General features: G+C 43.4%; 1 protein-coding gene across 1 annotated transcript; it reads right to left on the reverse strand.

The window, feature by feature from the left end:
- Nucleotides 1-6,056: 6,056 nt before the first annotated feature.
- On the reverse strand, nucleotides 6,057-44,482 carry TNFAIP2 (TNF alpha induced protein 2). Its single transcript, XM_073609272.1, has 12 exons — nucleotides 44,325-44,482; nucleotides 33,349-33,548; nucleotides 30,085-30,697; nucleotides 28,066-28,180; nucleotides 24,002-24,124; nucleotides 22,823-22,923; nucleotides 21,625-21,732; nucleotides 20,505-20,631; nucleotides 20,269-20,391; nucleotides 18,004-18,159; nucleotides 13,826-13,947; nucleotides 6,057-8,678 (listed from the first exon to the last, which is right to left on the reverse strand). The coding sequence occupies exons 2-12, from the start codon at nucleotides 33,530-33,532 to the stop codon at nucleotides 8,537-8,539; spliced, it is 1,914 nt and encodes a 637-aa protein (XP_073465373.1). The 5' UTR covers nucleotides 33,533-33,548; nucleotides 44,325-44,482; the 3' UTR covers nucleotides 6,057-8,536.
- Nucleotides 44,483-72,089: the final 27,607 nt, after the last annotated feature.

Raw genomic sequence — 72,089 nt, forward strand, 5'->3', positions numbered from 1 at the left:
AAAAAAAAAAAACCTCCAGTGGTTTACAAAGCCTTCTTCTCACACTTTATGTTTACAAGTATAAATCTGTATTTTTTCTAGAAAATTATTTAGAACCCCAAAACAGTACATATTTTTGTAGCAGAGGCCCTGGAGAAAAATGGTGGGTTTTGCAAATTTTTATGTCACACGATATTTGCACAGCAGTTTTTCTACTGCAATTTTGCACACTAACGCATAAATAAATTTTAAGGAATTTCAGTGCGCACAAAGACAATATAATACCCACATTTTTGGTAAAATATAAAATATGGCGTTGCGCCGGATAAATAGATAACAAACTGGTCGCGCTTTAAAATTGAGCACGCTTGTGAAATGGCGCCAAACTTCTGTATTTAAAAATCTCCATAGGCAACGCTTTATAAGGCTTTATTGGTTACCAGTTTAGAGTTACACATGAGATCTGGTGCTAGAATTATTGCTCTCGCTCTGACGTTCACGGCGATACCTCACATGTGTGGTGCGATCGCCGTTTATGTATGCGTATGGGACCAACGTGTGCGTTCACCTTTGTTCGCAAGCATGGGGGGGACAGGGACACTTTCATGTTTTGTGCACTGGTACACTATGACAGATGTTTTGTCCACTGGCAGACACTGACAGATGTTGATGTTGCAATGGAACATTATTGCACTATTGCAGGTGTTTTTGTGCACTGGTAAACTGGTACAGATGTTTTGTGCACTGGTACAGATGTTGATGGGACACTGGTACACTATGACAGATATTTGGTACACTGGTACAGATGTTGATGGGACACGGGTACACTGTAACAGATGTTTTGTGGAGATTGTGGGGATTGCAGACATGTGTCTCTGTTTACATGGTCTGAAGGCTGTGATTGGACACAACCATCATGTGATTGGGAAGGCCAATCACAGCGACCATGTCCCGATCTGTGATGGGCTGTGTCCAAGGATCACAGCCATCACAGGATCGTGCTGCTGCTTCGCCTTGCGCCCGTGCACAAGCACCTGTTCTCAGGGTCGTACGGGTATGTCCACTCAGAACGGTGAAGCTCCCAACCCGGCCGTTTATGTACATTGGCTGGGTGGGAATCAGTTAAAGATTCTTGCAAACTAAGTATGAATTATACTTACTTCGACTATATCTTCAAATCGCAACAACACGATCACCGAGGGAACACCTCAGCCACTTTGCTCACTACTCAGAGCTGGCGTGCGTTCCAAAAACAGGATATACGTTACCAAATGTGACAACAATGAACTCCACTCCAACGTGTTTTGTCAGAAATTACGTCTTCAGGAAGCTGCTGAAGATGTAATCACCATTTTTCCACCTTAAAGTGGAGTTCCACCCACTTTTACAACTCATCCGCATCCCTCACTAAACTGTGCACTGCAAACAAATTGGATATTTTTAATTTTTTTTTTCTCAGCACCTACTGTATATCTGCTGTATTCATTTTTCACTTCCTCCTCCCTGGCCCTGGCTCATCGCATAATTTCCTGTTTGCAATGCCTTCTGGGAAGGGGTGGCAACTTCCTCTGTTGCTATGGAAACCTGACCTGAAACCTATTACACTGCTTGTGCTGCACTGAGCATGTGCGAGATCTGCAAGGATGAGATCCAGGAAGAAATAGAGTCTGGCTTCAGATGCCCACACTTAAGATGGCCACGGCCTGCTGTAAGTTTATAAAATAACAAACTACTGCTATAAACTAACAAAACAGACCTTAGTTTACAGACTAACTTTACTAGAATACATTAAGATTGTGTATTATAGGGGTATTTTTATTTAAAAAGTATAATTTTGGTCGGAACACCACTTTAACACCCCTTTGTGGGGTCCCATTTGGGGGTTCCAAGGAGAATGGACTCATGATGCTAAATTAACATATGGACTAATGGGCTGGCACACCTGTTAAGGTATGGCCACTTCATGGAGCACAAGGGAGCACCAGGGACACACTAAGAGGGCACTTAGAGGACTTGGTAAAGGAATATGTATTGAATATGTTGCTGAGAACTGTCCTGTTATATTTAATCACTTCAGTAAAGAACTTTGTTGGTAAGTCTACCTGCCTGTCTGAAGTCACTAAAGGGTGCTGGGTGTATCAAAGAACAGGGCTTAGAAGGGGGGTGAAGAGAAGTCAGTGCAAGGGTTTGACCTGCAGTAGAAGGAGAAGATGCTCTATTGCAGTTGCTATGGGCAGGAATAGGCGCTTAAGCAGCCAGCCAGTAGGAGTCATGGTGACATGGCAAGGGCGACGTAGGGTCCTGGTAGTGAGAGGGTTTGCGAGCTTAGCCGCCACCCACGTCAGTGAGCCAATGAGGAGCGAGAGGGGGCGGAGCCTCGACTTCATGTCTGAATGGTCACACAGAGCAGCCGCTTGGCTCAGGTGCCCCCCATAGCAAGCTACTTGCTGTGGGGGCACTCAGCAGGAGGGAGGGGCCTGGAGGGCCAAAAATTGCTTGAGTTCCACTGCAAAAAAAGCAACTCTAAACCCCAAAACAAAAATGTAATAGATTGCAGCAATTATTAGATGTGGTGGCTGCGTTCGTTTTTTTTTTCTCTGCTTTTTGTCCTCTGTTTTCACCTGATACACTTACACACTGAAGCCAAATGCGAACTCATACGTAATAATCAGTTACAGTAACAGTTTTGTTTTTACATAAATAAAAGCTGATCGTTGTAAGCACCCCTGTCAGTGTTGTTTTGTCTCAACCCTCTAACTGTTACATCTGCATCTTTAAAAAACAGAATTACTGGATGGATCGCAAGGTGAAAAAAAAAAGAAAAAAAAAAAAAAAAAAGAAAACGAATGCAGCCATCACATCTAAGAATTGGTAAGTTGCGATATAATAAATGTTTGCTTTTGGGTTTGATACTGCAAATCTAATTGGTTGTTCTAAGCTTTGCATGCAGTCATCCTTTCTTGGTGAGTTGGATTCAATAAGAGTCTGCTGGTCTTTTAATAAACAATTATGGGTCAGGAAACGTTCCTAGGCGGCTATGCGATGTTCTATTGTTTCCTCCTCGCTATAATATAAATAAGCAGAGTTCATCTCAGCACTTCCACTTGACTTGAAGCACTTCCCAGAAATCTCATCGAGAGCGGAGCGCTGGAGAAAGGCCAAAAGATTCCTAAGAGCTCCCAGGAGAGGCGAGTTTACAGTAGGAGATGATGTTGGAGCATTAATGCATCATCTTTCCAGAGGAAAAAAAAAATCCCGAAAAATCCTGGCCTTAAAGACATTGCCCGCCATCCTCTCTGGGGACCAATCACTTGCATCACGATGTCAATACACCATATCATGGAAACTTTATATTTAAAACATCTGTTTTGTCCCTTTTTCTTCATGTATTTGATTTAGTGTGTGGTAGTGCGCGTGTCGGGGTCATAACTGCTAACCACAGGGCTAAATGTCGGGGTTTTGCTATGTTATAACTAGGAGGGCCCTCTGATCCCTCCTGTATTGAATTGTATTGTAATTGTACTGTCTGCCCTACTGTTGTAAAGCGCAAACTGACGGCGCTATATAAATCCTGTATAATAATAATGTTAGAGGATGTCTACGTTCGTTCTTCATGGTCCCACTGTATGTAGGAACGCAGCCACACTCTCTTGCTTCCAAGATCATTTTGGTGATTCATAAGGCCACACATGTAGATTGCCACCATCCCTTGGTAATATATGAATAACCTCAAAAAGTGGGATTTTATGGACATTAAAATTTTTATTGCCCATAAAATCCCACCTTTTGAGGTTATTCATAGCTTACTTCCAAGATAGACCAGGGCTAGGCAACCTTTCAGAGGTTGAGATCCTCCCCCCACTCCCATTAGTGTCCTCCACTCCCCTCCACATCACCACCCTCACAGTAGTGTCCTCACCCCCCCCCCACAGTCGTTTTTCTCCCCCCTCTCCAACAGTAGGGGTCTCTGCCCCCCATACAGTAGTATCCTCTGCCTCCCCATAGCAGTATAGCAGTGTCCTGCCACCTTTCACATCACCCCCCCACTATAGCGTCCTCTGCCCCCCATAGCAGTGCCTTCTGTCCCCCTTCACATCAACCCCCCCCAACTGTAGTGTCCTCTGCCCCCCCCCCCCCCGCATAGCAGTGTCCTCTGTCCCCTTCGGATCACAACTCCTCTGCCCCCCCCCCCCGCTGTTGTGTAATCTGCACCCCCATAGCATTCTCTTCTGTACCCCTTAACACCCTACCCCCACTGTAGTGTCCTCTTCCCCCCCACCCCCCCCAAAGCAATGTCCTCTGTCCCCTTCACACCCTCCCCCCACTGTACTGTCCTCTGCTCCTCCCAATGCGATGTCCTCTGGCTCCTAAACACACTCCTCCACCCCCACTGTAGTGTCCTCTGCCCTCCCCGTGCGATGTCCTCTGTCCCCTTTACATTCCCCCCCAATGCAGTGTCCTCTGTCCTCTTCACACCCTCCACTCACTGTAGTGTCCTCTGCCCCCCCTCCAAAGCGATATCTTTTGTCCCCCTTCACACCCCCCCCCACTGTACTGTCCCCTGCCCTCCCCCCCCAAAGCAATGCCCTTTGTCCCCATCCCATCCCACCCTCCCTTTACTTTAGTGTCCTCTGCCCCCCAATGCAGCATCCTCTGTCCTCTTCCCCCCCCCTACTGTAGTGTCCCCTCCCCCCTGAAGTAGGGTCCTCTGCCCCTCCTGCTATTGCAGTGTTCTGTGCACCCCCCCCCCCCCAAAGCAGTGTTTTCTGTCCCCCTTTCCCCCTTCACATCACTCCCCCCTGTAGTATCCTCTGACCCCCCCTATAGCAGTGTCCTCTGTCCCCTTCACATCACAACCCCCCTCCCCCTCCACTGTAGTGTAATCCACACCACCATAGCAGTGTCTTTTGTCCCTCCTTACACCCTCCCGCCACTGTAGTGTTTTCTGCCCCAACCCCAAAGCAATGTCCTCTGTCCCCTTCACACCCTCCCCCCACTGTACTGACCTCTGCCCCCCCATGCAATGTCCTGTGTCTCCTTCACACCCCCCTCCACTCTACTGTCCTTTGCCCCCCCAATGTGATGATGTTCACTGTGCCCTACACACCCTACACAGACCCCTCCCCCCCCACTGTAGTGTCCTCTGCCCCCCCATCCGATGTCCTCTGTCCCCTTATCCCCCCCAAATTCAGTGTCCTCGCTCATCCCTGTCTTTATGGACCTTGTTTTGTGCACTTGTCCAAATCATTTGGTGGAGGGGGGATTATGGTGTGGGGTTGTTTTTCAGGGGTTGGGCTTGGCCCCTTAGTTCTAGTGAATGGAACTCGTAAGGCGTCAGCATACCAAGATATTTTGGACAATTTCATGCTCCCAACTTTGTGGGAACAGTTTGGGGATGGCCCCTTCCTGTTCCAACATGACTGCACACCAGTGCACAAAGCAAGGTCCATAAAGACATGGATGAGCGAGTTTGGGGTGGAGGAACTTGACTGGCCTGCACAGAGTCCTGACCTCAACCCGATAGAACACTTTTTGGATGAGTTAAAGCGGAGACTGACCTCACAAATGCGCTTCTGGAAGATTGGCCAAATATTCCCATAGACACACTCCTAAACCTTGTGAACAGCTTTCCCAGAACAGTTTAAGCTGTTATAGCTGTAAAGGGTGGGCCAACTCAATATTGAACCCTACAGACTAAGACTTTGATGCTATTAAAGTTCATGTGCATGTAAGCCAATATTTATGATAGTACAGGCATACCCCACTTTTAAGTACACAATGGGGTTTATTTACTAAAGCTGGAAAGTGCAAAATCAGGCTCACTTCTGCATCGAAACCAATGAGCTTCCAAGTTTTATTACCAAAGCTTAATTGAACAATCTGGGGTAAGAAGCTCATTGGTTTCTATGCAGAAGTGAGCCTAATTTTGCACTTTTCAGCTTTAGTAAATAAACCCCATTGTGTACTTAAAAGTGGGGTATGCCTGTATAGTGTATGTATGTGAGCATATGCACTTAGACACTATTGAGAGTGGTAGCGCGGAGGTATTCGCGATCATTGTCTTACAACATTAGACATTTTTTTTTTAAATAGTTGAAAATTTTATTCACAACTTTATTAGTAACAGACATTTCGGTTTTGGTTACATTGTATAAAAAAATCTAAAAAAAACATACACAGAAAATATAAAACAAACTACACGCATACTAAAAAGAAGCACCAAATCTGAATGCATTTTGTAATTGTGATTTGGCAATTAACACTGCAGGCAAAGTGCTGTGGTACGAAACCACCTTTGAAAAACCCAACAAAAAACCAATTGGCAGGCATCAGCCGGAATCTGGTTGGTTGTTGTGGGGGAGTGCAAATACGGAGTGCTTGAAAAGCATCAGTGATACTTGTAGGGTTGGGTTTTGCATATCAACAGATGTAAAAAAAAAAGAGAGAAAAACCGATAGGGGTCTTGACTATTCCCTACTTCTGTGATCTACAAACTGCGGCCCTGGGGCCGGATGCGGCCCTTTGCTTGCCTTTACCTGGCCCTTCAGTCATTATTCCTACCATTGACACCAACAACGGGGCACTATTCCTTCCACTGACACCAACGATGGGGTGTTATTCCTTCCACTGACAACAAAAATGGGGCCCTATTCCTCTCACCGACACCAACTAATTCTCCCCCTAATACCAAAGATCAGGCATGGTTTACTCCCACTGTAGTCTGAAGAGCAGTAAACTGGCCCTTTATCTAGAAAGTTTGGAGACCCCTGCCCTAAAGGGACTAGAGGACTCTGGGACAGCCCACTCTGAAGACTTTGTAAAGGGACGTGCCTGTTCCACTTGGAAGGCTGAATGAACTGCTTGTAGATATTCCTGTGCTCTGTTTAGTACCGTAAAGACCAAAGGCATCCATTGTGTGGACTTTCCATTAATCTGACTACAGATGGGAACAAGCTGTTGTGTGATGGGCTACAATGGGGTCTGTTGCTCGTGACCTTTACGCAGAATTGACCGGTGCTTCTCAACCACCTGGCCATGGAACACTTCTAGACTGTGGTCTTTCTTCTCCTGGACCAACAACCAGTTGCCGATCCCCTGACCTCCCGCAGTGCCTCTCAACCTACCACAGTCCCTCTAACAGCCTTCAACCCCTGCAGAGTGTCAATATCTTACTACAGAGCCTCCAGTGCCCCCCAAAACTTCAATAACATTCTACAGTGCTCCCCAACCTCCTATAGTGCATGGTAGGCCCCATGCTGAAATATTCCTGTAGGCCTGGGAGCTATCAGTAAAGTCAGGAAGCAAAGGGTTAAAGAGCATATGTAAACTGTAAACTGGCCTTTTATTTAGAAAGTTTTAGAGATCCCTGTCCTACTTGATCTAAAATAAAAATCAAAGTTTGGGCTTTATTTATACTTTATTAGATGCATAGGTGTGCACCCTAAAGCTCAAACACACATGCGTGTGTGTCTATATATATATAGATATATCTATATCTATATATATATATCTAGATAGATATATCCATATCTATCTAGATATATATATCTATATCTAGATATATATATAGATATAGATCTATATATATAGATCTATATCTATATATAGATCTATATATAGATATAGATCTATATATAGATAGATATATATCTATATATAGATATATATCTATCTATATATAGATATATATCTATATATCTATATATATATATATATGCCCTTGATATTGATCTCCTTGCTAGCACAGTGAAAGAGAAGTGCGTAATCACTTCTCTTATGGTAGAGACGGTAAGAGGGAGGACTTTCCCATCTCCCCGCTGCTACACAGAGCGATCGTGCTAATGTGCACTAGGTGATTAGGGAGTGTCCAGGCACACCCGTCACACCCTGTGCACATGCATATGATTGGATGTTTTTGGATTGATATAAATTACTCTTCTTTTGCAGGTTCTCATTGCTCTTCTAATGAATAAGCTTGCGCGTCCTCCTAGCACATGTTCCAAAATTCAACAGCATAAAAAATAAATAACAAGGAAAAAAAACAAAAAAACACAGAAGCCCTCTTACAAAGACGACTCAATGTATAAACAAATCCAACCTTAGAGTACAAAAAAAAAACATAATAACATGCAAAAGCAACTTAAAGACTCTCCATTATAGGAGAAAATATATCACACAGCCATGTAGATGATAGTAACAGTCTATTTACAACCATAACAATATAATACAAAAGTAAAATATATATGATTTGAGGTTTGTGTCTCCACCCTCCAGAACGTGATGAAGGAGTCACAGCTGATCTCCCAAGTTTTTTTTTTTTCCTATTGATTCCCCAAAGTGACGTCAGAGTTTAGCCTGTTACTCAGTTTGATAGCTTCCACGGAGAACTGAAGCAACAGTCCGGTCACATGATGGTCACATTGGATCTTCTCCTATTTATTAAGAAAAGAGACCGAGGACTACATTGGCATAGGAGTCCGGTCAAATGTAAACAGCTTATTTTGCTTCCGTAACGTCGAAAAAGTCTTTGATACCATTTGAGTTTCTCCCGAGAGAATCAAGAAGGTCTAATTGACTCAAAAAGTTTTTGTTTGTCGTTAACTATCCGTTCAACCGTGTCTGCCGTCTTCAAGATGGACTTTACTTCGTTTCTGCTGAGGTTTCCCTTCATGTACAGGATGGCTTCAATTTGCTTGTTCCTGCAAAAGATAAATGGGATTGTAATCACTTAACATGCATACACCTATCATGGTAAAAATGTATCTTAAAGCAGAACTTTAGCAAGGAACATACATCCCACATTAATAATTATGCCACCAAGATGAGCGTGTGCTGTAAATTGCCTCCGGCATTGCTCCAGTTTCTTCTTGCCGGGGGGCGACCATTTTACTGAAGCCCAGAGCCCCTGAACAGCAGTAAATCTTTAGGCTGTCAGCAGATCTGCCTCTACAAATTAAGCTCTGTTACACCACTTGTACCTACAGGTAAGCCTATAATAAGGCTTACCTGTAGGTACTGTGAGTATCTCCTAAACTTGCACTGTTTAGGAGATATTCAGAGTCTATGCTTCAGCCACTCACACCGCCGGAGCCCACGAACCCGGAAGAAACACCGGGGGAAGATGTCAGCGGTGAGCAGACACCACTGGAAGGGCTTCATTCTAAGGTAAGTATTTCATAATGTGCTGGTATGCAATGCATACTAGCACATTATGCCGCTGTCTTACAGGTTTTTTTTTTTTTATTACTCAGTGGTTTACAACTGCTTTAAACAGAGTGCCTAAAAACAGAGCGCAACTGAGCATGTGCAGAGCAGGGGGAAACAGTGTATTACTGGATTTTAAACAGTACAGACACTTATTTTTAATGTTTACATAGCTATAACTGCAAAAGGAGCCAGCCTGAAGTGATCTAGCAGGACTTCATTTTTTGACAAAAGTTCCAATTTAAAGTGTTACTGAACCCAGGACCCTGCATTTACTATATCTGGTCACCCACAGTACACAGAACATAACAAAATATAAACTGCTAAATAAATTTTCTCATCAGCAGTATATAGCAGTCTTGTGACTTCTATCAGTGTCTGGTTAAAGCTTGTAGGAGGAGTTTTCATTCTCCTCTGACTGTCCTATGAGTCTGCATGACCCCTGACCCTCTGTCTGGACAGCGCTGATTGGCCCTGTGCTGATCACATGCACCCTCCCCAAGAAAAAAACAAACTCTCTAGCAATACACACCAATCAAACTTTTAATTTTTAATTTTTACATAGGTCATTATTGCACGACAGTGTTCATATAACTGGTGTGTCGGTGATCAGGGAAACTGACTGGTGACCGTATGTAAAAAAAAAATAGAATAATTCTTTTAAAAAAAAAATTATTACATTTTTTTTTTTTTTTTTTTTTTTTTTTACGATTTTGTTTGTAACATTGTGACCAGAGCAATACAGTGTTATAACAGTAACACTGTACTACTCTGGGGAAGTGATCAGGATTTTTTAATCGTTTTACACATTATGACTGCTTATATCAGTGAATTTCATTGGTATAAGCAACCATTTTTACTGAATGAAATTGATTCAGTTGTGATAAGCCGTGATTGGCCTCAGCTAATCGCATTGCACAGATGGGCTGTGATTGGCCCTGTCTGTGTACCATGTGATCACTGTGGCCAATCACACAATTGTAATCAATGTCTGAGAATATATTAATTCTGATGTACTGATCTCATTTCTTCAGGTCCGAAAATGCCCCGCAGTGCTGCCCCCCCCCCCCCCCCCCGTGAGGCGTGTTCCAGGTGGACGTTATATGATGTCCACCCGGAACGATAAATGTCCCACCCATCCATCATTTGACTATAGGCCTGGCGGGAACTGGTTAAATTAATACAGTTATGAGTTAGAAATTTGATATGAAGATCATCCAAAGCCAATTTACTATTTTTAGTTTTTTTTTTAATTTGAATTATGTTGAAGGTGAACTCCAGCATAGATACATAATTTGACCACCTTGGATACCACCTTGGCTTGATGTAAGTGCATGTCCTCTATCTGAAGGGTTGTTGAGGAAGTTGACAATTACCAAGAGCATGGCTATTGCTACATACAGTGATAGCCATGCTTTTCCAGGTTCTGAGCAAGAAGCTTCCCCTCTGCACATTGACCAAAGGGGGTTGCTTGTTCATGATCTCCACCATTCTTACAACGTATCTCTGGTTGGCTCAGGTGGAGAGCAGGGGTGATTACATCATGATCTCCTTCAATCAGTGAACATGACCTCCACCATTCTTACAACGTATTGTATTTTTTTTAGTGAATACAAGGCATTCTCTGATTGGCTCAGTTGGTGAGAAGGGGTGATAACATCATGATCTCTCTTTTTTTTTTTTTTATTGAATTAAGTTTAAGCTGAACTCCAGCATAGATACATTGGCCACCTTGGCTACCACCATGGCTTGATGTTAGTATGCATATCTTATATCTGAAGGGTTGCTGAGGACGTTGACAATTACTAAGATAGTCCATGCTACCTACAGTGATAGCCACGCTCTTCCAGGTTCTGAGCAAGAAGCTTCCCCTCTGCACATTGCCCAAAGGAGGTTGCTTGTTCATGATCTCCACCACTCTTACAACGTATCTCTGGTTGGCTCAGGTGGAGAGCAGGGGTGATTACACCATGATCTCCTTCAATCAGTGAATGTCTTGTATTCACAAAAAATAAATAAAAGGTTGAGGTGTCAATCATGCAACCCACCCCCTGTGTTCAATGTGCAGAGGAGAGGCCGTTCGTACTGAACCCAGAAGATCGCATCTATCCCTGTATGTAGCATGGGCTACTACACTCATCTACAGCATCTCCCTCAGAATATCAGATATGCATACTTGCTTTCATGCCAAGCTGACCAAATATAAGTGCAAGAAAATAAATTTCTGGAATTTACCTTTAAAAGGTTGGGTATATATAGCATTCTTCTGGTTAGCTGGTCTTGTTTTTTATTTATTGTTTAGGTTCCGATTTTATTTCCCTCGGCTCCCTGCGATATTTGGGGTTTGGACCTTTTTTTATCTGACTGGCTGCTCTGAGTTGGCTAAATCAGTTTCCTTCCAACAGTTTAAAAAAATTAGGTCCCTTGGACTTCTCTATAAATACAACGATTCCCAGGGCGCCCCTCATCTTCCTGAGATCATTATCCTCTGGCTGATTTCATTTGCTATTTTGTTTTTTTTTTCTGTGGAATTTGAGTGTATCAAAAGGAAGCGTGCCAAGACCAGCAAATGCTAGTAGAAAAGAATCCATCAGCTGTTGAAGCACACCATATGAATGATTCATCTGGCCAGCCGAGGGAATTGCATTTCGCGGGAAATTAAATCTCCAGTTTGACTTCCAAGAAAAGCGCTTCTTTCCGAGAAGTCAACTGGCTGCTTTGTAAAACCGTAATACCATCTGGAGACATTTAGCGGTGTGTTGTGTTAAAGCTGGGGAATGTATACAGACCGACAACGTCTAATATTTCTTGAACGTCAGTGGTAGTTAAAAGTGAAAGCAAATGTTTTTTTTTTTTTTTGTTCAACTGATCAATCATTACCTCTAATCAATATGCCTGAATTTACCATTATTGCTCTGCAGCCACAATCCTTGATATATAGAGCAGTAAAAATCCAAATGTAGTTAATACTTTCTATGGTCCGTTTTGGTGGCAACACAAGTTGTAGACATTGTAAACCTTCCACAAGGGCTCAGAGCATACATTGGGGGGGGGGGGGGGGGGGGGGGGGACACCCATAATATCAGTGTTGCAACTCTTCCCCCACCCATCCAATGATATCAGTGTCTCTTCCCCAATTCATTCAGTGATATCAGTACCTCCACCCCAACCCATCCAGTAATTTTAAGTGCCTCTTCCCCAACCATCCACTAACATCGGCACCTCCACCCCAACCCATCCAGTGATATCAGCGCCTCTTTCCCGACCAATCTATTGATATCAGTGCCCCTTCTCCACACCCAAATTCAATGATGTTGGCATCTCCTCCCCCACCCATCCAGTAATGTCAGCGCCACTTCCCCCACTCATCCAGTGATATCAGCTCTCTTCCCCCATCTATCCAGTGATATCAGTGCTCTCCCCCCACCCATCCACGGACATCAGCACCTCAACCACTCATCCATTGATATCAGTGCCTCTTCCCCCACCCGCCAAGTGATATTAGCACCTCCACCCCAACCCATCCAGTAATACCAGCGCCTCTTATCCCAACCACCCACTGACATCGACACCTCCACCCCAACCCACCCAGTGATGTCACCCCTCTTCTCCCACATCTCCAGTAATATCAGCACCTCCACCCAACCCACCCAGTAATATCAGTGTCTCTTCCCCCAACCACCCACTAACATCGGCACCTCCTCAATCACTCATCCAGTGATATCAGCCCTCTTCCACCACCCATCCAGTGATATCAGCCCTCTTCCACCACCCATCCAAGTGATATTAGCACCTTCACCCCAACCCATCCAGTAATACCAGTGCCTCTTATCCCAACCACCCACTGACATCAGCACCTCCACCCCAACCCATCCAGTGATATCAGCCCTCTTCCACCACCCATCCAGTGATATCAGCCCTGTTTCACCACCCACCAAGTTATATTAGCACCTCCACCCCAACCTATTCAGTAATACCAGTGCCTCTTATCCCAACCACCCACTGACATCAGCACCTCCACCCAACCCACCCAGTAATATCAGTGCCTCTTCCCCCAACCATTCACTTAACACCAGCCTCTCCTCAATCACTCATCCAGTGAAATCAGCCCTCTTCCACCACCCACCAAGTGATATTAGCACCTCCACCCAAACCCATCCAGTAATACCAGTGCCTCCTTATCCCAACCACCCACTGACTTCGGCACCTCCACCCCAACCCATCCAGTGATATCAGCCCTCTTCCCCCACTCTTCTAGTAATATCAGCACCTCCACCCCAATCCACCCAGTAATATCAGTGCCTCTTCCCCCAACCATCCACTAACATCGGCACCTCCTCAATCACTCATCCAGTGATATCAGCCCTCTTCCACCATCCATCCAGTAATATCAGTGCCTCTTCCCCCAACCATCCACTAACATCGGCACCTCCTCAATCACTCATCCAGTGATATCAGCCCTCTTCCACCATCCATCCAGTGATATCAGTGCCTCTTCGCCCCCACCCACCAAGTGATATCAGCCCTCTTCCACCACCCACCAAGTGATATCAGCACCCCCTCCCCAGTCTGTCTGCCTTTTAATAAATCAACCCCTATAATTATTTTCTCCTTGAAGGGGACGGCTCCATAATATCCTTACCGAATATCTGGATAGGCTTCAACCAATGTGGCTACTTCCAGCTGAATTGCATTCAGATCCTGAAGTCGAATTATTTCTGCCACCTTGTGTAAAGCAGGTTTCAGCCAATCTTCACCTGAGCGCTGTCAAAATAATGATATATTATTATATTTAGTAATCAAAGGCATGACCAAATGCGACAGGTGAGCTAAGAAGACACAGTGCTAAGACGTCCCCTGAGGTCTAATAGTTGCGATTATGTGATCCACCTGACCTCATGCTTATAATACACGCTGTCGCCCAGCCTCTAAGTGTGCCCAACATTGCCCTTATTTCTCTCAGGAGAATTCATAGAGAGTGTCTTAAGCTGGCCATACATTATACAATTTTCTTGTACAATTTTACTTTAACTTTAACAAAACCATATAATATGAGGTCAGACTTAAACACTTTCAATTTGCATGCAATCAGGCAGGCCCTTGCACTACATAATTGAAGGTACATCTAAAGAAACAAAAAAAAATTGTATTCTGTTGTAGGCAGGTACATGAATCAGGGGCATGCACCGAGCGTGGAGGTGCAATGAGTGTCCATGTGAACACTTTGGCCTCGGTAGAACTGTGCTTCCTCTTGCCGCCGCGGTTGTCACACAGACAGCAGTGGCAGTAAAGCTTCGAAGATTGGTGGACGGAGCCTGATGGGGATTCAGACACTAGTTCCCTATCAGGTCCAATTGCTTTGTGCATGCTGAAAAACCAGCAGCCCACTAACTCCTGATCAGCGCTCTCAGCCAATGGCAGAGAGCGCTGATCGGAGTGTTCTGGTGGTGGGGGGGGGGGGGCGTGCCCCTGTCAGAACACAACAGCTCAGCGGGAGGAGATTGCTGCACTAACCACTAACTTTGCATAGTTAGTAGAGCGGCTGGGTAGAACAAAAAATAACTCCTAGTGCTTTACGCAATAGACAGCTTGCTATTGGCTATAGAATTTGCCCACTGCCAATCATAGGGAGAGAACAGACCTGATGGGAAACTAGCGTTTTAGCTTCCCTATCAGGCTCCACCTACTGAACGTCATTGGTTCTTATGAGGCTGTGAAGCCGACAGCCTCCTTAACAACCAATGACAGGTGGGCAAAAGAGAAGGTAGCAGCAGCACACATGCTGCTCTTCTTCACAGCGTACAGAGACAGGCACTCTGCCTGTCTCTGTATGTCAACTTACACTTGGTCTTAATTACCCCTAGTCTCCCTCTATAATTTTTCATTTGTAAAAGTATAGCTATTGAGAACTAACCAAAACTTCTGCACATGTCGGTAAAGCTAACAAAGAGGAACTTTTGGATCTGGCACAGGCCATTTTAAAGGGCCACGGTGTTAGAAAATTGTTGTTAGAGATTTATTGAATTCCCCTGAATATGCTTGATCAGTATGGGTTCAGGCAGTTGATAGAGCAGTGGAGAGGCTCTCAGCTCTGACTCTGAAATAGCAGGTAAAAACTACAAAGAGTGGCAAATGTAAACCTTTTGTACACCTACACAGCTATATTAATTTTCAAATACCTATTCACATTTTTGCTTACAACATGGCTGTCCTCGTGCATTTATATCATTATAAATTATGCACAAAAACAAAGTTTTTTTTTTTTTTTTTTAGATATATAGACACTTTGGGGTTGATTTACTAAAGGCAAATAGACTGTGCACTTTGCAAAGTGCAGTTGCACGCTGCAAGTCCAGTTGTTTCGGAGATTAGTAAATAAGGGACACCTTCACTTTGGAAAGAATACAAAATAACGTGCAAGGAAAACAAAAAACAAAAAAACAGCATGATTGCTTGCGCATGATTGGATGATGGAAGTCAGCGGAACTTCTGCTCATTTACTGAGCTCTGGAGCAACTGCACTTTGCAAAGTGCACACAGTCTATCTGCCTTTAGTAAATCAAAGCCAGTATTACTTGCACAAAGCTCGCCTCTTTCATGTGCAAATCTAAAAAAAAAAACCTTACATTTCCCCTTTAGTTAGACTGGAATCCTTTGTTACTAGACTGCGGTATATTTTTTTGTCTCAGTTACAGTTCTCGGTTAAACTATTTCTTTGGTAGATCCAGACATCAGCGGCACAAGAGATTAATTAGCGGAATCAAAGCACCTTTTGTCTGGATACCTATAGAGATTGGGAGTTGATGTTGTGCTTTGGAAATTGCTTGCCCACATTTCATACTTTCAATGGATTCCTGACACAGCCAACCTAAGAGGCCTCTACACAGTTTACTTTGGAAATTCCTGCGTGGGGAAAGGGTCGGGCGGCAGTTTTATCTTACTACAGAAGCCGAGACGCGGAATGAACACCATTAACCCATTCGATGTTTGAATTTATTTATTTGTTTAGAAACGCCTCCTCCTGTGCCCTAATCCCATAGCTCCCAACCGTCCCTGATTCTGAGGGACTGTCCCTGACTTGGTGGGACACTACACCACTGTGCCGCATATTGTTTACATTCCTTGCAATAGGAATAAAAGTGACACAATTTTTTACACCATTAACCCATTCGATGTTTGAATTTATTTATTTGTTTAGAAACGCCGCCTCCTGTGCCCTAATCCCATAGCTCCCAACCGTCCCTGATTCCGAGGGACTGTCCCTGACTTGGTGGGACACTACACCACTGTGCCGTTTATTGTGTACATTCCTTGTAATAGGAATAAAAGTGACACAATTTTTTATTTTTTTTTAAAACAGTGTAAAAATAAAAAATAAAAGGTAAAATAAATAAGAATTTTTTTTTTTTTTTTTAAACGCGACCCGTCCCGCCGAGCTCGTGCGAGGAAGCGAACGCATACGTGAGTAGCGCCTGCATATAAAACGGTGTTCAAACCACACATGTGAGGTATCGCCGTGATCGGTAGAGTGAGAGCAATAATTCTAGCCCTAGACCTCCTCTGTAACGCAAAACATACAACCTGTAGAATTTTTTAAATGTCGCCTATGGAGATTTTTAAGGGTAAAAGTTTGTCGCCATTCCACGAGCGGGCGCAATTTTGAAGCGGGACATGTCGGGTATCAATTTACTCGGCGTAACATTATCTTTCACGACATAAAAAAAAAATTGGGCTAACTTTACTGTTGTCTTATTTTTTAATTCAAAAAAGTGTATTTTTTTTTTTTTAAAAAGTGCGCTTGTAAGAGCACTGCGCAAATACGGTGTGACAGAAAGTATTGCAACGACCGCCATTTTATTCTCTAGGGTGTTAGAAAAAAAAATGTATAATGTTTGGGGGTTCTAAGTAATTTTCTAGCAATAGAAAATGTTTTTAACTTGTAAACAACACATCTAAAAAAAGAATTCGGTACTATTCTAATTCGGAAATTCGGATACATCCGAATTTCCGAATAACGAAAATTCGTCCGAATTTTAATTGGAACGAAGCGAACAGCACGTGTCTAGCCTTTAGTAAATCAACCCCAAAGTGTCCTTAGATTTTCTGTAAACTGTTCTTAGAAACATTCTTAATTTCAGAAAGGGGGAAGGGAATATGCAAGGTGGGAAGGAACGCAGGAGATTCTTTTTCTTTATGACAGGTCCACTCTTGAGCACTAACAATGCTCTTAGGACTTTAGAACATACAGGAACCTCCCCATGAATAATCAAAGGTCATTCTCTATTCATTTATCTACATAGAAAAAATTCTTGATAGCATAATCTGTTGGTTGAACTGGATGGACTTGGACTTTTTTCAACCAGATTAACTTTGTAACTATGTAATGAATGAGCAGCGAGAAAAAGCTTATCATAGTCTGATGTTATCGGTAATGGGCAGGCTGAAAGTGACCTGGCATTGCCAACCTTAGATATCATGTTGATCCTCAGATATTCTGAGCCACTGACTTAAATGACTATCTAACACGTGAAGGGTATGCGAAAACACCTTGTTTGCTTCCTCCAGGCCAAAGAACTGAAGACATTAGATCAACATGGCAGCCAGGCTTCTAGAATTTTCAGCAGGGGAAGTCAACAATTTCCATTTCTCTGTCTAGGTTTACTTAATGTTCTTGCACCTTGGACGTATCAAACTATTACCACAACTGGCTGGTCTTTCCACTTTCCAACAAATCTGCTACAAGTTGACCCCCTCAAAATGCTGCTAAAACAAGTCTGTCTTTAAAGTCGCTGTAATGGTTATGATATAAAAGAGGCTTACATAAAAAGCTGAGAAGGAATCGATGAGCTCTGCATTCTCGCCAATCTGGGTAGCCAAAGTTTGCATCTGCTGCGCGCTTTTATAGCTGACTTTTCTCTTGAGGATCCGTGCCAGGTGCTCTTGGACCAGGAACTTATGGATTTTCCCAGACAGTACCTAAAAGGAAAGCATCATAGACTTAATAACCCATAGCATGTGGGAGTTAAATGGAGGACGCGACTGGGAGTTTTCTGTCAAAAATGTTTTTTTTTTTCAGAACAATGGTTTACTAAGTATGCATAGGCTTCAACTGACTCCTTCAACAAAATCAAAGTATCAATAAAAGAGTTCCCTGCCAAGACAATATCAGACTTACCTCTACTGCTGCCCATGCTGCCAATTGCAGATGAAGAGGAATAGCAGCCCAAAAACTCTTCAGAAACCAAGGAACCTCCGAGAGTGTTGATCTCCTGGTCCCCCCCTGGTGCTTGCAATGGTTCTTCCCAGAGACCCCTAGTTATTACAGGGCACACTAATGAGGTAGGGGTCAGCAGGATGAACCACTGAGGACAACGGGGAACCAGTTATCTGATACTCCTAGAAGTGTTGATTTCTAAAAAGTCATATTTCTTTATTACAGGGGTGTTCAGCGATGTAGGCAGTGGAAAAGGTAGGTGTTTATTATCTTTTACCTATGTTTTATTATTATTATTTAAGGTACTTATATAGCGCCGTCAATTTACACAGCGCTTTACATATACATTGTACATTCACATCGGTCCCTACCCCCAAGGAGCTTACAATCTAAGGTCCCTAACTCACATTCAAATACTAGGGCCAATTTAGACAGAAGCCAATTAACCTACCAGCATGTCTTTGGAGTGTGGGAGGAAACCGGAGTACCCGGAGGAAACCCACACAGGCACAGGGAGAACATGCAAACTCCAGGCAAGTAGTGTCGTGGTTGGGATTCGAACCAGCGACCCTTTTTAATGCTTTATATACTTTCTTCATTACTTGTATAACATTTGTGTTTTACAAATAAACACTTAAAGCGGTATTAAAGTATTGTTTTTTTTTAACATAACAAACATGTTATACTTGCCTGCTCTGTGTAATGGTTTTGCACAGAGCAGCCCGGATCCTCCACTCAAGTCCCACGCCGGTGCTCCTGGCCCCTCCCTCCTGCCGCGTGCCCCCACAGCAAGCAGCTTGCTATGGGGGCACCCAAGCAGGCGCGCTCCCAAGCCACGGCTCTGTGTGTCTATTTGGAGCTGCGTCTCGGCCACTGCCCCCTCCATCTTCTGATTGGCTCACTGGCTGTGATTGACAGCAGCGGGAGCCAATGGCTTCCGCTGCTGCCAAAAGCCAATCAGGAGTGCGAGTCCACGGAGAGCTGAGGCTCTTGTGGACATCGCTGGATCGAGATGGGGCTCAGGAAAATATTAGGGGGGGGGAGGGGTCGCTACACAGAGAAGGTTTTTTACCGTCATGCATATGCATGAAGGTAAAAAACCTTGTGCCTTTACACCCACTTTAAGAAAAGGTACATACATAACATTGTGTTAGCAGATGATGTTGGGCTTTACTCTAAGAAAGCCCATGACTGTGTGCCTGATAACAGCCTGAAAGGATGGCATGTCCCTATCCTTCTCCTACTCATCTGGAACCTCTCCCTTTTGCTGTTCACTGTCCCTGTTAGATGGGTGAATTATCCCTACACTACCCACACTTTAAATGTGTGCCAAGCCCAGGAGCCAGTGCCTTAAATAGGCTCTGCATGGCCCAAGATGGCCACCAGAGTCACATGGGGCAGTAGCATCGAATCAGATAGCTCCTCTATGACCCATGAAACTATAGAGGAACCATGTTCCTCTTGACTTCCCCTCCAACTGCAATGCCGTTGCGGTTGGAGAAAACAGGCTGCACCTGCCTACAAATGGACTAATTCAAACAAGCGTTATCTCTGTTAGGAGAAGGGTGTTGTCCCTCCTCCATGTCATTTGGCCATTTCTGTATCAATTCATCTTCTGCTATTCAGGTCTACAGCATAGGCTATTCATCACAAAGCAGTAAATTGGCTTTCTGAAAAGCTGTATTCTTAAGTATGTTACTTTTTGGCTGCATATGGAAAAAAAGGTAAAATGTATATGCAAGGAAAGGAAAAAAAAGGCATTTTCTCTCCCGAACACAAAAAAAAATATTTTGTACAAAATGCTATAGATTCCCTTAACGGTGGACATGGATTCAGCCAGTATTTCAGAAGCTAGAGGAGCCACCTCTTACCTTGTAGCTTTCATCCAGAAGGGTGTGGAAGGGTTCCATGAAGTTCTCTGCAATTCTAATGATATTTTGCATAGTTTGGTAACTGAATGGAGAGGATCCCTGGGACATCTTTTTGAAGTTATTCTGTGGGAGACAATCAATGAAAGGCGCTAAGCATACAAGTCAGGAAAGCCAGAAAGCCCAACAGAGAGACGTCATCAAGAGATGATATTCAGATAACATTGTGTTCAACAGACCTTTATGTCCACGAAAAAATCCTGAAGCAGAGCATTGTATATGCTGTCTTCCAACTTTAGAAGCTGTGACGTAGTGCTCTCACGTAAACCACTTCTCAACTTTGCCTCTTTGTGACACAGATCTGTTCTACAATACATTAAAGGCAACAGTCAAATTATGATAGATAGATAGATAGATAGATAGATAGATAGATAGATAGATAGATAGATAGATAGATAGATAGATAGATTCATTTTTTTCCGTTCCATCGGTTTAAATGCAACATTCAATATTTCGGATAATTCGTAACTTCGAATAAATTTGTATTCGTTGCGTTCACTAACAGCCAAATTTGAAAGGAAATTCCAATACCTATAATTTAATAGTTAGAGATTACAGTGGAACCTTGGATTGCGAGTAACGCGGTTAATGAGCGTTTCGTGATACGAGCACCGTATTTTTAAAAATCGTAACTCGGTTTGCGAGTGTTGTCTCGCAAAACGAGCACGATTCAGGCCAAAGCGGTGTGCAGTACCGCTTTTGGCCCGAGGTGGGGGGGGGGCGCCGGAGGCGAGCAGAGCCGAACGTCACGTTCAGAAATGCATGGAAAGGCCAGAGTACAGCACGGCTGACCTCGGCAAATCTCAGGTAGGAAGTCTTTCCGAGGTTTGCCGAGGTCAGCCGAAGTGTCCTCGGGCCTTTTCGTCCATTTCTGAGGCTCTCCGGCGCCCCCCCCCCCTGCCTCTGGACGCATGTGGTATTGCATCCCATTGAAGTCAATGCAGAACTAATTATTTTATTTTCCGTTGACTTCAGTGGGAAAAATCGCTTTGATATGCGAGTACTTTGGATTACGAGCATTCTCCTGGAACGGACTATGCTTGTAATCTGAGGTTCCAATGTATTTTAGATTTTCAAATTTCCGAATTTCTGAATATTCTAATTTTACGAATTTTCAAATTTATGAATTTTCAAACATTAGGAAAAATTCGTTAAATGGGTTTTCGTTAATTCAGATGTTTCCGAATTAACGAGTTTGTCAAAATTTGTTAAAGAAAACTAATTCGGAACGAATTGCACATGTCCAATAGATAGATAGATAGACAGACTGTAGCTGGCGTGTCTTCCAAATGTTTGTACCTTAGTTTCAGGCAGCAGTTTAAATGAGTGATACACGTTTCTCTGTAGAAGTTCTGGGTCTTGCTTTTCTCCATACAAAATATATATTCTTCAAAAGCCTTTTTGTATCTGAAAAGCGAGAGAATTCCTATGATTATAATGCAAGGCACAGTAAAGTCTTTATACAACAGAACATACAGTATCTACATGTCTCACAAATTCCAAAAACAAGAGGTTTATCCCTCATGATAGGATAGTGGGGGGGGGGCGTGCCATGCTAATTATTTCTTTCTGCCCCTTGGTCAACTGTCTATTCGAAAATGCAATGGATTATAGCACAGATACAGCCTAATATTATGAGCCCTTTATTCCAAACTTCGTTTGGACTTTGTTGGCCATCATTAGTGCTGTGCATTGAAAACCATGGTTTCTATGGTGTAAGAGTTGGAGGGCAATAAGACAGTATAAAACATGAAAAAAAAAAAAAAGGCCGCACTAATATAAACTAGTGCAAACCAATCATAAATTAAATAGTGCTAAAGAAAGCCCATCATTAAGCAAATGTCCATGCAAAGGTAAAAGATCCATATCCACCAGTGTGGAACCTACGTTTCGTCACAAATGACGTTATCAGGGGCACAAATTATGTCATCAGGGGCACAAATTATGTCATCAGGGGCGCATTTGTGACGAAATTTAGGTGGGGGGGGGGACTGGAGTTTGCACTGCACTTTGCACTGGTTCAGTAGAGCGCTTTTGTTTGAGCCGTTTGACCAATCTCACCATAACCTGACTGGTTATATTTAGCCTCGGTTCACACTGAGGCGACCTGTCAAGCGACTTAGACTGCCTGACAAGTCGTACTCCATTCAGTGCAATGGAACCGTTCTAATCGGGGAAAAAAAGGGTTTCTGTACCTTTTGGGGACGACTTCAGAGCGACTTACATTGACTTCTATTACCAGAGTCGTTTGCAAGCCGCGCTGAAGACACACTGTACAGGGGGGGCTTTGAAGCCACCCCAGTGCGAACCTAAGACTTAGTCCGTCCAACGGATCCGCCCCGTGTGAAAGGGGCCGTACTTTCCCTTTGTAATTATTATTCAAAAGGAAGAAAATACACTGAATGTTACATTTTGGTTTGGAAACATCGACTTATTTTGTGCTTCTAAGCTTTATCTAAGATCCAATAAATGATCAAATACATCTAAAATGATTTACATTTTTATAACGTCATACAGATTCAACTGCAAGACTGCAGATAGCTTGCGTTCCAATTCTGGTCTGAGTTCAGCCGCCTTCTTTAAACTACCAACGTGACGCTGAAAGTAAAAAAAAAGGGTTACTTGAATGATTATAGCTCTATATTATATCTACGGTATATATCTATATCTATATAGCTTTAATAGAGTTTAAAAAAAAATGTGTGGAAACTTTTTGACAAACCCTTATATATAGGAAAATGGGGAAGGAAGTTAGTTGGGGGGGGGCATTAAATGACCCAACACCCATAATACATTAATATACATGTGCAATTAGTTTTGTTCTGAATTCGTTTTTCGACGAAATTCAATGAATTCGTTAATTTGGAAATACTCGAATTAACAAAAAAACCCGTTTAACAAATTATTCTGAAAATCCGAAAAATTTGGAAATTCGAAGGTTCGGAAATTTCGAAAATTCAAAAATTGGAAATCCGAAAACCAGAAATTCGAAAATTCAGAAATTTTATAAGAACGAAAATCAGAAAACTAAGAACGAAAATCAGAAGATTCGAAAAACAGGAAAATTTGAAAATCTGAAATAATAACTAACTAACTTATAATAACTATTACATAATAGGTATTGGAATTTCCTTTCAAATTTTGCTGTTAGTAAACGTAATGAATACGAATTTATCCGAAGTTACGAATTATCCGAAATAACGAATGCCGCATCTAAACGAATGGAATGTAACAAATTAATAACAATAAATAATAATTATACTATTATTTTAGTATTATTACTACATAGTTACATAGTAGATGAGGTTGTCCAACCTCACATCCAACCTATGCGTGTGATTATATGTCAGTATTACAGTATTAGTTAGTATTAGTTATTATTTCGGCTTTTCGTTATTGTGTTTTCGTTCTTTCGTATTTTCGAATTTCCGGACTTTTGGATTTCGAATTTCTGAATTTATTCCAAATAACTAATATCAATCATAACGAATGACCCGAAAAAACGAAAAAACAAAAAAAAACGAATGAAACGAAAAGGAACACATTTTTTGGCGGTGCACATGTCTATACATTACTATTGGGTGGAATTGGGCTTTTACTATTATACTATACTATACTATAGTGTTACTATTGGGAATTACTAACACTAATAACACTAATCATTTATAACATTCACCTGAACGATGTCGATTTGTAGCTCAGAATGATAATGGGAACCTAACATCTTTGGTTCCATCTCTTTTTTCCAAAGTTCCACTTCAAAGTTTATTGCTTTATTCATGTGTTCATCATAGGAATCCTTATGGAGAGAAAAATATTGTAAAATATATATATATATTTATATATATACTAAGGTAAACATAATGCAGCTGATACAAATTGTATTTTAGCTTCCCTTAATATCAGTATTTTAACCACTTAACAACCAGCCTATAGCAATTTTACTGCTACAGGGCGGCAGCTGTGTGCAGGATCAGGTATATACATGTGATCCTGCACTTCCGGGTAGGGGGCGCAAACACAAATGGGATTACACACAGCGGAAGCCCATCGGTGGGTACTGCAGACTTGATGTCCGCCGACACCTGCCAATCATCAGCCACAGAGACAGCACTGCATTCTACCTATGTAAGCAAGGCAGATCGCTGTTCCGACAGGAGGAAAGGGATGGATCCTGTGTCTCAGCAAAGCAGGAACAAGGAAATCCATGATTTCAGCAAGTAATAGCGCCTCCCACAGTGTAGTAAAACACTGGCTGGGCACACAGTTAACCCATCGATCGCCCCTGAGGTTAACCCCCTTCCCAGACAGTGTCAGTACGGTGACAGTGCATGTTTTTTTAGCACTGAATTAGTGTCACTGGTCCCCACAAAGTGTCAAAAGTGTCAGTTAATGTTCAGTCCTGCTATAAGTCACTGATCGCCGTCATTACTGTAGTAAAAAAATAAAATAAAATAAAAATATCCCATAGTTTGTAGACACTATAACTTGTGTGCTAAACCAATCAATATCCGCTTATTAAGATTGTTTTTTTACCAAAAAATTTTAGCAGAATACATACTGGCCTAAATTGATGAAGAAATGTGATTTTTTTACATTTTTTTATTGGATATGTTTTATAGCAGAAAGTATAAAAATATTGTTTTTTTTTTTTTTAAATTGTCGCTCTTTTTTTGTTTATAGTGCAAAAAAAAATTTAAAAATGCAGAGGTGATTAAATACCACCAAAAGAAAGCTATATTTGTGGCAAAAAAATGGACATACATTATGTTTGTGTACAGCGTCAAATATTTTTTTTTTTTTTTTTTTTTTTTTTTGTTTTTAATTGTTACTCTGTTTAACCCCTTATCAATTCCTTCTCCATTTAATTATTATTTTCCTGCTGATTTTTTTTTTATTTCACCATTTTATAAACTTGTGTCCAAACCAATCAATATCCGCCTATTAAGATTGTTTTTTTACCAAAAAATTTTAGCAGAATACATACTGGCCTAAATTGATGAAGAAATTTGATTTTTTTACATTTTTTTATTGGATATGTTTTATAGCAGAAAGTATAAAAATATTGTGTTTTTTTTTTTTTTTTTTAAATTGTCGCTCTTTTTTTGTTTATAGTGCAAAAAAAAAATAAAAAAATTGCAGAGGGGATTAAATACCACCAAAAGAAAGCTATATTTGTGGCAAAAAAATGGACATACATTTTGTTTGTGTACAGCGTCAAATATTTGTTTTTTTTTTGTTTTGTTTTTAATTGTTCCGCTGTTTAACCCCTTATTAATTCCTTCTCCATTTAATTATTATTTTCCTGCTGATTTTTTTTTTATTCCACCATTTTATAAACTTGTGTCCAAACCAATCAATATCCGCCTATTAAGATTGTTTTTTACCAAAAAATTTTAGCTGAATACATACTGGCCTAAATTGATGAAGAAATGTGATTTTTTTACATTTTTTTATTGGATATGTTTTATAGCAGAAAGTATAAAAATATTGTGTTGTTTTTTTTTTTAAATTGTCGCTCTTTTTTTGTTTATAGTGCAAAAAAAAAAATTTTAAAAATACAGAGGTGATTAAATACCACCAAAAGAAAGCTCTATTTGTGGCAAAAAAATGGACATACATTTTGTGTGTACAGCGTCTCGCACGACTGCACAATTGTCAGTTAAAGTAACGCAATGCCGTATCCCAAAAAATGGCCTGGTCATGAAGGGGGTGAAACCTTCCGGGGCTGAAGTGGTTAAAGTGACTTGTCAAGTAAAGAAAAAATAGTTGTTTTGTTTTTTTTTTTTTGTTTGTTGTTTTTTTTTAATTGTTCCTCTGTTTAACCCCTTATTAACTCCTTCTCCATTTAATTATCATTTGCCTGCTGATTTTTTTTTTTATTTCACCATTTCATAAACTTGTGTCCAAACCAATCAATATCCGCCTATTAAAATAGTTTTTTTTTTTTTCACCAAAAATATGTAGCAGAATACATCTTGGCCTAAATTGATGAAGAAATTTGCTTTTTTAAATTTTTTTATTGGATATGTTTTATAGCAGAAAGTAAAAAAATCTTGTTTTGTTTTTTTTTTTTTTATTTTTTTTTTTTTAATTCTCGCTCTTTTTTTTTGTTTTATAGCGCACAAAAATAAATAAAATAATGCAGAGGTGATCAAATACCACCAAAAGAAAGCTCTATTTGTGGGTAAAAAAAAGGACATCAATTGTATTTGGGCACAGTGTCGCACGACCGCGCAATTGTCAGTTATAATAACGCAGTGCCGCATCGCAAAACAAAAAAATGCCCTGGTCATGAAGGGAGGTAAATCGTCCGGAGGTCACGTGGTGAAGAAACCATATGTGCCAGGGCTTACAAAAGAATTTAACCCCTTCTGTCCTAAAATGATTAATTGTGTAATTGTATATGTATTAACAGTAATTGTGTTGACTTAATTATGAAATATAACAGTCCCCTCCCCCCCCCCCCCTTCTTCAGCCGTACTTACTGTGGGGTTAATTTTACTAAAGGGAAATAGACTGTGCACTTTGCAAAGTGCAGTCGCTCCAGAGCTTAGTAAATGAGGTAAAGCTTCAATTTGCAAAAAAATACCCAATCACATACAAGGAAAAATAAATAAATAAATAAATAAACAGCATTTTTGCTTGCACATGATTGGATGATGGAAGTCAGCAGAGCTTCTGCTCATTTATTAAGATCTGGAGCAACTGCACTTGCACAGTGCACTGTCTATTTGCCTTTAGTAAATCAACCCCTTTATCTGATGACGACAGACAAAAATAAAACAACACACCAACGCGTTTCAAGGTTTTAGTATATCGCCTTCATCAGGGCTGTAAGATGTTAGGAAAAATCAGTGATATACAGAGCAAGGTGCTAATAGATGCATGCTAATGTATACAATGATTAAATATGACCAACTCAGAATGTGTCAGGGTTGGGCTCAGCCCTTCCTTCTCTGAATCTGGCCGCTCAGCTGTTGGCTAATTGCCAGCTCCCATCTCTCGCCACAGTGACTCACCTGTTGATGATATCCTGCTCGTCAGTCCTGCCTACTTAAGCCGTCCAGCCCAGATGATCTCTGCCTTCGCCTTGGTTACATCTCTAGAAACTATCTCCTGTGTTCCTGTTAAAGACTTGCTTGGCTGACATTCCTTCTGGCTCCAGATCCTGCTTGCTGTTCTACTTCGCTGTTCTCTGGCTCCCTGACGTTTTGGCTTGTCTGACTATCCGTTCCGGGTTGCTGAACTCTGGACTATGTTTTGACTACATTTACTCTACCTTTCTTTATTATTATTAAACAAGTGTGATTTAACTGTACTTCTGTCTCGATCTGATTCATGGTCTCTGACAGTATGATGGCTATACAGTAGTAGAGCGCTCATCTTTTGCAGTATCATTTTTTTTATTTGTTTGTTTGTTTTTTTTGTTTTGTTTGCTGTATTGTGTTTATTTCATCTATAAAAGTAACAAAGTAAGAGGGGCATATAGTTAAAAAAAGAACTGTGCCTCCTGATTTTGACATCTTCCATATGGAACTGTAACTGCCTCCAGTCCACACAAGAACTGTGTGCCTTTGCATCTGAAAGGGTGAATTGTTAGGGGGTGGTAAACCACAGCTCTACTGCATGTTTTTACCTCCCCCCAACTGCAATGTGAACGAGGCCTTATTCAGTATATGCACTCCAAATTCCTGTACAATTTGTCTTTAGGAATCTATTTTTCGGCGAGTCACTTACCCTTTCATTACGCAAAAAATTATTCTCCAGCATTTGGACAGCTTCTTGAGACAGAAGGCATTCCAGCCGCGAGTCATCGATGTGTCCGGCTAGTTTGGGGTTTTTCAAGATTTCACTAAAACAAAGAATGACTCAGTATTTTGTAAAACCACACTTTTGAAATGTTATACTTGCCCAGCATCCCCCCAAAAATTTGAAATGCAAACAATATTGATTGTATGAGGGCATGTATGTGATCTAAAAGTATTGAATCTGTCACTAATCTTTCCTTGCATTAATCGATAAAGCATTGTGTGCAAGTCAATTGCGTAAGATATTTGCTTGACGCCTTAATGCATTGTACAGAATATTTTACAAAGAATCAAAGTTCAAAGGAAATGCAAATCATTAAAAGGCTAAGTTAACATTTGTTATATTCTTTCTATAGTATTGTCTATTCTATACTTTTCTATTCTATTCAAATTTATTCTATTCGAATGTCAAAAAATGGTTATTTTCTATTTTTCCAATTCAAATGTTTTTTCTTTTCATTCTTTTATTTCTTTTCTAATCTATTCTTTTCTATTCAAATTTGGGGAAATGGTTATATTCTATTCTGTTCTTTTTTCTCTTCTTTTCTATTCTATTATTTTATTTTCTATTCTATTCAAATTTGAATTTATTCTATTCGAAATTTGAATTTCAGAAGATAGTTATATTGTTTCTATTTTAATCTATTCCAAACATTTTATTCTATTCTATTTTATTATGTTCTTTTATTTTCTATTCTATTTTGTTCTGTTTTACTATTATATCCTATTCTTTTCTATCCTATTCCTTTATTTTCTATACTATTTTTTTCTATTCTTTTATGCTTTTCTATTCATATTTTGGGAAATGGTTATATTCTATTCTATTACTTTATTTTCTATTCTATTCAAATTTGAATTTATTCTATTCGAAAATTTGAATTGTTTTTATTTTATTCTATTCCACTCTTTTTATTCTATTTTATTACGTTCTTTTATACTCTATTCTATTTTTTTCCATTTTACTATTATATCCTATTATTTTCTATCCTATTCCTTTATTTTCTATACTATATTTTTCTATTCTTTTATTCTTTTCTATTCATATTTTGGGAAATGGTGATATTCTATTCTGTTCTTTTTTCTATTCTATTATTTTATTTTTCTATTCTATTCAAATTTGAATTTATTCTATTCAAAATTTGAATTTCAGAAGATAGTTATATTGTTTCTATTTTAATCTATTCCAATCTTTTTATCCTATTCTATTTTATTACGTTCTTTTATTTTCTATTCTATTTTGTTCTGTTTTACTATTATATCCTATTATTTTCTATCCTATTCCTTTATTTTCTATACTATTTTTTTCTATTCTTTTATTCTTTTCTATTCATATTTTGGGAAATGGTTATATTCTATTCTGTTCTTTTTTCTATTCTATTATCTTATTTTCTATTCTATTAAAATTTGAATTTATTCTATTAGAAAATTTGAATTTCAGAAGATAGTTATATTGTTTCTATTTTATTCTATTCCACTCTTTTTATTCTATTCCAATTTATTATGTTCTTTTATTTTTTATTCTATTTTGTTCTGTTTTACTATTATATTCCATTCTTTTATATCCTATTTCTTTATTTTCTATACTATTTTTTTCTATTCTTTTATTTTGTATTCTGTTTTACTCTGTTATATTCTATTATTTTCTCTTTCAATCCTTTATTTTCTGATCAATTTTATTCTGTTTGGGAATTCGATTTGAAAACAATTCGATTTCAAATTTCGTCTGAAGTTTTGTTTCGTTATTTCGGATTTGTTTAAATTTGTTACTATTGTTATTCGGAAATTCGGATTCATCCGAATTTACAAATAAGGAAAATTTTGTCCAAACTTCAGTTCGGAACGAAACGAACTGCACATGTCTAGTTCTGAGTGCACCATCTTTAGTATATCTACCCCAGTGCATTAGATATAAATTATTATATACAGTCTAACACATGGTTTAGCTTACTTTGGATACAAGTTTTGCACCCAGTACAGAACTGCGAAGTTGTCCTTCTCACATAGTTCAAATTGTGCGATCTCTTCTGTCCTTATCTTTATATGCCGGTGATAATGCTGGGCATAAGTGTTACAGACATCAAAGTCCTCTGGGTAGCAAGCTTTGAGATGTGTCACCAGGTGGATGAGGTCGCCCTTGAACAGCCTTCCTATAGCAACGATTGGGGAGATGATGGTGGGGGGCCCGTTGAGTTTCTCCTCCTGAGGTAGGTCCTGGATGCGCTCCTCTACGGTCTGCCTGATGCACTCCTTCCATGCCTGCATCCACCCCTTCGGCCGGGAGCTGCCTTCATTTTCTAACTCTGGGATGCACTTTGAATCTTCTGATTCTTGTTCTACTATGACCTGTATAGCCTCCTGCAGCAGTTCCTTGTCTTTACTGGTGAAGGACTTTTTGATCACTCGAAATACTTCAGCCTTGAGTTTCCCATATAGGGGTTCAAGCTCCTTCATGTGCAATGTTGACTCCTCCAATCCTTGGACAATCTTTTGTTCCAACTCAATCAAGCCTTTACTGGCATATTCGTAATGCCGCTCTTCTATCAGCTTCTGTACGACTTCAACTAAAATAACAACAGTACCAAAAGTATTAAAAGTGGATCTATTATTAAAGCCCTCACATCTCACACCTGTTATCAGTTGTCACTGTTTGGGAAATGCCTTAAAATACCCATGTACTGAAAATGCTGCTTCCTTCTTCACTCTCAGGGCTGGGCTAAGCCCTTCCTTCGCTGAGCCGGCTGCTCAGCTGTCGGCTAATTGCCAGCTCCCATCTCCCCACAGTTACTCAGCTGTTGATGATTTCCTGCTCGTCAGTCCTGCCTACTTAAGCCGTCCAGTCCAGAGGAGCTCTGCCTTCGCCTTGGTCAACATCACAGAAACTATCTCCTGCGTTCCTGTTCAAGACTTGCTTTGCTGACATCCCTTCTGGCTCCAGATCCTGCTTGCTGTTCCACTACATTGATCCCTGACTTCTGGCTTGGCTTACTATCCGTTCCGGTTACTGAACTTTGGCTATAGTTGACTACGTTTGTTTGTTTTTTTTTATTATTAAACAAGTGTGATTTAACTGTACTTCTGTCTCGGCCTGATGTCATGGTTTCTGACAATCATAGTGCTCTGTGCTATCAGAGCTGAGTAACAGCCATACCCCTCATTACCCCATGTAGACCTGCATTGCAAAACAAGGGGAGGAGGTGTTTTTGGTCAGGTTTTTTACTGAGAGTTGTTGCTGAGTAGGGGGGTGTGCCTGACTAGATTTGTTACTGAGTGCTGATTATTCAGTATGCTGGGAATAATTCTGGTAACCGTTAACTTCTTTCCAACTGTATGTGTGGCAGCAGGGAGGCTGGGCCTTAAAGTGGAATTCTAGGTCAGCCGATCACCAATTTAAACGGGCATTCCTTCCACCTACCACAAATGTAAGGAGCATTCTTTCCACTGACCACCAATGTAAGGGGCATTCTTCCCACTGACCACCAATGTAAGGGGCACTCTTTCCACTGACCACCAATGTAGGGAGCATTCTTTCCACTGACCACCAATGTAAGGGGCATTCTTTCCACTGACCACCAATGTAAGGGGCATTCTTTCCACTGACCACCAATGTAAGGGGAATTCTTCCCGCTGACTTCTAATGTAAGGAGCATTCTTCCCACTGATCACCAATGTAAGGAACATTCTTCCCACTGACCACCAATGTAAGGGGCATTCTTCCCACTGACCACCAATGTAAGGGGCACTCTTTCCACTGACCACCAATGTAAGGGGCATTCTTTCTACTGACCACCAATGTAAGGGGCACTCTTCCCACTGACCACCAATGAAGGGAGCATTCTTTCCACTGACCACCAATGTAAGGGACATTCCTCCCACTGACTTCCAATGTAAGGAGCATTCTTCCCACTAACCACCAATGTAAGGAGCATTCTTTCCACTGACCACCAATATAAGGGGCATTCCTTCCCACTGACTTCCAACCTAAGGAGCATTCAGACAAAACCAATGGACGCTTTTCTGTACTGCTTCTCCTGGTGCTTTTTGCTGCCTCTCATACAGTTGTCCACCCCCTCCTCTTCAAAAGTCTCCACGCCTTTGGTCTCTGTGACTGTACTCTTCGCTAGTTCTCTTTCTACTTTTCCAACCGCACCTTTAGCGTTACTTACGACTCTACTTCTTCCTCTACTCTTCTTTTCACTGTTGGGTCCCACTAAGGTTAGGTTCCTGGACCTCTCCTATTCTCGATCTACACCTCCTCCCTGGGTCAGCTCTGATAGCCTCCCCATGGCTTCTCATACCATCTCTATAACGACAACACCCACATCTATCTCTCTACCTCCCAGCTCACACCTTCAGTCTCCGCACATATCACTAATTTACTAAAAGACATATCTGCCTGGATGTCACACCACTTCCTCAAACTCAATCTATCCAAAAGCGAGCTCATGATTTTTCCTCCCCCACATGCCCCTTCCTCTGATTTCTCTGTCTAAATCCATGGCACAACTTTTAGCCCATCCCCGTATGCCAAGGTTCTAGGTGCAATCCTGATCTCTGAACTCTCCTTTTGGCCCCATGTCCAATAATTTTCCAAATCTTGCCGCCTCAACCTCTGCAACATCTCCAAAATATGCCCCTTCCTAATCAATGACACCACAAAGCTCCTAGTTCACTCCCTGGTGATCTCTTGCCTCGATTACTGCAACTCCCTTCTCATTGGCTTACCCTTACATAGGCTATGCCCTCTTCAGTCCATCATGAATGCTGCTGCCAGGCTCATCCACCTTACTAACCACTCCTTGTCTGCTAGTCCTGCACAAAGCAAGGTCCATAAAGACATGGATGAGCGAGTCTGGGGTGGAGGAACTTGACTGGCCTGCACAGAGTCCTGACCTCAACGCAATAGAACACCTTTGGGATGAATAAGAGCGGAGACTGCGAGCCAGGCCTTCTCGTCCGACATCAGTGCCTGACGTCACCAATGCACTTCTGGAAGAATAGTCAAACATTCCCATAGACACACTCCTAAACCTTGTGGATAGGCTTCCCAGAAGAGTTGAAGCTGTTATAGCTGCAAAGGGTGGGCCAACTCAATGTTGAACTCTAAGACTGGGATGCCATTAAAGTTCATGTGCGTGTAAAAGCAGGTGTCCCAATACTTTTGGTAATCTAGTGTGTCTTGCTGTGTAGGTTATCATCATAGTAGACATCTTACTTGTTATCTCTTTCTCCTCCATTGCTGGATCCTCAGGGCTTTGCACAGGCCATATTGGCGGGATTAATTTCCCAATGACTTTTTTATACCACTTTTTCTTTTTCCCCTTGTTGGTCCCATCCTCCGGGATGTTCTCGGCTTGGACTGGAGCCACTGTGGCCATTTTAATTCTTATTTTCTTCATATATAGCAGAGCGACACTGAAAGCACAAAAATAAATAAAAATGATATATTTTATGCTATAAATATAGAAACTTTCTCATCTGTGGAGAAGTTCAGCTGTTGGATTTTAAAATCAACCAAATATATATTTTTGGGGGATAAATATGAAATATTACATTTATATTGAAAACGTTGTATTCTCATTTCCGGACAGTAGATGGAGCTCTAAGTTTCATTTATTTGCTTTCCTGATCCACTGTTTATTGTATTTTTTTTGTTGGTCATGGCCTGTTGGCCTCAATGAAGGGGGACAATTATAATTGAAACGCGTCGGCTTGTCATTAAATTTTTTTTCATAATGAAACAAATCTTCATAGACTCAAAACAATTGGTCTGGTGCTTCCCCCTTTCCCTAAATCCCATGAACCTTTAAGAACGTGTCTGCTTTTATCACTGCTAGCAATGGCAGCCGCCCCAACAATCTTATATCACCACGGCTCAAACTTGTTAAATGACCAGTTATTGCTCTAAGCTATCGGGAACGCTCATTTGGAAAGGTTGACCTTTGCAGCTCTACAACAAAGTTGTAACCAAATTGAGAAATCCAGGAAAAACTGAAAGGAGCGCACCAAACATTTATCTTTTTTCGTTCACAGGGGCGTCACTAGGGGGTGGCTTTTGGGGCTATAGCCCCGAATCTGGGGCCAATAGCCCTGAGTCTCTGCAGGGGTCCCCAAGGGGAGGGGAGGCTCTCTGGGGACCCTGAGGCAAGGGAGAGGCTCTCTGGGGACCCTAATGTAAGGGGGGCCCTCTGGGTACCCTGATGAAAGGGGGAGGCTCTCTGAGGACTCTGATGTAAGGAGGATGCTCTCTGGGGAACCTGATATAAGGGGGGCTCTCTGTGGACCCTGATGTAAGTGGGGGGGGCTCTCTGTGGATAGATATACACACACACGTATATTACTGTGTATACATGTGTATGCTCGCCCAAGCATATGACTTTCTTTACTACGCTGCTATGGGCTCTAGCCCCAGATCTTTTGTAGACCTAGCAACGCCCCTGTTCGTTCATAATTCTTTATTTCTGATGACACTTTGCTAACAGGAACACAAGTGGTACCCAACATGTTTCGGGGACCACAAAGTCTCTCTTCATCAGGCCTGATCCTAACACCAGCAGCTTTGTTATATGTCCATTGAGACAGTGTCAGGGCTGGGCTCAGTGTCAGGGCTTCCTTCTCTGAGCTTGCCGCTCAGCTGTTGGCTAATTGCCAGCTCCCATCTCTCTCCAGTGTTACTCAGCTGTTGATGATATCCTGCTCATCAGTCCTGCCTACTTAAGCCGTCCAGTCCAGAAGAGCTCTGCCTTCGCCTTGGTCACATCACAAGAAACTTTCTCCTGCGTTCCTGTTTAAAGACTGGCTTTGCTGACATCCCTTCTGGCTCCAGATCCTGCTTGCTGTTCCACTACTTTGATCCCTGACTTTCTGGCTTGGCTGACTATCCGTTCGGGTTACTGAAACTTTGGCTATGTTTTGACTACGTTTGTTCTTTTTACGTTTATTATTAAACAAGTGTGATTTAACTGTACTTCTGTCTCGGTCTGATTTCATTATTTCTGTCAGACAGGTTCATTGTTTTCTACAATAGGAGAAATGAATACTAGCACATTATGCCTTTACCTTGCAGGGACAAAAAAAAAAAAGAAAGAAATTGTCTAGCGCTTTACAGGTTTACAACAGCTTTAGGCAGCTTGCACTAAGAGATGACAAAGCTCATATAAACATAAGTACAAAGTAGTGCAACAAATTATAAACAATTATGTATATCACAGTCATGTATAACCTTATTAAAAATAACCACATTCCTATATGAATGTAGCAATGAATAGTGGTATTCAAAGTTCATATAAACAGTGTAGAGAGTAAATAAACAAAACCAAAATTGCAAAAAATATGAAAAAGTGCATAAAAGTCATATAAATAATATGAGTGGAAAAAAAGTTACACCATCATATATAACTTCCATCCTGAACCCCTCCCAGGAAAGCTCAATATCAGTCAAGCACATCTAGGCAGCTCTTCCTTTGCAGGAAATAGCTCAGCACATGGAGCTCCGGAATAGTATGATAGTGTTGTGTATTCTATTATACTCAAGTAAAAGCATACAGCAATAAAAAACTCCACATGGATAAAGCAGTAAACATACCAAGATGGCAACCGATCCAGGAACCAGATATGAGGGCGTGGCGTCAGCGTGTAGAGCGCCTCAAGATTTTGCGATTATGATATTATTTATGAGAATTTTCATGCACTTTGGCACTTTTCACATTTTTGCAATCTTGGTCTTGTTTCCATGCACTTTTGTGTACTTTTTTATACTGTTTATATGCACTTTGAATACGACTTTACACTATATATTTCATATAGGAATGTGATTATTTATAATAAGGTTATACATGGCGATATACACCCACTGGCCGCTTTTATTAGGTACGTCAGAAAGAAGAAACTGCACTATATGAGACCAAATACAAGGTATTAATTCACTACAGGTACTGCGATGTCCTAAATAAAAGGATTCAAATGTCTAAAAAAAAAAAAAATCAATTTGTTACGCAGTATTCATCTAAAAAGATGTGCAAATGATCACCTGATAAAACCATATGAGAATACATGAAGAGGTTGTTGTTGTTCTCCAAAGATGCCTGTGCTGGTATTATTGGTGATCACTCTATGGTCACGTTCTAGAAAAGTCTTTCCTTCATATAAAATAGTGACTTCAAACTGAAAAACGCGATAGGAAAAGGTGATGTAAGATAGGAAAGTTCTTCCACCTGGAAAATCACTGCCTCTTATCAGCTGCTCAGATCTATTTTTTTTAAAGGAGATCAATTCCGCTTTAATGCCGCGTACACACGAGCGGACTTTACGGCGGACTTTGCCCGGCGGACTGGATTTCGTCGGACAATTCGATGTGTGTGGGCTCCAGCGGACTTTGTTTTCTCAAAAGTTGGACGGACTTAGATTTTAAACTTGTTTAAAATTTATCCGTTGAAATCGAGTCCGGTCGAAAAGTCCTCTCGTCTGTATGCTAGTTCGACGGACAAAAAGGCACGCTAGGGCAGCTATTGGCTACTGGCTATGAACTTCCTTGTTTTAGTCCGGTCGTACGTCATCACGTACGAATTCGACGGACTTTGGTGGATTGTGTGTAGGCAAGTCCGTTCATTCACAAAGTCCGTCGGAAAGTACGTCGAAAAATCCACCGGGCAAAGTCCGCCGTAAAGTCCGACCGTGTGTACGCGGCATTAGACTTATACCCCAGCCACAGTCTCTCAGTGAACCGGTTACAACTTTCCTCCTCTCTGGTCTCTCCCGAATGTATCTCAGTCAGCATTCTCTATGTTACAGCTGTCCCATGTCTGCTCTAAAACTAAGAACTGAGCAATCATATGAATGCTCAGTGCTCCAAATCAGTGGTTCTCAATCCTGTCCTCAAGTACCCTTGCTAGTACCGGGTTGGACCCCATTTTTCCCCTTTTATTCATGGAATAGATTCAACGAGGTGTTGGAAACGTTCCTTCAGAGATTTTGGTCCATAGTGACATGATGGCATCACGTAGTTGCTGAAGATTTGTCTGTACACATCCATGATGGGAATCCACCACATCCCAAAGGTGCTCTATTGGATGAGATGTGGTGAGTGTGGAGGACATTGGAGTACAGGGACCTCATTGTCCAGTGGTGAGATGATTGGATCTTTGTGACATGGGGCATTATCCTGCTGGAAGGAGCCATCAGAAGATGGGGACACTGTAGTCATAAAGGGATGGACATGGTCAGCAACAGGGGCGTTGCTAGGTCTACAAAAGATCTGGGGCTAGAGCCCATAGTAGCGTAGTAAAGAAAGTCAGACACTTGGGCGGGCATACACATGTATTTACAGTAACATACCTGTGTGTGTGTGTGTGTATATATCCCCAGAGAGCCCCCCACTTACATCAGGGTCCCCAGAGAACCTCCTCTTTACATCAGAGTCCCCAGAAGCCTCCCCCTTGCATCAGGGTCTCTAGAGAGCCCCCCTTAAATCAGGCTCCCCGGAGAGCCTCTCCCTTAAATTCAGGGTCCTCAGAGAGCCCCCCACTTACATCAGGGTCCCCAGAGAACCTCCTCCTTACATCAGAGTCCCCAGAGAGCCCCACCTTGCATCAGGGTCCCCAGAGAGCCCCCCTTAAATCAGGGTCTCTAGAGAGCCCCCCTTAAATCAGGCTCCCCGGAGAGCCTCTCCCTTAAAATCAGGGTCCCCAGAGAGCCCCCCACTTACATCAGGGTCCCCAGAGAGCCTCCCCTCCCCTTGGGGACCCCTGCAGAGACTCTGGGCTATGGGCCCCAGATTCGGGGCTATAGCCCCAAAAGCCACCCCCTAGCGACACCACTGGTCAGCAACAATTCTCAGGGGGGGCCGTGGGGTTTAAGTGATGCTCAATTTGTACTAAGGGGCCCAAAGTGTGCCAAGAAAATATCCCCCCCACCATTACACCACCACCACCAGCCTGAACCGGTGATACAAGGCAGGATGGATCCATGCTTTCATGTTGTGTACACCAAATTCTGACCCGACCATCTCATGCCCTGTACATACGATCGGATGTTGGCTCAAACTTGTCTTGCATACACACGGTCGCACAAAGTTGTCGGAAAATCTGATCGTTCTGAACGCGGTGACGTAAAACACGTACGTCGGGACTATAAACGAGGCAGTAGCCAATAGCTTTCGTCTCATAATTTATTCTGAGCATGCATGGCACTTTGTCCGCCGGATTTGTCCACACACGATCGGAATTTAAAGGATCGGATTTTGTTATCGGGAAATTTTATAGCCTGCTCTCAAACTTTGTGTGTCGGAAATTCCGATGGAAAAAGTCCGATGGAGCCCACACACGGTCGGAATTTCCGACAACAAGCTCCGATCGCACATATTCCGTCGGAGAGTCCGACCATGTGTACGGGGCATCAGTGTCGCATCTGAAATCGAGACTCATCAGACCAGGCAGCGTTTTTCCAATCTTCTATTGTCCAATTTTGGTGATCCTGTGTGAATTGTAGCTTCAGTTTCCTGTTCTTAGCTGACAGGAGCGGCATCCAGTGTGGTCTTCTGCTGCTGTAGCCCATCTGCTTCAAGGTTGGATGTGTTGTGCGTTCAGAGATGTTTTCTGCCTACCTTGGGTGTAACAAGTAGTTTTTTGAGTTACTGTTGCCTTTCTATCATCTGGAACCAGTCTGCCCATTCTCCTCTGACCTCTGACATCAACAAGGCATTTTCCTCCACACAACTGCCGTTCACTGGATATTTTCTCTTTTTCAGACCATTCTCTGTAAACCCCGAGAGATGGTTGTGTGTGAAAATCCCAGTAGATCAGCAGTTTCTGAAATACTCAGCCCAGCCCGTCCGGCACCAACAACCATGCCACGTTCAAAGTCACTTAAATCCCTTTCCTTCCCCATTCTGATGCTCAGTTTGAACTTCAGCAAGTCGTCTTCACCACATCTAAATGCCTAAACGCATTGAGTTTCTGCTGCTAAAAACTTCTTCTTCATTGAGTTTCTGCCCTGTGATTGGCTGATTAGCAATTTGTGTTACCGGAGCAATTGAACAGGCGTACCTAATAAAGTGGCCGGTGGGTGTGTATAATTCTTTATAGTTTGTGGAGCGCCGGCTCTACTTTGTATTTATATTCTACTCAAAAAAATGAGCTCTCCGAAAACACACCAGAGCTGCCCTTTAACCAAAACTACGCAGCATCAGAAAGCGTTAATTAAAATTCTAACTCAGTTTGCAGCTAATTAATGTTTAGATTTACACTACAAACAAGGATAACAGGTTTTCCCAGTTGCACAATATCTGGTGATAATTACGGTATAATGCAGATATTTTGGAAGCCGAATATTTTCCATTGAGGATGGGCAAAGGAAAAAGTAGGCTGCCTCATCTATCACCATTTATTTCCTTATACCCACTGCAATTTTTTTTTTTTTTTTTTTTTTGCGGCCGGCGGTCAAAACGTTCCTATCCTGAACGCGATTCTTGCACGTCCAGGAGATGGAGGGTAAGGGAAGTGGAACTTCCCTTACCCATAGCAGTTTCTAAACTCTCATAAAAGCCTATGGGGTTGATTTACTAAAGGCAAAGAGACTTTGCAAAGTGCAGTTACTCCAAAGCTCAGTAAATGAGTAGAAGCTCTGCGGACTTCTATCCTCCAATCACGTGCAAGCAAAAATGTTCTTTTTTAAGCCACTTGCCGACCGCCGCACGCCGATATACGTCGGCAGAATGGCAGCGGTGGGAAAATGGGCGTACCTGTACGTCCCCTTTAAGAGTCAGGGATAGCAGGCGCCGGAGGCACACGCGTGTGCCCGCAGCGTAACCGTGTCCGCGGGACCGGCGGACTCGACGATGTCCGCAGGTCTCCCAGCGATCGTGTCACGGAGCCACAGAACAAGGGAGTGCCAAGTAAACAAGGCATTTCTCCGTTCTGCCTTGTGACAAGACAGAGATCACCGCTCTCTGTCATCGGGAGCAGTGATCGCTGTCATGTGACTTGAAGCCCCCCCCCCCCCACAGTTAGAATCACTCTCTAGGACACACTTAACCCCTTCATTGCCCCCTAGTGTTTAACCCCTTCCCTGCCAGTGTCCTTTACACAGTAATCAATGCATTTTTATAGCACCGATCGCTGTATAAATCACAATGGTTCTAAAATAGTGTCAAAAGTGTCCGATGCGTCCGCCATAATGTTGCAGTCACGATAAAAATCACAGATCGCCGCCATTACTAATAAAAAAAAAAAAATTATAATAAAAATGCCATAAAACGACCCCCTATTTTGTAGATGATATAACTTTTGCGCAAACCAATAAATATACGCTTATTGCGATTTTTTTGTTTTGTTTTACCAAAAATATGTAGAAGAATACATATCGGCCTAAACTGAGGAAAAAAAATGTTTTTTTATATATTTTTGGGGGATATTAATTATAGCAAAAAGTAAAAAATAATGAATTTTTTTGAAAATTGTCAGTCTTTTTTTTGTTTGTAGCGCAAAAAATAAAAACCGCAGAGGTGATCAAATACCACCAAAAAAAAGCTCTATTTGTGGGGAAAAAAAAAGGACGTCAATTTTTTTGGGTGACACGTCGCACGGCCGCGATATTGTCAGTCAAAGCGACGCAGTTGCCGAATCGCAAAAAAAGAACTCTGGTCAGGAAGGGGGTAAAACCTTCCGGGGCTGAAGCGGTTCATTTTCCTTGCACGTGATTGGGTACTCTTTGCAAAGTGAAGCCTTGCCTCATTTACTAAGCTCTGGAGCAACTGCACTTGCAAAGTGCACAGTCCATGGCAGGGATTTGCAATTAGCGGACCTGCAGCTGTTGCAGAACTACAAGTCCCATGAGGCATAGCAAGACTGCGACAGTCACAAGCATGACACCCAGAGGCAGAGGCATGATGGGACTTGCAGTTTTGCAACAGCTGGAGGTCCGCTAATTGCATATCCCTGGTCTATGCGGGTGATTTACTAAAGGGAAACAGACTGTGCACTTCACACGACCATCCTGATCCTCAGCTCCATCTAGTGGCCACAATGCAGTATTTTACCGATTGCAGTATTTAAGGAAAATACTGCATTGTGGCCACTAGATGGAGCTGACAATCATAGGAAATACACATATTAGATACAATATGGGGATTATTCACAACACAGCTGTGCAAATGCTGAAATATTTGCACGCCACCTTTTTTTATTTATTTTTTTTTATTTTACAAACAAACCCTTTTAGTGTAGTATAAGGACTCATAGGGGTTGATTTACTAAGGGCAAATAGACTGTGCACTTTGCAAAGGGCTGTTTCTGCAGAGCTTAGTAAATGAGGTAAAGCTTCACTTTGTAAAGAGTACCGAATCATGTGCAAGGAAAATTAAAAAAAAAAAAACAGCATTTTTGCTTGCACATGATTGGATGATGGAAGTCAGCATGGCTTGATCACTCGGTTCTCATTGTTAAAGCCAGCGGGGGAAACAGATGCAGAATTGGACTCAGGTATACAGTCCGGATATACTGACCGCTCTCCTGCTGCCGGTCCTTGATTTAGGTAAACTTTTATATTAAAGTGCTTGTAAACCTCAAACCCCTCCTCACTTTACCAACAGCACTCAATGAGACCAGGAACAAATAGAGACCTGCTACAGTGAGAGTTACCCATCAAGAGTTTGCTATGGGGCCCCATGATCTGTAGTTCTGCCCCTGATGCAGATGACCATAAAAACACAAAACAGAGACTCTAACCCCTCCCCACTTTACTAACAGCAGTCAACGGGACAGGAACAAGTGTAAATGAGAGAACGAGAGAGAGAGAGAGAGAGAGAGACTGAGAGGGAGAGAGACAGAGAGACAGAGGGAGAGAGAGAGAGAGAGAGAGAGAGAGAGAGAGAGAGAGAGAGAGAGAGAGAGAGAGAGAGAGAGAGAGAGAGAGAGAGAGAGAGAACAAGAGAGAGAGAGAGAGAGAGAACAAGAGAGAGAGAGAGAGAGAGAAAGAGAGAGAGAGAGAGAGGGAGAGAGAGAGAAAGAGAGAGAGAGAGAGAGACTGAGAGGGAGAGAGACAGAGAGACAGAGGGAGAGAGACAGAGAGAGAGAGAGAGAGAGAGAGAGAGAGAGAGAGAGAGAGACAGAGAGACAGAGGGAGAGAGAGAGAGAGAGAGAGAGAGAGAGAGAGAGAGAGAGAGAGAGAGAGAGAACGAGAGAGAGAGAGAGAGAGAGAACAAGAGAGAGAGAGAGGGAGAGAGAGAAAGAGAGAGAGAGAGACAGAGAGACACAGGGGGAGAGAGAGAGGAGAGAGAGAGAGAGAGAGAGAGAGAGAGAGAGAGAGAGAGAGAGAGAGAGAGAGAGAGAGAGAGAGAGAACAAGAGAGAGAGAGAGAGAGAGAGAGAGAGAGAGAGAGAGAGAGAGAGAACAAGAGAGAGAGAGAGAGAGAGTGGGAGAGAGAGAGAAGAGAGAGAGGGAGAGGGGGAGAGAGAGAGAGGGAGAGAGAAAGAGAGACAGAGAGACAGAGAGACAGAGGGAGAGAGAGAGAGGGAGAGAGAGAGAGAGAGAGAGGGAGAGAGAGAGAGAGAGAGGGGGAGAGAGAGAGAGAGAGAGAGAGGGAGAGGGAGAGGGAGAGGGAGAGAGAGAGAGAGAGAGAGAGACTCTTCATAATTTTGCTATAGGGCCCCTTGATCTGTAGTCATGCCCCCGATACAGATAATCATAAAAACACAAAACAGAGACTCTAACCCCTCCCCACTGTAACCAACTGCAGTCAATGAGAAAAGGAACAACTGTGCACATTGCTTATAGTAAAACAGATGTAAACCTTGATACAGTGAGGGCCCCCCCCCATCGAAAATCTTGCTATGGGACCCCACGATTCCTATTTATACACTGGAATTGCCGAGTAATTAGCAGAGTAAAATCAGCACCTTCCCAACCTTTTGCTTTGACTTCTGAAAGCTGCCCGGAGTCGCACTTTCCTGACACTCTGTACACGGCAGATAATCATTCAGTGACATTGAACTGTGTTACATTTTAATACAGATGCCTGACGGACTTGGCAAAACCTCAACATATTATTTGTTCTGTTTCTATGTATTTGGGGGGGGATTGTTACAGCTTTATGGGACAGTTCACACCACATGCAGTCCAGGGCGTTTTTTTTTTTCTTTTTTTCGGCATCAAAAATGCATGGAAAGCAGGTTATATGATTTCCAATGGCAGAGTTCACACTGGTGCGGTCAGTTCCAGAAAAGAAAAAGTAGAACATGCTGCACTTTTCCTGCACTGGAACGCTGTAAAATGCATCAAAAATGCACTAAAACGCCCATATCTTTATTTAATGGTAAGAAAAAAGAGGAGGAAAAAATGCACAGGACTGCATGAAAAATGCACCAAAAACACGCGTGCAGAAAAGCACCTGGAACGCATCCGGACTGCGTTTCTATGGTGTGAACTGACCCTATATCTTTTTCTTTCATTTAAAAAAAAAATAATTGTACCAGAAAATTAATTTGCATTTAATAAAGATGACCGTATGATTACGCCATCATCGATACTAATCCCCCCCCCCCAACCACTTGTCAACATTCGTTGTTTTTTTTTTGTCGATCGCTTTAAAAAATTGCAGAAGGCTCATGCACATTCCGATTATTCCACTACTCACGCTTTTGAAAAAAATCGTTCGTTTGTACAAAAAAAGATTCCAACGCGATTGTTACATTTTTTTCCAACATAAAATGTACTTTTTTTTTTTTTATGTCGATCGCTTTAAAAAATTGCAGAAGGCTCATGCACATTCCGATTCCTCTACTCACGCTTTTGAAAAAAATCGTACAGAAAAGGAACAAGATTGTTACATTTTTTTTTTCTTCCATACATTTTTTGCAATTCGAGAATTGATATGAGCCCGTTAACATTCTAACGATCGAGTGTTTCAAACTCATTTTCCAGGGATTTTTTTTTTTTTTACTCATCTATGACCAGCTTTAAGAACATTCTATTTTTTTTTTTTCAATTTTCATTTTAAAATTCTACCCATCTAAATGGAATTTTGTAAAAACGCTGCGCAAACTGTTGGCGCTGTATAATAATAATGATAATAATAATCTCAAAGTCGATTATGAGCGGCTGCATGCGCTCTTTTCTTGGTGAGAAATTTGCTTAATTATTAAAGTGGTAAAACAATATTAAAAAAAAAAAAGTAGCGGATCCCCAAATGTGTGCTCACCTGTGACGGCGAAGGATCTGCTGCGCTATTCGTGGCTCTGCGGCTGTAATATCCTCCGTTTGCACCGCAATGAAAACTGTCACCCTCAGCACAATCAGTAGATGAGCACGCTGCTTCTTCTGCTGCTTTTATGTACCGTAGATCCTCCCTCTCCTCCTCCTCCTCTTCCTCCTCCTCCTCCCACTAACAGCCTCTCAATAATTGCATCACCCCATTATAAAAACCCCACCAGCCGGGAAATTCCCAAATCTTGGTGAAGGTGATATCTCTATTTTAGAAGTACTTTAAACGTTCGACTGCCAAAGCAAAAGTGAAAGTGTGTGCAGGTGTGCCGTTCAATCTTCCAGCTGCTGCATTGCTGACAGTTTACAGTGAGAAAGCCTGCAGACTAGTGCATGGCTCCCTACTGTCCCTGATTTCCAGGGACTGTCCCTGATTTTGAGAGACTGTCCCTGATTTTGAGGGACTGTCCCTGATTTCGAGAGACTGTCCCTGATTTCGAGAGACTGTCCCTGATTTTGAGAGACTGTCCCTGATTTTGAGGGACTGTCCCTGATTTTGAGGGACTGTCCCAGATTTCGAGGGACTGTCCCTGATTTTGAGAGACTGTCCCTGATTTAGAGAGACTGTCCCTGATTTCAAGGGACTGTCCCTGATTTAGAGAGACTGTCCCTGATTTCGAGGGACTGTCCCTGATTTCGAGGGACTGTCCCTGATTTTGAGAGACTGTCCCTGATTTTGAGAGACTGTCCCTGATTTCGAGAGACTGTCCCTGGTTTCGAGGGACTGTCCCTGATTTTGAGAGACTGTCCCTGATTTTGAGAGACTGTCCCTGATTTCGAGGGACTGTCCCTGGTTTCGAGGGACTGTCCCTGATTTTGAGAGACTGTCCCTGATTTTGAGAGACTGTCCCTGATTTCAAGGGACTGTCCCTGATTTAGAGAGACTGTCCCTGATTTCGAGGGACTGTCCCTGATTTTGAGAGACTGTCCCTGATTTCGAGAGACTGTCAATGATTTTGAAAGACTGTCCTTGATTTTGAGAGACTGTCCCTGATTTAGAGAGACTGTCCCTGATTTCGAGGGACTGTCCCTGATTTCGAGGGACTGTCCCTGATTTCGGGAGACTGTCCCTGATTTCGAGGGACTGTCCCTGATTTCGAGAGACTGTCCCTGATTTGGAGCAATGTCCCTTCATCCCTAATTCCTTCTCATCTGTCCCTCATTTTGGTCTGATCTATATAGTTGTATATAAAATGCACTTTTTAGCTTTCAAAAAGTGTTTCCCGGCGCTAAACCTTTCATCTGATTTCTAAATTGCTGCATTTGTACGTTTCAAAAGCCAATATAAAGGAACAGTCGTGGTAAAAAAAAGCACTTGTGGGTTTAACCCAGGGGTCTTCAAACTACGGCCCTCCAGTTGTTCAGGAACTACAATTCCCATCATGCTCAGTCATGTCTGTGAATGTCAGAGTTTTACAATGCCTCATGGGACATGTAGTTCTGCAACAGCTGGTGGGCTGCAACAGCTAGAGGGCCGCAACAGCTGAAGGGTCGCAACAGCTAGAGGGCCACAACAGCTGGAGGGCCGCAACAGCTGGAGGGCCGCAACAGCTGGAGGGCCGCAACAGCTAGAGGGCCGCAACAGCTGGAGGGCCGCAACAGCTAGAGGGCCGCAACAGCTGGAGGGCACAACAGCTAGAGGGCCGCAACAGCTGGAGAGCCGCAACAGCTGGAGGGCCGCAACAGCTAGAGGGCCGCAACAGCTGGAGGGCTGCAACAGCTAGAGGGCCGCAACAGCTGGAGGGCACAACAGCTAGAGGGCCGCAACAGCTGGAGGGCCGCAACAGCTAGAGGGCCGCAACAGCTGGAGGGCCGCAACAGCTGGAGGGCCGCAACAGCCGGAGGGCCACAACAGCTGGAGGGCCGCAACAGCTGGGGGGCCACAACAGCTGGAGGGCCATAGTTTGAAGATCCCTGGTTTAACCAATCATTTTTTGTACAATTCTCCTTTACGGGGGCGTGGCAAGGGGGTGTGTCCTATGCCTGCATGCTTTTGCTATTAGGTGTCCCTCGCTCCCATCTCAAAAAGTTGGGAGGTGTGCTAGTGTCACCGTGACTTATCCTATTATGCCGCGTGCACACGATCGGAAATGCCGCCAGCAAAACTCCGATGAGAGCTTTTGGTCGAAAATTGCGACCGTGTGTATGCTCCATCGGGCTTTTGCTGGCGGAATTTCCCGCCAGCAAAAAAGATCGAGAGCAGGTTCTCTGTTTTTTTCGGTTGGAAAAAGTTCCTATCCGAAAATGCGATCGTCTGTATGCAATTCGCACGCGCAAAAAAAAACCCACGCATGCTCGGAAACAATTCGACGCATGCTCGGAAGCATTGAACTTCATTTTCTCGGCTCGTCGTAGTGTTGTACGTCACTGCGTTCTTGACGGTCGAAAGTTCAGAGAACTTTTGTGTGACCGTGTGTATGCAAGGCAAGCTTGAGCGGAGTCCCGTCGGAAAAACCATCCAAGATTTTTCCAGATGGAAATTCCGCTCGTGTGTACGGGGCATTAGAGCACTTTTAAAATGTTGACTTGGGAAGCATTTTTTTTTTGCAGATATGGAATGCAGTGAGGTTTGAATTGGATGGTATATAGCAGTGAACACTTTTTTGTTACATAGTTTCAAAAAGATGAAATATACTAGATATTATTATTATTATTTCGGGTACTTATATAGCGCCGTCATTTTACACAATGCTTTATATATACATTGTACATTCACATCGGTCCCTACCCTCAAGGAGCTTACAATTTAATGCCCTGTACACACAAGCGGAATTTCCTTGGATGGTTTTTCCGACGGGATTCCGCTCAAGCTTGCCTTGCATACACACGGTCACACAAAAGTTCTCTGAACTTCCGACCGTCAAGAACGCGGTGATGTACAACACTACGACGAGCCAGGAAAATGAAGTTCAATGCTTCCGAGCATGCGTCGAATTGTTTCCGAGCATGCGTAGGAATTTTGCGCATCCGAATTGCATACAGACGATCGCATTTTCGGATAGGAACTTTTTCCGACCGAAAAATAGAGAACCTGCTCTCAATCTTTTGCTGGTTGGAATTCGGCCAGCAAAAGTCCGATGGAGCATACACACGGTCACATTTTCCGACCAAAAGCTCTCATCGGTCTTTTGCCGGCCGAATTTCCGATCGTGTGTATGAGGCATTAGTGTACTTACTCAGAGGCAGGAGAGAGAAGGGGGGAGACTTTAGTCACAGGCAAGCAGGGCTTTTTTTCAGCGGGAACGTGGAGGAGGAACGCAGTTCCGGCACATCCAGCACTGAATGTATGTAATAGCATGGGGTGTGCTGGAGGGTCTATTGATGTTGGCTGCGGGGGGATCTATTGTCACTGGTGGGGATCTGATTTTGTGTGAGGGTCTATTGTTGCTGATGGGGAATCTATTGTTGCTGGGGGGGGGTCTTATGTTGCTGGAAGGGATCTACTGTTGAGGGATTGGTCCATTTTTACTGGCTGCTGGAGGATCTATTGATGCTGGCTGCTGGGAGATCTGTTGTTGCTGCTGGGGGGGGGGGTTCTAATGTTGCTTGGGTGGAAATCTTGTTGTGGGTGGTTCACTGTTGATGCAGAGAATCTATTGTTGTTGGGGTGGAGTCCATTGTTGCTGGGGGAGTCTATTGTTGTGTGGGGATCTATTGCTGGGATTCTATTGTTCCTGGCTGCAGGGGATCTATTGTACTGCTTTTCTTTTTATCATTAACATGTTCCATACAAATGATTTAGCACCACAAAATGATACTTGGTTCTGCATTCTCTAAAAGGGGCAGTACTGGTAGGTGGGTAGGGGGTGGAATGAAGGGACGGTGGTCATAGGTGGGTAGGGGGCAGAGACAATGGGGGACTCAGATGAGGGGAGTTCCTGCACCTATTCTCGAGAAAAAAAGCCCTGCAGACAAGGATGGATGGTGAGCTCACTCACCCATTGGCAGTCAGCACCTCTCATCCAGATGTATCTGAGGCTGCTGGACATCAAATTTGCGGCCCCAACTTTCCTTTTCTGAGGCACAGCGCCGGGGATTGGAGTGTGGGCAGACGAAAAGGGGTAGGGGTGTTGGGGGGGGGGGATTGTTAGTGCTGGCTTTGGGCAGTGTGAAAGAGTATAACAGACACTCTCAGCTCAGACAACTGCAGCCAGCATCCCTGCTGGGAGGCCATAGTCCAGTCTTAATATTGTGTCCGGGTTTCAGGCAGTCTGAACAGACGCATAATTCCAAACCCGAACTGTCCAGGTGAATCCCGGACAGGTGGCAACCCTAGGTGCTGCACACAGAAGGTTTTTTTTACCTTTATGCATAGAAAGGTAAAACACCTTCAGCCTTTACAACCACTTTGGAAAGTTTTTTAGGTAACAATGCCTCCCTGGATGGAAACGTTAGGGTGGGGAAGCACCTGTGGGTCAAATCCCTGTTAGCTTCTGGTATCTCTCAGACAGATGTAGGCAAGATTTCCCTGCAGTAGTTTGTATCTCTGACCCCCTCCAACAAGGCAATCACGGAGGTGCTATTACCTTGCAGTGGTCTGTTACTCATCTAATTTGCAAAAAATCAAAATAAAAAACAGCATTACACCATCATGTGGTTTTATATTGGCCACAACGTGGGATTGGGAAAAACCCACAAAAACCACATTGTCTGCGTTGTGACTATCACATTATATAGTAGATGTAAACACAACCACTGAAAACTTTTGTCATTTTCAATTTCTTTTTTTAATCTGTAACTTTTATTTCTTTTAAATCCTGTGATGAAGGTCCTTGACAACTCTATGGGGTGACAACTCTCAGTCTCCAGATTGTGTCCCTTCATCGCTACTCTGTCACAGGGATGTTCAACTTCATAAAAGGGGCTGCCAATTCCTGACCCCCTGAACTTACAATCACCCTGGACTCTGTGTGTTACTTACTCCTGACCCCTGAACTCCATGCAACATTTACAATGACCCTGGGCTATGTGTGTTACTTACTCCTGACCCCTTCACTTTGTGCATAACTTACAATGACCCTGGGCTATGTGTGTTACTTACTCCTGACCACTCAACTCCATGCATAATTTACAATGACCCTGGGCTATGTGTGTTACTTACTCCTGACCCCTGCACTTTGTACATAACTTACAATGACCCTGGACTATGTGTGTTACTTACTCCTGACCCCTGGACTTTGTGCATAACCTTACAATGACCCTGGGCTATGTGTGTTACTTACTCCTGACCCCTGCACTTTGTGCATAACTTACAATGACCCTGGGCTATGTGTGTTACTTACTCCTGACCATTGAACTCCATGCAAAATTTACAATGACCCTGGGCTATGTGTGTTACTTACTCCTGACCACTGAACTCCATGCAACATTTACAATGACCTGGGCTATGTGTGTTACTTACTCCTGACCCCTGGACTTTGTGCATAACCTTACAATGACCCTGGGCTATGTGTGTTACTTACTCCTGACCACTCAACTCCATGCATAATTTACAATGACCCTGGGCTATGTGTGTTACTTACTCCTGACCCCTGCACTTTGTACATAACTTACAATGACCCTGGGCTATGTGTGTTACTTACTCCTGACCCCTGGACTTTGTGCATAACCTTACAATGACCCTGGGCTATGTGCATTACTTACTCCTGACCCCTGGACTTTGTGCATAACTTACAATGACCCTGAGCTATGTGTGTTATTACTCCTGACCACTGAACTCCATGCAGAATTTACAATGATCCTGGGCTATGTGTGTCACTCACTCCTGACCACTGAACTCCATGCAAAATTTACAATGACCCTGATGACTGTTCACTATGCTTCAGTTTGTAAATGAACAGGAAGCCGCTCAGCACAGAGCACTTCCCATTCATTCACTGACCAGGGCAGCTGAGACTGCAGAGAAAAGGGACACAGGACCCCTGTTTAGACCCCTGATATTTTACCAAAGCCACCCAACAGGGCTCCTAACACAGGGCTCCATGTGTGTCTGAGCTTTGGGGTACACACCCTATTGCAATAGGCTGCGCACACCTATGACTCTGTGTGTTACTTACTCCTGACCCCTGCACTCTGTACATAACTTATGTAGCAATAACTCTTGGTGGAGCTGCTGGTTTAAGCGGGTCTGTTACCTTCACTCTCCTTCCCTCTGTTTTACCGGCACCGGGTCTAGGGGTTCCGTTGAGTTTACCTTCGGACGATACACGCACCAACACTGGAGTACGTTTTCAATGCTTTATTAAACAATTTACTAAGGAAGTAGCAGGAAAGAGGCAGAAGGGAAACTGCAGAAGAAACTCAAATATCTTCTTGTAAGCTTCTTGACAAATGTCCTGGTAGAATTTGGATATTACAATAGAATGCGCTCCCCTCGTGGGACACACTCCTTGCACGCCTGGATAGGCCTCTCTCACTTGTCTAGCAGCCAGTACGCAGCACGAACAAAAGTCTCTGCCACAGACTTGTTTGGGACAAACCTGTACGGTCCTCTGCCACAAGATGTATTGGTTTTTCTGCAATGAACGTCAGTCACAGTGCTTGAACCTTTAAGCCAACCCGGCAACACTATGCTGTATAATTACTTTTGGATATGTCCTCCAACCGAGTCACCAGGCCCCTCTCCAGACCAGCACTCTGCATGATCCTTCCATGACGGGTCCTCCCCTGGGATCTCCTCGGTTGTCCAGCTTCTTCACTCTGGATAGACAGCTCAGGACCATTCCTCCGCTGCTGTGGTAGGCCCCAGACAAGCCTCTGGACCCACCCCTGCGCCGCAGCGGCGTGGGCCTTCGGAACGGAGGACCACGAGATTGCTCTCTAACGCATACCTGTCGGCCAGGAGGGCCAGCAGGTGGCTGTAAAACGAACCCTTGAATATGGCGTCTGTCCCATAAATACCCTCGCCCAGAATGCATCTCGGAGGACCACCTCCACCGGGACAGAAGAGCATCCATACGCTTCAACACGTTGCCTTTCCAACACTGACCAGTGATAACAGCGACACCCACTGGTCAGTATGGAAACACACGCAACGTCAGCCAAGCTGGAACAGAGGCAAATCTAACCTATCTAATGAACAAGTTACTAAATTTACCTAACATATGGTAGATCGCAAATCTACCAGCGCTACACTTACAATGACCCTCGACTCTATGTGTGTTACTTACTCCTGACCCCTGCACTTTGTACATAACTTACAATGACCCTCGACTCTATGTGTGTTACTTACTCCTGACCCCTGCACATTGTACATAACTTACAATGACCCTGGACTCTGTGTGTTACTTACTCCCAACCTCTGCTCTCTGTACATAACTTACAATGACCCTGGACTCTGTGTGTTACTTACTCCTGACCCTTGCACTCTGTACATAACTTACAATGACCCTGGACTCTGTGTGTTACTTACTCCTGACCTCTGCACTCTGTACATAACTTACAATGACCCTGGACTCTGTGTGTTACTTACTCCCGACCTCTGCTCTCTGTACATAACTTACAATGACCCAGGACTCTGTGTGTTACTTACTCCTGACCCTTGCACTTTGTACATAACTTACAATGACCCTGGACTCTGTGTGTTACTTACTCCCGACCTCTGCTCTCTGTACATAACTTACAATGACCCAGGACTCTGTGTGTTACTTACTCCTGACCCTTGCACTTTGTACATAACTTACAATGATCCTGGACTCTGTGTGTTACTCCCGACTCCTGCACTCTAAATAACCTGTACATAATTTGTCATAAGAAAATTATATACATTTCATTTGTGTACAGTGTTGCATGACCACGCAATTGTCAGTTAAACGAACGCAGTGCCAAAAAGCAAAAAATGGCCTGGCCATGAAGGGGGTTAAAGGAGGGCAAGTTGTTAAACAATGGATGACAGCACTCCAGCATCATCCATTGGCATGCAGTCAATCGACGAGTGCCATTATCCAAACAATGGATGGACCACCCTCTAGTATCATACATGGGATACACATATGCTCAGCCATCAGGTGAACGGGCACCTTGAAGTATCTGCGGACAAGAATGGACTGACCTGGAGCAGTATTTCTTATGGTCAATTGGTCATCACTTGGACAGAGTTCTCCTATCATCCTCCCAACAAATATTATTACCGTACAGGTTACTCTCTTCCTTGTGAATTCCAGCAATGTTGGACACGAGGCCTTTCCATAGCCTGAGCTATCTGTATAGGACATTTCCTAAATAGAATGTGGATTAGGTGGGAACTTGATGGGAATGTGGTCTGTAATCAGCAATGGAGATATATTTAGTGTCTTGTTCTGTTGTACACAATGGAATTTTTCTTATCGTGAAATACTACGTGACCGGCAGGCGCGCGGCCCTCAGACCACCTCACACCACCTGTTATGGTAATAGCGGATATTATTAAAATGACTCTACAGCAGGAATTCCAAGCAGCCGCATTTCGGTAAGACCAGGGAAATTGCTGACCGAGCACCTAAACTATCTACTGTATATGATGGTTAATTACCAACCAGTTAACTTTTCTTTAAGTTACCCGTATGCTAAACTCAGCAACCTTAAGGTGGACCTTTTGGGAATTTTTTTAAGACGTTGTGAATAAAATTCCTGACATATCACCATACTGTATATACTCTATATTGTCAAAAGTATTGGGATGCTTTTTTTTCATGCACATGGTTTGAGTAAATAGGTCTAGTACCCATTTGGTGGCCCATGGGTACCTCGCATATTGACCGTGCAACGTCCTGCATTGGGTACATTATTGAAAACTGGAAAAATCATGGACTTTAAAAAAAAAAAAATTTATTGATCTGCATTAAATTTTTTTGTTTACAATATAACGATTGAGTAAAAAATGTTTTCTATTTAAAATAATAACGGTCATGGGCAAAGTGTAAATGCCCTCTAACAGTATAGCATATATGGAACCATGTGCATAGTAAGGTATACACCAGAATATTCACATATCTTCCAGATACTGTGGTATGACTTGTCCTCCGGGAACCTCATGAGTTCTGCTCCATGTGTTTCGTGACCTAGTCGCTTCTTCAGGAGCTTTAAACAATAATGGAATGTCTGGATCAAAGAGCTCACCCCTAAGGCCAGGTGGGGGACCCAAGCACTGCCGCATTATGGCTCAATTGTCAGATGTTGGGACATACAGATCTGGTATTCAAGATTTAATTTAACTGGTGCTCAGTCATGTTGGAACACGAAGGGGCCATCTCCAAACTGTTCCCACAAAGTTGGAGGAATGAAATTGTCCAAAATGTCTTGGTATGCTGACACCCTAATGCCAATGGCGGCTGGTGAAGTTTTAGGATGGGGGGGCGCCAGACCCCACCCTTCCTTTTGACCCCTCCCACTTGGTGAAAATGGGAGTGGTTTCAGCAAAATAGTGGGCGTGGCTCTAAGGTGGTGTGGTTAGCCTTGCCTGTGTCCCCCAATGCAGCATTGCCTATGCCCCACAATGCAGCCTTGCCTGTGTCCCCAATGCAGCCTTGCATGTGTCCCCCAATGCAGCCTTGCCTGTGTCCCCCAATGCAGCATTGCCTGTGTCCCCCAATGCAGCCTTGCCTGTGTCCCCAATGCAGCCTTGCATGTGTCCCCCAATGCAGCCTTGCCTGTGTCCCCCAATGCAGCATTGCCTGTGTCCCCCAATGCAGCCTTGCCTGTGTCCCCCAATGCAGCCTTGCCTGTGTCCCCCAATGCAGCATTGCCTGTGTCCCCCAATGCAGCCTTGCATGTGTCCCCCCAATGCAGCCTTGCCTGTGTCCCCCAATGCAGCCTTGCCTGTGTCCCCCAATGCAGCATTGCCTGTGTCCCCCAATGCAGCCTTGCCTGTGTCCCCCAATGTAGCCTTGCATGTGTCCCCCAATGCAGCCTTGCATGTGTCCCCCAATGCAGCCTTGCCTGTGTCCCCCAATGCAGCATTGCCTGTGTCCCCCAATGCAGCCTTGCCTGTGTCCCCCAATGCAGCCTTGCCTGTGTCCCCCAATGCAGCATTGCCTGTGTCCCCCAATGCAGCCTTGCATGTGTCCCCCCAATGCAGCCTTGCCTGTGTCCCCCAATGCAGCCTTGCCTGTGTCCCCCAATGCAGCATTGCCTGTGTCCCCCAATGCAGCCTTGCCTGTGTCCCCCAATGTAGCCTTGCATGTGTCCCCCAATGCAGCCTTGCATGTGTCCCCCAATGCAGCCTGTGTCCACCAAATGCAGCCTGTGTCCCCCAATGCAGCCTTGCCTGTGTCCCCCAATGAAGCATTGCCTGTGTCCCCCAATGCAGCCTTGCCTGTGTCCCCCAATGCAGCCTGTGCAGCCCCCCCCCCTGTTCTCCATGGGAGCACAGCGGTAGTGTACTACTTACCTTGCTGTTGTCCTCTCCAGCGGTGTCTTCTTCATACTTCCTGGGTTCTTTCTCCCGGGCGCAATGGGAGAATGAGAACAGGAAGTGACATCAAACTGAGATGTCAATCAAACCGCCCAGCCGTAGTAACATATACTACGATCGCCGGGCAGAAGCTAATCGGCGCTTCGGAAAGCGCCGCAAGGCGGGCTCAACGCCCGCAAATGCAGCGCCACGTCTGCAATCTCGTGATTGCATACACGTGGCGCTTCCCCTTGCAATGCAATGCAATGTGTCTGGCGTCGCACTGTGTCCGGCGTCCGCACACAGTGCACTAAAGGACCTTTTATTGTTTTGTTTTCTTTTTTCAAAGGGCCGGTATTAAAATTTTTTTTTTTTTTTTTGACATTTTTTTTTTTTTTTGGTACTGCCTGGAGGGGGGTGGGGTGGGGTGGGGTGGGGGGGGCGGCGCCCATGCGCCCCCTATGGACGGGCCGCCACTGCCTAATGCACCGTACACGGTCGGAATTTCCGACAACAAATGTTCGATGGGAGCTTGTTGTCGGAAATTCCGACCGTGTGTAGGCTCCATCGGACATGGAGCCTACACACGTTGGAATTTCCGACAAACAAAATTTGAGAGCTGGATCTCAAATTTTCCGACAACAAAATCCGTTGTCGGAAATTCCGATCCTGTGTACACAATTTCGACGCACAAAATTCCACCCATGCTCGGAATCAAGCAGAAGAGCCGCCCTGGCTATTGAACTTCATTTTTCTCGGCTCGTTAGGAACGTCACCACGTTCTTGAAGTTCGTAATTTTCGACAACATTTGTGACCGTGTGTACGCAAGACAAGTTTGAGCCAACATCCGTCGGAAAAAAAACATGGATGGATTTTGTTGTCGGAACGTGCGATCGTGTGTACGCAGCATAAGGGTTCCCTTCACTGGAACACTGATCTTACCTGAGGCAAGTGAGGCCTGCAGTTCTTTAGATGTTGCTCTGGGTTCTTTTATGACCCCCTGGATGAGTCGTCGTCATGCTCTTGAAGTAATTTTTTTAGGCCGGCAACTCCTGGGAAGGTTCAGCACTGTTCCAAGTCATCTCCAGTCAAGTTCCTCCACCCCAAACTCGCTCATCCATGTCTTTATGGACCTTGCTTTGTGCACTGATGTGCAGTCATGTTGGAACAGGAAGGGGCCATCCCCAAACTGTTACTACAAAGTTGGGAACATGAAATTGTCCAAAATGTCTTGGTATGCTGACGCCTTAAGAGTTCCCTTCACTGGAACTAAGGGGCCAATCCCAACCCCTGAAAAACAACCCCACACCATAATCCCCTCTCCACCAAATGATTTGGACCAGTGCACAAAGCAAGGTCCATAAAGAAATGGATGAGCGAGTCTGGGTTGAGTCCTGACCTCAACTCGATAGAACACCTTTGGGATGAATTAGAGCGGAGACTGCCCGCCAGGCCTTCTTGTCCAACATCAGTTCCTGACCTCAAAAATGCGCTTCTGAAAGAATGGTCAACCATTCCCATAGACACACTCCTAAACCTTGTGGACAGCCTTCCCAGAAGAGTTGAAGCTGTTAAAGCTGCAAAGGGTGGGCCAACTCAATATTGAACTCTATGGACTAAGACTGGGATGCCGTTAAAGTTGATGTGCGTGTAAAGGCAGGCGTACCAATACTTTTGACAATATAGTGTATGTTCTTTCAATTATGGGGGGGGTCATTATCACACGCAGGCATTACCCTAGGGTGGTCTGCATGCCAATGAAACATATCCAGGAACTCCCACTCCTCCAGACTGACCATCATCCACCGATCAAGGCATTTTGATATTTGCATAACTCCTCCCAAGAGTAAGTTAATTGCTTGCATCAGGGATGAGGGCTCTCAAGAGGAGTACCGGGGCAGGGTGCTGTGATGTTTTCAGGAAGTATTGTAAAGCACCCTGTTGGCCCCTCCCATCCGCCATGATCTGCCTTCATTGCGTAGGGACCCAATGAAGACATCACTGGGTCTAAAACAAGGCGTGTAATGAAAACAGCAAGGGTTTATTTAGAAAATGTTTTCAGCATGTTGATGAAGCGGGGTAGGGATGCATCAAGGACCAGGGGCTCAGTCAGCTTTTGCTGTTCCCAAAAACTGGTTGGAGTTAAACCTTCTCATTATAATCTGTGATTTCTACCATAATCCTACACCCACAAAATTGCATTTTTTTTTTATCCAGTGGCCCTCTAAGCCTATTAACCACTTGCCAACCAGCTTCCGCCATTATACTGCGGCAGGTCGGCTCTTTCCCGCGAATTGCCGTAGCTGCACGTCGGCTCCTTTAAGAGCCGTAGTAGGCGCTCGCATGCCCCCAGCTGCACGGCGGGGGACCCGATGTGCGTGGCCGGCGACCGCGATGTCCTCCAGCCACCCAAAAGAGAGCCAGAACGGGGATCTGTCAATGTAAACAGAGAGGTCCCGTTCTGACAAGGGAGGAGAGAGAGATCTGCTGTTCCTAGTGATCAGGAACAGCGATCTCTCTCCTCCTCCAGTCAGTCCCATCGCTCCACAGTTAGAAGCACCTCCCAGGGAACACATTTAACCCCTTGATCACCCCCCTAGTGTTAACCCCTTCCCTGCCAGTGACATTTACACAGTAAACGGTACATTTTTTTTTTTTTTAGCACTGAACGCTGTATAAACGTCAATGGTCCCAAAAAAGTGTCCGATCTGTCCGTCGCAATGTTGTAGTCCCGCTAAGAAACGCAGATCGCCACCATTACTAGTAAAAAATAAATACATAAAAATGCCCTAAATCTATTCACTATTTTGTAGACGCCATAACTTTTCCACATACCAATCAATAAACGCTTATTGCGTTTTTTTTTTTTTTTACCAAAAATATGTAGAATATATATCGGCATAAACTGATGAAGAAATGTGTTTTTTTTACATTTTTTGGGGGGATATTTATTATAGCAAAAAGTAAAAAATGTTTTTTTTTTTCAAAATTGTCACTCTTTGTTTGTTTATAGCGCAAAAAATAAAATCCGCAGAGGTGATCAAATACCACCAAAAGAAAGCTCTATTTGTGGGGAAAAAAAGGACGTCAATTTTGTTTGGGTACAACGTCGCACGAGACCGCAATTGTCAGTTAAAGCGACGCAGTGCCGAATCGCAAAACGTGGCCTGGTCATTAAAGGGGGATAATCTTGGGGTCTGTAAGTGATTAAAGCATTGGGTTCGTGGCAGGTGGTCATGCGTTGCCGTAATCTTTTCCTTGGCTGGTTTTGTCATTTGCTTTCATATCAGAGAGAAAACATTGTTGTGTCTGTGTTCAGCTATTACTGTAATTATTGTCAGTCTAAAAGGGTCTTTTTCCTCTCCAACAGGCATTATGTATGTTCCCAAGACCCAACGATCACAGTACAACTGTACGGGAGGGGAAAAACATTAGTCAGCCACTGGTTTATGGCAGTATGTGTTCTATTTAAAGGTATCCTGCCTGTGATAGAGGGACATGGCAGATTGTGTGTATGATGTCTGCAGGGCGTGCTTCTAAAGGATTTCCGATCTGACTTTATTACATACTCGGATTACTTGAGGCAGATTGATGCCAACCAGGGGCTTTGCTAGGAGGTCTGCAAAAGATCTGGGGCTAGAGCCCATAGCAGCGGTCGGCAACCTTTTTGCAGGCTTGGGGTGGGGGGCAGGCCGGTGGTAAGCAATTTTTAGTGGGCAAAGGCTGGTGTTGGCGTTTCAATCATCATGGCACCGTGGTTGATATGGTGTCAGGATGATCGAAGCGCATTGTCTCCATTATTACATTCTAATATATAATGAAGGGGTTCAACTCACCATAATGCAGAATCAGTGGGAGCCTTGGGCGTGTAACTTGCCACCGTTGCCTGTCACCAGATGCAGCGTGTCACTTGCCACATCTCCTGCCACCAGATGCAGCTTTTTAACTTGCCACCGTCACCTGCCACTAGATGTTGATTGTCACTTGCCATGTCGCCTGCCACCAGATGTGGATTGTCACTTGCCACGTCACTTGCACCATTTGCAGATTGTCACTTGCCACCATTTGCAGATTGCCACTTGCCACCATTTGCAGATTGTCGCTTGCCACGTCACTTGTCATGTCACCTGCCACCATTTGCAGATTGTCACGTCACCTGCCACCTGATGTGGACTGTCACTTGCCACGTCACCTACCACCATTTGCAGATTGTCACTTGCCACGTCACTTGTCACGTCACCTGCCACCATTTGCAGATTGTCACTTGCCACGTCACTTGCCACCATTTGCAGATTGTTACTTGCCACGTCACTTGCTACCATTTGCAGATTGTCACTTGCCACGTCACTTGCAGATTGTTACTTGCCGCATCACCTGCCACCTGATGCGGATTGCCACTTGCCAACTGATGTGGATTGTTACTTGCCACGTCACCTGCCACCATTAGCAGATTGTCACTTGCCACGTCACCTGCCACTAGATGTGGGCTGTCACTTGCCAACTAATGTGGATTGTCGTGGATTGTCACTTACCATGCCAGCCAGTGCCACCAAATGTGCATTGTTGCTACATTGGTGGCAGACTGGCAGCACTGGTCCATTTAGTGAGGGCAGGAGAGCGGAGATGCGGGGCGGGCAGTGAGAGATGATGTAATCTCTCTGCTCCCCGCCACATCTCTGACATTGAAGAGGCCCGCGATGTGAGAGCGGAAGAGCGCTGATGTGTGGTGGGCAGTGCGAGATGATGTCATCTCTCTGCTCCCCGCCGCACATCGCTCCCACATTGAAGTGGCCCAGCTGTGAGGGCGGAAGAGTGGTGGAGCGGGCAGAGAGAGATGATGTCATCTCTACTCGTCCACCTGCTTGTCTCTCTCCTCCACCCCTAATGCAGCCGCAGCTGCGACCCTGCGGCAAGAGACTCTGGGCTATGGGCTCCAGATTCGGGGCTCCAGCCTCGATAGCCACCCCCTGGCAACGCCTATGATGTTACAAAATTTTCTGTAGCCGACAGCGGACTACAGTTAGTTATCTGGCACTGCAGACCCCCCTCTCCTTTCTTAGACCGTCTCTGTGCTCCTCTAGTGATGGGCCTAAAAAACACTTGCATCGTCTTCCTGAGCCCAGCAGCAGTTTGGGGACTGTAGACTCCTAAACAGAAATCCTGGATCTGCAGAACTATCCCTGGACTAGATATGTGCAATTCATTTAGTCCCAAATTAGTTTTTCTGAAATTCCCAAATTTTTCAATTTCCGAATGTTCAAATTTCCAAATTTCGGAAATTGGAGAATTCTGAATTCCGAAAAATTTGAAATTTCGGAAATTCAAAATTTCTGAAATTCCAAATTGGAAAATTTTGGGAAATTTGGAAATTCAGAAATTTGAAAATTCAGAATTCGAAAATTTGGAAATTTGAAAATTCGGAAATTCGAAAATGCGAAAATTCGAATTTTCGGATTTCCAAATTTTCCAATTTCCAAATTTCCGAAAAAAGCAAAAAAATGAATGAAACGAAAAATGAACACATTTTTTGTCAATGCACATGTCTACCCTGGACTACACATCCCAGCATGCCATCTGCTCCAGAGAAAGAACTGTGGGAGAACCTTTAAAAGGGTCAGCTGATTAGGCCTAAACTCTCCATCAAGTAAACACCCCTCAGCTGCTGTGCGAGAGGACTACGACCTACCACACAGCAAAATGGCGATCCTAGCTCCGACCCAGGCTGGTCCAACGCCGCTTGCTACATGAAGGGGCATCACTGCAGCCTCACAGTAACCAGCCAGATCAGACGACTCACCATCCTAGCAGCTGGTCCGGCATCTCTGCCCGTTCTGCAGAAGGATGCACCGACTTGGATCACTCTTCAGGAGGTTCCTATTCTGTTCTTCAGTTTGGTGAGAGGGCATCTGCTCCGCCAATACAATCTCTACTTGATCTTAGTTCACAGAACACTGTATATAGACACCTCACACCTGGAATTGCCTTATCTTATCTCACAGAACACTGTATATAGACACCTTACATCTGGAATTGCCTTATCTTATCTCACAGAACACTGTATATAGACACCTCACACCTGGAATTGCCTTATCTTATTTCACAGAAAACTATAAATAGACACCTCACACCTGGATTTGCCTTATCCTATCTCACAGAACACTGTATATAGACACCTCACACCTGGATTTGCCTTATCTTATCTCACAGAACACTGTATATAGACACCTCACACCTGGATTTGCCTTATCTTATCTCACAGAACACTGTATACAGACACCTTACACCTGGAATTACCCTAAGGATTACAACTAGCCAGGCACAACTGCTTGCTTTGATTACACATCACTGTGCCACACTCAGGATTCTTGTTCTATGAGCTCCAACATGGCGGTGAAGATAAATGCAAGGCCTTGCATCTTGGACACTGTTATCCTATTGCTATTTAAAGGGACACACCCCTAAGATCTAGAACAGCTAGTCTCTGATTAGGATTAAAGGTAAAATAAGCCATTCTGGGGTCCTCTGTTTAGCAGTAAAAGTATATACAGAAAGTAGTAGTTTTCCTTAGATATTCATTTATTGTCTGCTTCTATGTGTATTGCTATTTTATATTTTTGATTCCATGCTGTTTTTTACTTGCCTCATGGGACCTTTTCAACTGAGTTTTGGCTGTTTACCCAGGACTTAGCTGAATAATATCCTGTTACACGACTCTCCCTTTGAATGAGTAAAACCAGAGAGAACGAATAAACTTGCATTGTGTCGGTGTATTATTTAAACAATAAAATGGGAAGTGTGGGACTTTAAATGAGGCCAGAGGACAAGGTGGAGGTTGATGAGATAAAATGCATATTTATTGGTCATACAGAATTATATAAAGCATGTCAGTAGAAAATAACCACATGATGAAAAACATTGTAATAAATGTCATTTCATAATTTGTCACACACACATATGTATGCGCATGCAATATAGGAATCAAGGATACAAGTATATATCTACTAGACGCCACATGATGGTCTCAACTGATACGTAAATAAATGCAGTAATAACATATAAATACATAAATGCAGCACTTGCAATGAAAATAAAAAATGTTTGTCAAACAACAAAACCATGATAGATTGATGAAAAATGTTCTGAGTTGATGGTATGTGTGTTTGCATTACAAATTGTCCGACGCGTTTCGTGTATATCATGTATGTATTATTTAAAAGTAGATACAGCATGTCTGAACCTAGAGTGTCAGGAGGGCTGGAAAGTTCACAGGGTCAAAGTGGCGCAGATGAACATGCAATTCTAAGCAACCCCCAAGGGGGCAGTGCTACATTTGTAAATAAGTAATTTTTCTCCTTCACTGATGTGCGCTGATGAGACTGCACTGACGGGCACTGATAGTTGGCACTGATATGCAGCACAGATGGGCACTGATACGTGGCACTGATGGACAGCCTTTATGGGCACTGATGGGCACTAATAGGCGGCACAGATGGGCAGCGTTTATGGCCACTGCTGGGCGCCAATAAGCAGCACTGATGGGCGGCACTGATGGTCACTGATGAGGAGGCACTGACAGGCATCACTGATGGGCACTAAAAGGCAGCACTGATGGGCACTGATTGGCACCACTAATGGGCAGCCTTTATGGGCACTGATAGACGCCACTAATAAGCAGCACTGATGGGCGGCACTGATGAGGAGCCACTGACAGGCAGCACTGATGGGCACCTAGAGGCAGCACTGAGGGGCACTGATTGGCACCACTGGTGGGAACTGGCAGGCATCGCTGATGGGGCTGCACTGATAATCAATGCACTCTCCTCTACTCATGCACTGTCAGCGTAATTAGAGGAATGGCGATAACCGGCACTTTCTATTTATACTGGTCTAGAGCTGACGTCATAGGTTCTTTACTGTGATCGGAGATGCGGTGTGTCTGAGCGACACACCACACCAACGATCGCCACGCTGCACTCCTTGTCCTGAAGGGGGTGATATGACGTCCATTGAGAACCGCCCGCCATTTTGCTATAGGTCGAGCGGGAAGATGTTAAGGCAGTCCATAGACGAGTCGAGAACCGAACGTTGATCGAAAAACAGAAATGGCGTACAGGATTGTGCCATCGTTTGTTTGATTTTTTTTTTTAAACAAAATCCAGCATGTTGGACCAGGCACTCGCGATTGCGACACGAAAATTATGCAGCTGGCACCCGAATGATGCGAAAAACAAATGACCAAAATTTTCGTTTGGTTTCCGACTCGTCTATGGCCAGCCTAAGGTCACTCGGGCGCTATTTAAAGAAAAAAAAAAATGCCTGCATGAAAAAAATGAAAGCCCGACTGAACTTTCGGCTTAATCCTTTCATTGCCAGAGGCATTTTTGGTTTACATGTTTAAAAAAAAAAATAATAATTTTAGGCCTGATTACATAAAATCCCCCAAAATATTATTTTATTATATTTTTTTTTCTGAAAGCAGACACCCCTAGAGAATAAAATAGTGACAAAACAAAAGCAAAGAAATTCCCGGCTCAATTTACCGACCAGCCTGCTAACCAACCAACCAATCCTGTAACAGTATGCGTTAAAAACAGGGGTTTAGTTTGCACACATTTGCAAATACATACATAAGTCAAGGCACCCCAGTATTTTCTGTAGTCTTAACTCTAAATTTCTTTGGTTTTGTTTTACACGCGTTGTCCTTCCATGTGCTCCTTGCTCAAAGGCCAGTTATAGGTGGGGGCAGTGGCCATTTGTTTGTACTGTTGGAATACTGGTGAGGGGACGCACTGGACACCTTTGCTGCCATTGTGCTATATGTTGAATGTCCAGTGGTTAATTTTAGGGCAAACAAACACAAATTACCCAATTTTTCTTTGTAAAACATAAAAGATAAGGTTGCAGTGAGTAAATATATAAATATAAATAAATAGTAAATATACCCAACGTGTCAACGTTAAAATTGCGTGCACCCATGAAATGGTGACAAACGTATACCCGATATTTTCCATAGGCGATGCTTTAAAAGCCTCTACAGGTCATCAGTTTAGAGTTAACTGTGAATAATGAGCCTAGAATTATTGCTCTGACTCCGGTGTGCACAGCCATATGTAACGTGTCAGCATTTTCATAGGTGCCCCCAACGCGGGCATTTACGTTCGTGTGAAAGTGGGGGTGTTGGGGCTGAAACTTTTTCTGGGGGGGGGGGGGGGGAGTGTTTAAGTGCTTGGGTGGAACTTTTTACATCTGTGCCACTGTGGTTGTGTCTCCCTGAACTCACTCTGGGTGGAACATAGTCCCTGTGTCCTTGCAGCTGCTATTATCCCAATAGACATTTATGGGACCACCGACTTGGGAAAGCATGGAACATCTGTGCAACTTCACGCTTGCAAAACAAGGCCCTGCTTGAGGCATGCCAGTAATCGCCCATGTGAATGAGGCCGAAGGCACACAATGCTGCTGCCCTACACTAGAACCTCATCCATCTTTAAAATATGGTGGTGGGACACAAACCCACAACCTACGAATACCGATCCCTTTCTAGAAGTCCAATGAAGTCTATTTCAATACAGGGCCAATAGTTCAGCCCTTTGCTGTTCCATATTTTCAATAGACATGTGCGATTAGTTTCGTACGAATCGGACATTCGTTCGAATTTTCGGAAATTCGTACATTCCTGAGGATCCAAAATGCAAATTTTTATGCATACAAATTTTGTACGAAATACGAAATTTCGTTTACAAACTTCGGATCCAAATTCCGTTACAACAGAATCGCACAAAATAAGAATGTTCGTTAATTACGATTATCTGTTATGATGAAGTAAAAAACCCTAGGAAGTCAGCACAGCACAGGGATGGTGGGAGCCCCTCATATTGATAAATTCATCATAACAAACATTCATAATTGTTATGAAAAGTTAACGAACCTAAAAGTTAAAAACCCAGGAAGTCAGCACAGCACAGGGATGGTGGGAGCCCCTCATAATGGGCACAGCGGGTGTACAGACCTGGGAACTCTGCACAGGGATGGTGGGAACCCCTCATAATGATAAATTCATCATAACGAACATTCGTAATTGTTACGAAAAGTTAACGACCTAACGAAAATTCGTATTTGGTACGAATCCAAATTGAATTTCGGACACGAAATACGAATCAATTCTAAAACGAAACGGAATGGAACGAAACAAAACAAATTTATTGACGGCGCACATGTCTAATTTTCAATACTTTTCAACTGCTGGGGAAGCACATTGCAGGGGCTTCTGTCCTTAAGGCTTCTTTCTCTAGGTGATTCTTTCTACAAGTGATATGCACTTCAATCTCTGCTTGATGTTCTGCCTCATCTGAACATTCCTTCTCTATCTCTCCACAGTTATGTGTCAGCTCAACCACATCTTCCACCTTTAAATGAAATTGGTATCAGCTTGTTCTTTCTGTGTATGTGGCCTTCTCTATCTCTCTGTAACATGCGCTCTCTACCATTCCTTCTGACACTTGTATCCTCTCTCCTCAAACTCTCTTACCTTCACCCCTCTTCTCCACCCCCCTGCTTATACATATCACCCTGCCTTCTGTTCGCTCCCTACTACTGCTCCTACCAACTCTTGCTCATTCTACATCCATATACTGATAAAACCTCCAGTACTCTGAGGCATGCCCCTTCATATAAATCACACTCCCACATTACCTCCCTCACCCTCCTGCTTCTCCTAACCTCTGGAGACATATCCCCAAACCCTGGGCCGCCATCATCTATCTTTGCCCAACGCTCCCATCCCCCTACACCCTCTGGCAGCAGCCACAACCCACAGAACTTAGTCTCTATTCCTCTTTTTTCCAAAACCTGTGCCCTTTGGAATGCACGCTCTGTCTGTAACAAACTCACCGCCCTCCACAACCTCTTTATCACAAATTCTTTTAACCTACTTGCCATTACTGAAACCTGGCTTCATGAATCAGATACTACTTCTCCTGCTTCCCTCTCCCATTGTGGCCTTCTCTGGACTCACTCCCCCAGACCAAGTGCACGGAAGAGAGGTGGATTGGGAATCCTTCTAGCCCCATGCAGCATCTATCAGGTACTTCACCCACCTCCCTCTCTGACACTCTCCTCTTTTGAGGCAGATTGCATTTGTCTATTCTCTCCCATTTCTCTAAGGATTGCTGTCATCTACTGGCCCCCTGGACAAGTATCAGCCTTCCTTGATGACTTCTCTGCCTGGCTACCCTACTTTCTCTCTTCTGAAATCCCCACATTTGTTCTCGGTGACTTCAACATCCCAGTTAACATTAACACTACTATTACTTCTAAACTTCTCAGTCTAACCTCATCTACTGACCTAAAGCAATGGATACAGGCTCCTACTCACTCCAACGGCAACACCCTTGACCTTGTCTTCTCCTATCTGTGCAACCTTTCCACTCCCACTCTCTGATCACCACCTTATTTGTTTTGCTCTCTCCCTATCTTCCACCTCCTCTCCCTCCAACCGCCTAACAGTTACACGTAGAAACCTTTGCCACCTCAACCCTTCTCTTCTCTACTCTGCTACTAATCACCTCTATGACAAAATCTCACCCCTGTCCTGCCCCAACCTAACCACTTTCATCTACAACAGCTCACTTTCTTCCTCCCTAGATAAGCTTGCCCCCCTCACTACATGCAGAATTAGGCCCCGACTGCTACAACCCTGGAAAACAGGTGACACCAGAAGTCTCAGAAAACGTAGCCGCGCTCTTGAGTGCCTGTGGCATAAGACTAAGTTCCAGGAATTCACACAAGATAAATCTGCCCTCCTAAAATACTATTCCTGCCTTCACACTGCCAAACAGACCTACTTTATCACACTCATTGACACCTTCTCATCCAGTCCACATCAACTCTTCTCTACCTTCAACACTCTACTCTGTCCTCCATTGCCTCCACCCTCTAACTCAGTCACTGCCCAGGAGATCGCCAATCACTTCAAAAATAAGATTGATACAATTCATGAGGAGATATCCAATGAGCAAAAACCTCCCCCATGCAACATCCCATGTCCACAGATACAATCATTTCTTCTCATTCAACCCTGCTACTATTAATGAGGTTGCTAAACTTTTATCTAACACTCATCTAACCACCTGCCCCCTGGATCCTGCTCCCTCACAAATGCTACGCTCACCCTCTGACTCAATCCTACACTCTCTAACTCACATTTTCAACCTCTCCCTCTTTTGTGGCATCTTCCCAAACTCTGTAAAACATGCGCTAGTCACCCCATACTTAAAAAGCCCTCACTGGACCCCACCAATCTTAACAACCTACGTCCCATCTCCTTACTCGCCTTCTCCTCCAAACTTCTTGAAAGACTGGTCTACAACCGACTGAGCGACCATCTGACCATGAATAAACTTCTTGATCCCCTTCAGTCCGGATTTCGCCCTCAACACTCCACGGAAACTGCTCTCCTTAAACTCTCAAATGACCTACTAACGGCTAAAACCAGCGGAACAATACTACTACTTCTCCTGGATCTCTCTGCTGGCTTTGACACAGTGGACCACCCCCTCCACCTCAATAAACTTCACTCTTTTGGTCCTCATGACTGTACTCTTTGCTAGTTCTCATCCTACCTATCCCACTGCTCCTTCAGTGTCACTTACAACTCTACTTCAACCTCTCCTCTTCCTTTCTCCATTGGGGCCCCCCCAAGGTTCTGTTCTTGGACCTCTCCTTTTCTCAGACATATACTAGCAGACATATCAGCCTGGATGTCATATCACTTCCTCAAACTCAATCTATCCAAAACTGAGCTCATGGAATTTCCTCCCTCGGGTGCCACTTCCCCTGATTTCTCTGTCAATATCAATGACTCAACTATCAACTTGCCTTCCCATGCTAAGGTCCTAGGTGTAATCCTGGACTCTGAACTAACCTTTTGGCCCCACATCCTATCGCTATCCAAACTTTGCCGCCCCAACCTCCTCAGCATCTCCAAGATACGCCCCTTCCTAACCAATGTCACCACAAAGCTTCTAATCCACTCCCTGGTCATCTCTCGACTCGACTACTGCAACTCCCTCCTCATTGGCTTACCTCTAAATAGGCTATCCCCATTTCAGTCCATCATTACGCTGCTGCCAGGCTCATCCACCTCACAAACCACTCAGCGTCTGCTATACCCCTCTGCCAGTCCCTCCATTGGCTGCCACTCAACCAACAAATTAAATTCAAGACACTAACTATAACTTACAAAGCCATCCACAACCTGGCCCCCAGTTACATCACTAACCTAGTCTCAAAATACCAACCTAATCATTCTCTTCGCTCTTCCCAAGACCTCCTACTCTCAAACTCCCTTGTCACCTCATCCCATGCTCACCTTCAGGACTTTTCCAGAGCCTCTCCCATCCTCTGGAATGCTCTACCCCAATTTATCCGATTTTCTCCTACTTTATCCACTTTCAGATCCCTAAAAATTCATCTCTTCAAAGAAGCCTATCTGGCCCCCACCTAACAACTGTACATTTATCTTCTCAATCAGCACACGGCCACGGTTATTACCTCTTGTATCTCTTAACCTTCCCTTTTAGATTGTAAGCTCCAAGGAGCAGGGCCCTCTGATTCCTACTGTATTAAAGTGTATTGGATTTGTACTGTCTAACCTCAAGTTGTAAAGCTCTACGTAAACTGTTGGTGCTGTATAAATCCTGTATAAATCCTGTATAATAATTATCAGATTGTCATTCTAATGACTAACATCAGGGAGTGGTGTCAAAGTCCCTGTAAAAAGGCTGCTGAGAAAAAAATCAACTGACCACAAAGAGAGCCTGTAGACTGATAAACATGCAATAAGAGAAAGGAGCAAAGCATGGTCATTGTGCAGCATTAATGCATATACAAATTTAATTACAAATAGAGTTGGGCCAAACACCTCCCCAGCTTGGTTTACAACCAGAACTCTAGAACATTGCAAAAGTTCAGACCCCCAACCGCGAACCCTGTTAAAGTCTATGGGACCTGAACTTGAAAAATCAGAAGTGCCCATTTTGAAGACTTATATGCAAGTTATTGGCCATAAAAGGGGTATGGGGGTCCAGGTAGTGCCCTAGGGAACATGTACCAATGCAAAAAATATTTTTTTAAAAAAAGATCGTTTTTACAGAAGCAGTGATTTTAATGATGCTTAAAGTTAAACAATAAAAATAATCCTTTTAAATATAGTGCCTGGGGGAGGGGGGGGGGGGGGTCCTTTAGTCTGCCTGTAAAGTGGCGCATCTCATCCGTGTATAGGACCCACTGCAGCAAAATTGACATTTATAAAAAAAAAAAAAAAAAAAAGACATTTAAATTGATGGCAATACAATACCATTTCCAGCAATACAAAAATGAAAAAATTGGCGTGAGGCCCCCCCGCATCCATACCAGGCCCTTTGGGTCTGGTATAGATTTTAAGGGGAACCTTTAATGAAGGTGGTCCTCAGATCCCGGCCCCCTCCATATGGGAATGAGTAGGGGTACATTGTCAAAAATAAATAGAGACAGGAAGTTTTTGACAATTCCTTTATTAAAAAAACAAAAAAAAATGTCCCAGGATGTAGATTCTTCAATTACGACGCCCCCCGCCGCACCCGAAAAAAACCCAAAAACGCTCTGCCTGCAACGAAGGCTAACCGGCGAATGCCCTCTCCGCCGCTTGACAGTTCTTAAATAGGTAAGGGGCAGGGCCACCTGGTGACATCACCTGGTGGCACCTCCCTCCTTGTGACGTCACTGACCGGTGCATGCTGGGTCGGTGACGTCACTGGCATTTTTTTTGGGGGGGGTCTATTTTTGCTGAGTAGGTCTATTGTTATTGGCTGGGGGGGGTCTTATGTTGCTGGGGGGTCAATTGTTGCTGGGGGGGATCTACTGTTGTGGGGGCAGCCTATTGTTGCTGTTGGGAGATCTGTTGTTGCTGCTAGGGGTCTATTGTTGCTGGGGTGGTATTTTGCTGCGGGGGGGTCCATTGTTGCTGGGGGGAGGTGGTTGTTGTGTGGGGGGTCTATTGTTGCTGGGATGGGGGTCTATCAAATTCCATACAAATGACTAAGTAGCACAAAATGATACTTGGCTGTTGGCTCTGTATTCTCTGAAAAAGGGCACTACTGGGAGGTGGGTAGGGGGTGGCGCCAAGAGACCATGCTCAGAGGTGGGTAGGGGCAGAGACAAAGGGTGACTCATAAGGGGGGAGTTCTTGCACCTATTCTCTGAGAAAAAAAATATGAAACAAAAGTGCAGTGCTATAAATATATATAATATCTAGAAAGGAACAGGCTGACAGGAAGCCGCACACAATAATCAATTGTGCAAAAGAAATAATGAATATAAAATGAAATAAAATAAACTGCACTAATCCAGTGTTAATATAGGTATCATAAGGTCAGTGCATTAAACATAAGATGGTTATGGTACCAATCAAAAGTGAAAAACAAGAAATTATATATATATATATATATATATATATATATATATATATATATATATATATATGTAAACAATGTAGTAGCATATTATTTGTGTAAAAATGCCACTTAAATGCACATCATCACGATGCAAAGTCCATCAAACATAGAATGTCATAATATGCTCTTCCACATGCATGTCAAAAAATCATAAAAGTGGTGATGTTGCCGTGCTATTCAGACACCCAGGACTGTGCTTCCACCACCAGGGGAGTGGGGTAGGTACCAGAGGGCATGGACACACACGCCAGCGGCGGAGAGTCAAACAGACATGTAAGGACACCCAAGTCCAAAATTGTGATCTTCAATGGTGGAAAAGATGTAGGCACACGATCTCAGAACTGGGATGGGCGGAACGTATCATGAGCCGGAAAGCAACCACAATCTCCTGATCTAGTGTGGTGTCTTCAAAGATTTTTCTCCAGCAGTGGGTAAAAGGTAATCATAGAAAACAAAAAGGAAGGCTTCCATATGGTGTCGATCAAAAATAACGTATGGATTTATTGATAAAGAATACAGACATCCTTTAGGATGTATGCTTTAAAAATGTGATCACAGATGAATTCATAAAATTTGGCGCAATGTGCATAGCTTAGCAGACAGAGACCCAACGCGTTTCGTCCTATGGGACTTCTACTGGGGTATAGGCCTGCTCGCCCACACTGCGCTATGTATAGTAAAAAGATAATTAAACGATAAATAGAAGCTGGATGTTAGAACACCACGAGGGACAGCGTGCGTACATCACCTCACTCTAACCCGCCAATGGCAAGGAGGCAATGTCAAAACCCCGTCATCATGAGGTCAAGTGTGTGTGTGTATAGCCTCGTTCTGGCCCACCAATCTACCTACCCCTCTCCCCTGGTGGTGGAAGCACAGTCCTGGGTGTCTGAATAGCACAGCAACATCACCACTTTTATGATTTTTTGACATGCACAGGGAAGAGCACATTATGACATTCTATGTTTGATGGAGGTTGCATCGTGATGATGTGCATTTAAGTGGCATTTTTTTTCACAAATAATATGCTAATACATTGTTTATATATATATATATATATATATATATATATTTCTTGTTTTTCACTTTTGATTGGTACCACTGACCTTATGATACCTATATTAACACTTGATTAGTGCAGTTTATTTTATTGTATTTCATTATTTCTTTTGCACAATTGATTTATTGTGTGCGGCTTCCTGTCAGCCGGTTCCTTTCTGGATATTATATAACTTCCTATAAATTTGTTTTGAAGACACTATCCTGCTTGGGAGTCTCTGCTTCATGCTACATTGAAAACGCATTGCAAGAACTGGCTTTCGCTTTTGGATTTACGGTCTATGGAAAAACAGAGCTTCTGGAATTTCCAGCTCTCCAGGGATGAGGCTTGATGCAGTCTGACATAATGCAGTGATATCGATAGAAAAAAGTCACGTGCTTGGATAAAAGCTTCATAAACCGAGCCATATGTAGAAGAAGCATAACTAAGAATCCTGCATCAAAGACAGACTGCTGGAGAATGTCAGCATAGTCTTGAATAAAAGTTAAAGTCTCAGACATGAAATATGAACAAAGCGTATCCCTCTATAGTGTGTACTTGTCTCAGTCCAGAGCACTAAGTGTCATTTCTGTCTGCTGCCTCCTTCCTCTGCTATCAGCATGAATCACTTCTGACAAGTTTTCCTGACACCAAGAGAAAAATGGTGACAGGGGAGGGACCTCCAGCAGATTGACAGCCTCATCTCTGTTTCTGTGTGCTGTGTTAAGGGAGGTGTGTCTCTTCCCTCCAATCAGCTCTCAGAGCTCTCCTCACTGAACTCTTCAGTGTGTAACTTCTGCTCT

The sequence above is a fragment of the Aquarana catesbeiana genome, linkage group LG13 (genome assembly GCF_042186555.1).
Source record: "Aquarana catesbeiana isolate 2022-GZ linkage group LG13, ASM4218655v1, whole genome shotgun sequence".
Lineage (NCBI taxonomy): Eukaryota > Metazoa > Chordata > Amphibia > Anura > Ranidae > Aquarana > Aquarana catesbeiana.

Excerpts from the sequence above, each read along its gene's own strand:
- TNFAIP2 (XM_073609272.1), bottom strand. The coding sequence starts at position 33,532 with ATGAAGAAAATAAGAATTAAAATGGCCACAGTGGCTCCAGTCCAAGCC. Across the intron at positions 28,181-30,084 it reads GTGCAAAACTTGTATCCAAA|TGAAATCTTGAAAAACCCCA; the intron begins GTAAGCTAAACC and ends TCTTTGTTTTAG. Across the intron at positions 20,392-20,504 it reads ATTTTTTCGTGGACATAAAG|AATAACTTCAAAAAGATGTC; the intron begins GTCTGTTGAACA and ends TGTCTCCCACAG.